This window comes from Akebia trifoliata, chromosome 14 (assembly GCF_017979445.1).
Source record: "Akebia trifoliata isolate Shusen 1 chromosome 14, ASM1797944v1, whole genome shotgun sequence".
Taxonomy (NCBI): Eukaryota; Viridiplantae; Streptophyta; class Magnoliopsida; order Ranunculales; family Lardizabalaceae; genus Akebia; species Akebia trifoliata.
The window spans coordinates 15,083,595-15,155,683 of record NC_141388.1 but is presented as its reverse complement, the minus strand read 5'-3'; the positions used below and the strand labels follow the sequence as shown (position 1 = coordinate 15,155,683).

The 72,089-nt window shown below is 34.0% G+C and overlaps 1 protein-coding gene and 2 long non-coding RNA genes across 12 annotated transcripts; 2 read left to right on the top strand and 1 right to left on the bottom strand.

Moving 5' to 3' along the window:
• The first annotated feature begins 5,073 nt into the window (after positions 1-5,073).
• On the top strand, positions 5,074-11,695 carry LOC147386421 (SNF2 domain-containing protein CLASSY 2-like). Its single transcript, XM_086423260.1, has 6 exons — positions 5,074-5,428; positions 6,104-6,219; positions 6,667-6,876; positions 7,224-8,752; positions 8,845-9,003; positions 9,462-11,695. Exons 2-6 carry the CDS (start codon positions 6,171-6,173, stop codon positions 11,415-11,417), a joined length of 3,903 nt encoding a protein of 1,300 aa, XP_086279386.1. The 5' UTR covers positions 5,074-5,428; positions 6,104-6,170; the 3' UTR covers positions 11,418-11,695.
• An 18,710-nt stretch (positions 11,696-30,405) lies between these two features.
• Positions 30,406-46,961, top strand: LOC147386420 (uncharacterized). 10 transcript variants are annotated; one of them, XR_015171745.1, is made up of 6 exons: positions 37,686-39,487; positions 39,580-39,630; positions 39,917-39,971; positions 40,059-40,560; positions 41,628-42,179; positions 45,482-46,961. It is a non-coding gene; the product is annotated as an uncharacterized LOC147386420 (long non-coding RNA). The 10 variants fall into 10 exon arrangements; XR_015171743.1 differs by lacking the exon at positions 37,686-39,487 and adding an exon at positions 30,406-30,585 and having other exon boundaries at positions 39,917-40,560; XR_015171740.1 differs by having other exon boundaries at positions 37,683-38,413; positions 39,300-39,630; positions 39,917-40,560.
• A 2,988-nt stretch (positions 46,962-49,949) lies between these two features.
• On the bottom strand, positions 49,950-53,943 carry LOC147386419 (uncharacterized). The gene is made up of 4 exons (XR_015171749.1): positions 53,627-53,943; positions 53,220-53,351; positions 51,678-51,790; positions 49,950-51,407 (listed from the first exon to the last, which is right to left on the bottom strand). It is a non-coding gene; the product is annotated as an uncharacterized LOC147386419 (long non-coding RNA).
• Between the last annotated feature and the right edge of the window lie 18,146 nt (positions 53,944-72,089).

The following is a 72,089-nucleotide window of genomic DNA, read 5'->3' as shown; positions in this document are numbered from 1 at the left end:
TAAGAAATAGAAATATGAAATATGCAAACAATGTATAATATGATTGTATGGGTAAAAAAAATAATTTACCAGTTTCAACAATATGTAACAAACATGATTTTACGAATTTAGCGTTTAATTTTAATGAATTCAGTATTATTTTAACATGTAAACAAATAAGTTAACACTTAAAATACATTCAACACTTATTTTTTTCAGTTTAACAAACAATATATATATATATAGGGGACGGTTCAGCAGCCCTAAAGTTTGCCAAGTTTGGTGCCAAACATTTTTCAAAATATGAGTTAGAAGCTTTGGAATGAGCTGATTTTTTGTGAGGATGATCTCTATGATGAGGAGATCATCCTCACCAAAAATCAGCCTATTCCAAAACTTCTAACCCCATCAAAAGTGATTTACAAAAATTGGACGGTCCACAATTCTTCAACTTGTAAACTAGGGTTAGAAGTTTCAAAATGAGCTGATTTTTGTGAGGATGATCTCTTCACCGTAAAAATCATCCTCACAAAAAATCAGCCTATTCCAAAACTTCTAACCCCATCAAAAGTGATTTACAAAAAATGTTTAGCACCAAACTTGGCAAACTTTAGGGCTGCCGAACCGCTCCCATATATATATGTGTGTGTGTGTGTGTGGGTCGGGTTCCGTGTACCCCTATTACGACTCACATTGCGACACACCGTTTTGTCTTATATGGGCAAAAATGTTTGGAATGGGCTGATTTTTTGTGAGGATGATCTCTATGGTGAGGAGATCATCCTTGACAAAAATCAGCTCATTATGAAACTTCTTGCCCCATCTTTACAAGTTGAAAATTTTTAGACCGTCCAATTTTTGTAAATCAATTTTGATGGGGTTAGAAGTTTTGGAATGGGATGATTTTTTGCCAGGATGATCCCCTCATCACATAGATCATCCTCACAAAACATCAGCCTATTCCTAACATTTTTGCCCATACAAGACAAACGGTGTGTCGCAATATGAGTCGTAATAGGAGTCGTAATAACGCCATCCTATATATATATATATATATATATTTGAAATCTAAGATTTTTATGAGATTTTTTAAACTTATTTCAATATACCTCACTTTTTCATTTCACACCACCAACCCCCTTTTCTCTGTATTTTTCCCTCATTTACTGTTTCAAGTTTCTTCTGAGATTTTTCTAAGAAATCAGATGACTTTAGTGTCCCTTTATTTATCTATTTTTAATCAGTAAGTTGGGGTTGATGGGTCCCCTCCCTTTATTTAAATCTTAATCATGGAGGAGAAGCATGTCTCAAATATTTACCAAAATATGGAGGCCCATCTCTAAAATCACCTTAAGTTTAAAATCTATATATTATTATAGTAATTATTTTTTAAATCTATATATCAACTAATCCCTTAGGATCGCCACCACATTACCATTTACATATGATTAGAAGTCTTAAAAAGGGCACCTAACCCAATTCTAGGGAAACCACGATTTGGGTCAAGGTCTGGCAAGGCCAACCTTGGGTTTGGGAAGCCCTTACAAATCTCAATTAGTCAATTTTGTGTCTACTTTTTTCCACCACTCTATCCATTATTTTCCATTAGAGCAAATTATCCACCAAAAATCAATCCCATGGCTGATTTCTCTAATTATGATGAAATTGGATTATTTTTCTTCTTGACTTTCATACCCACTATGCTTATTGTCATCAAAATAATGAAAAAAAAGAAAAAAAAATCCTTGTAAAATGGTCAATGTGGACATGACATAAAAATTTACACTTCTGGGATTGTGAGATCTATGCCTTGTATCAATCACTAAGAAATATTCAAAATATGAATTTTAATGCAAAAGTGTCGGTCCAAACCGTGAAAGGTCAATTCCCAACCTATAGACCTAATTTGGATGTGTGAGGTCAATTTCTACCTTTAGTGACATCTTTTGAATTTTATTTGATAATTGTGGAAGAAATTAGTTTTGAGAGAAAGTAATTTTTAGAAAGTAGAATGTAATTTTCTTTTATTTTTTAAAAAGTTAGGATTTTTTTACATTTTTTGAATTAATCCAACTAATATTTTTTTTTTAATTTTTCAACTTTCAAAAAAAAAAAAAAAAAATTTACATTTTTAAATGTATCCAAATAAATTCTTAGCTTGTGAGGGATATAGTGATGAATTTTGGTGTCCATAAAAGAGCTCCATTGTGATGGATTTCTCAAGATATGGGCTTCCAAGACAAGTGATAGCCTCCAAACTTCAAGGCTGTGTTTGTTTCCGTTGCTATGATGTCTAATTCCTGGTGTAAGATTCTCATATGATAAATATTTAATTAATTTAGTGCATCCCACTCACAAAGAGCATAGGCAAGAAAATCTGGAAAGTGGAATCCCATCAAAAGGTTGGGATTCCTCTGTCCCATGTCTCTCTTTTTCTCGAGAAAACACTTTCCTTACTAACTTAGTAAGATCTGAAATCTTACTAAGGGTCATGTGGTCCACCTTTGCTTATGTCATTGGAAATCCAGCACCATAGCCTAGTAGATTTCATGAAAAAAATTCAGATTCAAAAATAATAATAACAATAAAATCTGCTTTGAGCATCAATGGTGTTGACAAATGGAAGGCTACACAACTCTCAAATTTAAAAACAAAATTCAACTGTGAAAAATATATATATTTTAAATATTTTTTTGTCAAACTTCTTAAAATTTCTCCCTCTACATCCTAGTGGCATCCGATCATGTTTTTGGATGCCACGATATGAGCTCATGATCTTTAGGAAGATTTAAAATCTTACTAGGTAAAAAGATTGTTCTCACCTTACTTCCTCCAAATTTAAAGAATCCAATGTATAAAATTTCTTTAACAACATATTTATTCTACTCAACAAAAATCGAATACAAAGAATTAAGATATAAATCAATTTTTAAGGATAACAATTATTTTTAAAATTATAAAAAATATTTATTATGACAATGTACTATACAATGGAAAAATTATGACAATGAGATATTTATTATTTTTAAGATTTTGTATTATGATTGCATTTTGTAATACATATTGAAAAGAGTCGTGATAAAACGACATGCTAAAAGATACGCGGTCTATACGTGAGTGACGTGGCAAGGACACAAATCCATAGATCTTTTTCTTCGAGATACACAAGGAAAAAGATCTACAACATGTTCTTGCCATGTCAGTCGTGTATAGACTACATATGTTTTAGTGCGTCATTTTACGATTCCAGCTCACTGGTCATTTTAATTCCAAAACATGAACATACAAAATCACAGGTTTTTCAAAAGACGAGATTGCCGGTTGTTGTTCCCCTTGAAAATGCCATGTGAAATCCAATGTAGAGAGTTCCTTCAAAATTTTGAAGCGGGCTGCCCGCTTTTAGTGCGTCATTTTATCATTAGTCTCTTGAAAATGGAGAATTCTACATGTGTATTTTATTCTATTGCAATAGCGTACAAATTCTTGGAATGTTTGAGCTTTGACTTCTAAAATCTGGTTCAAACCGAGATCCGAACCTAACCGATAACTTTGGGATGGTTTGTTTTGATTGGAACAAGTTGCAGTTCGGTTCCAGGTTAAGAAAATGGAGAATCGATCCATAGTGTGGAAATTAATCTCGCTAAGGGTTTCTACCACAGGATCAAGGAAAATTCAATTCAAGATATGTAGAATAATTTTTATTGAGTGTTTCACGAAAGGTTTTCCAATCCTCTTAGAGTCGTGACTCATTTTATAGGTAAAATCAAGAGGTCACTTAAAATGTTGCCATTTCTAGAAAAGGTAATTGGATGAAATCATGACAGCTGAGGGTTCTAATCCCAAATATGTGGTATTACCACTCAAAAACTTTTCCACCTTAATGACCACATGCTAATGTCATCTCACCACTATCATTTTATTTTTTATTTTTATTGTAGGGTTTATATTTGAGCTCATTTTTTATTAGACAAAAAAAAAAAAAAATGGGAGTTCTAAGAGGCTTTTTTTTTTTTTTTTGATCTTCTGCAAGCAAATTTCTTTAAAGTGATTTTGACAGTCCCCTCCACGTTTGGTGAATATTAGAGATACCACCCTTTTGTTTTCAAACTGATGACACGCCCCTTGACCTTGGACTCCTTTAGAATACTTTTGACCAATGACCTAAATGCCCTCATCTTCAACCTCTAGCCAAAACCCGTGATAATTTTATTGCAAATACCAGTCATCTTCAAGTTTTTTAGCTAAAATAAATAAGTTCCTTTTGAACAAGAACTTTGAAAACTTAAGAATCGATTAAATTAAACTTATTTATTTAAGCTCTTTTATTTTAACCTATTCAACTTCATCTTCAATCCATCATCTTGTACTTCATTTTCACTCTATCTTTAATCTTTTATTATTTTTTTATTATTATTATAGAAAATCCTTGATTTTTTAATCCAAAAATCCATCTTCTTTAACTTCCCTAAAACCCTATCTTGCTAGTGAGGCTCGAAGAATGAAGGGATAGAATCTTATGTTGGAAAAAAAAATTATACTCTAGATGCCGAATTTGCGAGGAGAAATATCAAGGGGAATATCCATCATATTTTACTTCTTAAAAAAAAAAAAAAAAAATGCAATCTTGTTCTTTAGTTTTGAAGGTTGAAGGAGATAGAATCTTAAAGTTGAAAATGAAGGTTTAGAAAATTATACCTAGATAATGCGTTGGGCTGGGGCATATCATCAATTTGAAAAGATAGGGTATGTCAAAATATTTACCAAAATGTCTAAATCACCCTTAGAAGTTTAAAAAATTATATATTAACTCAACCCTTAGGATCACCACCACATTACCAACAAATGTTTGATTAGAAGTGTTGAAAGAAAAGGCCCATGGGCTTCAAGCCTTGGCTAATTCAGGGAAAAGCCCAATTTGGCTCTAAGTATTGAGCTTGAGAAGCCCTTAAAATGTCTCCATTAGTCAATTTTCTGTCCACTTTTTTCCGCCACGTCATCTATTTTTTCAGAAGAAGACGAAACCATCCATCACAAATCAATCCCATGCCCGATTGCTCAAATTATGATGAAATTGGATTATTTTTCTTCCTGACTTTCATACCCACTATGGTCATTGTCATCAAAGTAATGATGAAAAAGATCTAAATCAGATGGTTAGCAATCATCAATCAAACTTTGGTAAGATGGGTCAATGTACACGGGGCACACAAAATTTAGATTCCAAATTCGGTATCCAGGACAGAAAAAATTGAGTAAAAATTTACTAACAATTGGAAACGGAATCCGAGAATGGAGTGGGAATCGATATCTCCGCCAACACATCTTCTTTTTCCGCACAAACATTTCTGCTTTGGTCCTTAAACCAAGGACGACAACACAAGCTCGGTTTCCCGGCTTGAAGAAATTGCCAGAATCTGTCGTCCATCTGACCCGCAAAGGCTTCTTTCAGGTACGACTTGTTCACTGTTCATGAACAACTGTCTCGCCTGTATTTTCATGGGGTTGGTTTATCTTTTTTTTTATAACTACTTTTAAGTTCTAATAGCGTTGCTAATGTGCGCCATATACTGATCGACTAGAGGTACACTTCACCTACCTCACAATCTTGTAGTTTTGAACTATAAATGGGTTTCTAGCTTAACATGCAAAGCTTCTTGTCAGTGTTTTTTTTTTTCTCCTGGTTTTTGAGGAATGCATGTGCTGAAATCTGGTGCTAACTTACGCGGATAATGGGTTAGCTTTTCTTAACCTTCACCCATTTATGGAATTTTCATTTTGTTCATCATTTAGTGTTTCTTTTTTTTACCATTAAAGGGGAACGTTTTTGGGGGGACTAAATTTGAAGGAGAAACAGAGGATTTTGAAATGGGTATTAAGGAAAATGTGAGGTAGCTGTCCTAGCTGAAGATTTGGAGAAATTCAATTTCATTTTATTCAGTTTTCTTGGTCCTAAGAAAAATTAAATTAGGTTGCTAAATTACTTATTTATTTATTTATTTTTTTAGCTTAAATAAATAAGTTCCTTTTGATAGATTTTTAAGTTGTCAAAGTTCTTGTATTCCAAATGGGTTGAACTTAATTAAGTTAGTATTTTATTTTAAATCATGCTTTCTAATGTGCTTAGGTGTTAATGTATTGTGGGTACTTATTGTGCCCATTTTTTTTTATTGGAGCTTAGTTATTGAACAACCATGGCGAAAAGACATTTGCATCAACTCAGACATCCAATTGATGCATATCGTAAGTAATAACTCTGTTATCTATTATGAATTGATTCATGGCTTCTCCAATAATCTCAACTTGTTGGCACGATTCAAGTCTTTTTTCAGACTTTCTTTAAGAACACTAAAACTTTAAGGGTCCTATTGAGTAAACATGATGGAAGACTACTTAGAGCTCGAGTTGAATCTCAAGTTTCTAAATTTTGAGAGCTTCTATTGCCACACCAATTTTTACTAATGCCAACCCAAGATGTGTGCTAAATCTTTGATGATGTACATGTGAATTGGGGTAGCGTTAGCAAAATGTGGTGTGATAATATAATCTCTCGATTTTTTTTTTTTAAATTGTGATGAGTGATTACTTTCATGCTTTTAGTAAAAGAAGTTCATCAAGTTACATTTCTAATATTTCTATTATGAAAATTTTATTACCTACCATTGTTATTGATGTAATACCATCCCGCAGCTTTTGAGGCATTTTTTGATGGCTCATGGTGGAATGTAGAGCTCATGAGTATAAAAGATGGGAGCATAACCACGCATTTTGAACATCATGGATACAAAATAGATGAGAAAATCCCTATCAGCAATCTTAGAGTAAGGTCAAGAATAGCGAATTTATCTGATTGCACCTGTTTCTTGAGGCCTGGTGTAGATATATGTGTACTTGCAACCAATCCCAGTGAAGATAGTTCAGACCAAGAAAGTCACGTCTTGTGAGTTACTATTTCTATTTATTTTACATTCACTTCTGTATTTGAGGGTGTTTTTGGTAAAGATTTTTTTTAGGGCATTTTTGGTAGGAAATTAAATTTCCAAGGTGTATTTAATGCAGATTTTGTGCCCTTAGGGCACATGTTTACAAAAACCCCTTAAGGAATTGGGATGCACAAAATTTTTGGTCTGTACTTGATGTAAATTGTTCTTTGAATAGGATCTGATACTAACATTTTGTTTATAAATTATCTGATTTACATGCCCATACTATATGTTTTGTTTTTTTATTTATTTTTGTGTTTAAACTTAGTCAACGAAATTCTATACAGGCATGGATTGATGCTAAAATAAATACAATAGAGAGGAAGCCTCATGAATCTAGATGCAACTGCCGGTTTTATGTAAGCTTTGATGGAGTCATCCACAATCTTGGCATTAGAAAGGACACTATTAACGGTGAGATAAGAGAAGTAACAATTGACAATATTGCCATCTTACAAAAACTTGACAGAACCCCTTGTGAAGATGGATACTTCCGGTGGAGCTCTTCTAAGGATTGCCCTTCCAAAAATGAAGCTAAACTGTTTCGTGGTCAATTTTCTTACGATGTTTCATGGTTGCTCGTCACATCTGCTTTAAAAGGTGTTGAATTTGAAGTAAGATCAATGCAAAACAAGGTGGTGTATCGAGTTTTTGATGGTGATCATGATTTGTGTTCTTTAGGCTCTGATAACATTGTAAAAACAATCAATTTCCATAGAGAAAATGAAGTTTTGAGAGCAGACATTAGAACTTTTGTTCCCGAGGTTCCAATTGATGCAATCAAAGAGGGCCCATTTAGCGATCGGCGGGAAGATGGAGTGTGCAGTTTGTCACTATACGATCTTATGTATTTGCGACGGTCCAAACGTCGGAATGTAAAACCCGATTTTTTTGTAAGCGATTGTGGTTCTTCAAACATAAGATCTTTTGGAGTTCGAACAGAGACACAAAAGACGAAAAGGCGGATAGAAGGGGTAGCATCATCTTCAATCTCATTTCAAGCTGATAATGATTTTCAAATTGGGGGTGAAATGATGGTTTATGATAGTAAGGGTGATTATGAAAGACAGTTCTTAGCGACTCAAAGCAAGATTAAATCAAGGAAAATAAATTCAGGGGTGACTGATACAATACGTATAATGAAAACCGCATTCGAAAGACAGGGAGATGACATGTTATGCAGACAAGTTCAAGATTCCAGTTATTTATCAAAGCAAAACAAGAAAAGGCTTAAATGGTCCATGAGCAAATGTGCCACTTTGACCCCCAATGCTTTAATGGTTATTCCTCTATTGACTACAAATGATCCTGTGACATGTAAACAAAGTCATTTCCGTGGAAGGGTTCTTGCGAAAAGGATAAAAGCTATAGTTAAGACATGCTCGGAGGGTGGTGTCAGAAGTGGTCCAGAAGAAATGCTAGAGATCAATAAGATCGGGAGAGGATATATGGATATAGAAAATGGAGTAAAGGAGAAAGATTCGCATAAAAAACTCAAAAGTGGAGGATCTTTGATTTCTTCAAAAACGAAAATGTCTTATGGTCCAAGAACCTACAAAAGGATGTACTTAAATGCAAGTGAGTATAAGGAAGTGATAGAAAGATGCATAAAGGACATAGAATCAAAGATTGAGAAACATCAACCACCGTTTGTTGGCACTCGGTTGGAAACAATCCGTACATTAGCTCGGACACCACCGATTAATGTTCCAGTAGAAAACCCGGAGCTTGAAGATCTGTGGAAGGAAATGGAAGTTTCAATGAATGCTCTTCATTTTATCGAAGAAAAACAGGTACATGGCTTCCACAGTTCATCAAGTTTTTTTCTTCCATATTTGATACGCATGGCTGCTTTTATGTTTAGTATATAATCTTCCATTTTCAGAGTAATGTTGTGGAGTTCTCGAGTGACGCTGGGGACCAATTGAGTGAAGTAGATGGACAATTATGCCAACATGAATACAAACTGGATGAAGAAATTGGGCTCGTGTGTCAATTATGCAGCTTTGTGAGCACTGAAATAAGATACATATCACCAACCTTTGTAAGTTCAAGATTCAAGAAAACTTGTCTTCCTACAAAATGAAGAGAGCTTCTATTGGCAACCCAAATTTTACTTATTACACCCCAATTATAAAAATAAAGAAAATAAGTGAATGGTTGGAATAAGTAAAAGTTGGGGTACCAATAGAAATTTTCTCATATTTTCTGCTAGATTTCTCTTTTTTGGTTTAGGATTTTACATGAACCTAATCATAATTGTAAATAACTACTGAAATTGTTTGAACGAGTGTTTTAATGTTGAGATTATAATTTGAGCCAAACCTTTGTAATGTTTGAAGAGTGTGTTTTAATCTTTAATTGGGGGCTGATAAATAATTTAAGAAGTTGGTGTACTAAGTAAAAGTTGGGGTGCCAATAGTAGCTCTCAAAATGAAACTTTGATTTCACTGTTTCTTATTACAACTGTTTTTTTTGTTTTGTTTTTTGTTTTTGTTGCAGCTTCAAAGCATGGGTAGGTTCAGAAACCAAGAATTGTGTGATGCAACTAAGTTGGGGAGTCGGCATACCGATGATCCGAACTTCGACATGTTGAGTGATCCTTCCTCTTCGAGCGACATTTCCGTACAAGAAGAAAACAACAATGTTTGGGCCCTGATACCAGAGTTTAGAAGTAAGTTACACATCCACCAAAAGAAAGCTTTTGAGTTTCTTTGGAGAAACATTGCTGGGTCTTTGAAGCCCGCAGAAATGGAAGCCACTTCAGAGAGATCGGGCGGTTGTGTAATCTCTCATTCTCCGGGATCCGGGAAAACTTTGCTTGTGATCTCATTCCTTGTAAGCTACTTGAGATTGTTTCCCGGAAAACGACCATTGATCCTTGCCCCGAAGACCACACTCTACACTTGGTACAAAGAATTCAAGAAATGGGACGTCTCATTTCCCGTTTATCAAATCCATGCACGAAGAACTTACAAGAAGGAATTTTATAGCCAAAGAGTCGAAAAATGTCATTGGGATCATAAACTAAACCAAGATGTGATGCATGCTATAGATTGCTTGGAAAAATTTCAAAAATGGCATGATCATGCAAGTGTTCTTGTGATGGGTTATCCATCTTTTCTATCCCTAATGAGGGAAAACTTGAAATTTGAACATTCAAGATACATGGCAAAGATCTTACGGCAGAGTCCAGGGATTCTAATCCTTGATGAGGGGCACAATCCTAGAAGTACCCGATCAATGTTACGGAAGGTTTTGATGAAAGTAAAAACAGAAATGAGAATTTTGCTCTCTGGAACTCTATTTCAGAATAATTTTGAAGAATATTTTAACACCCTTTACTTGGCAAGACCACGCTTCATCTTTGAGGTGTTACGGGAATTGGCTCCGACCGTGAATAGAAATAGAAATGGGAAAAAGAGCATCACAATTTCTAAAGAAAAGCTCGCAAGAAAATTCTTTGTCGAACAGATTGCAAATAGGATCAATTCGATAGTCGAGCAAGAGAGGAAAAAAGGTCTAAACATGCTAAAGAAGATCACGAGTGGTTTTATAGATGTTTATGAAGGTGGAGCTTCAGATAGTCTTCCGGGATTGCAAAGCTATAAGCTCCTAATAAAACCAACGGTGATGCAACAAGAAATTCTATCAAAGCTACAAAAATATGCTCCCGATAAAAGGTTTCCTCTTGAGTTGGAACTACTCGTCACTATTATATCAATACATCCATGGTTAATCACAACCATTGCATATTCGGGTCAATACTTCACTCTCAATGAACTAGAAGAGCTTGAGAAACATAAGTTTGACGTGAAGAAAGGTTCGAAGGTAAGGTTTGTCGTGAACCTTGTCTATCGCTGCACCATCAAGAGAGAAAAGGTACTCATTTTTTGCCGAAACATTGCACCCATGAAGTTGTTTGTGGAGATATTTGAGAAAATATTTGGGTGGAACATGGGTAACGAGGTGTTAATCCTCAACGGAGAGCTAGAATTATTTGAGCGTGCAACTGTCATAGACAAGTTTGAAGAACCCGGGGGGGTGTCTCAAGTTCTACTAGCCTCAATTGCGGCTTGTAGTGAAGGAATTAGTTTGACGGCGGCTTCTCGTGTGGTTTTGTTGGATTCAGAGTGGAATCCTTCCAAGACAAAGCAAGCCGTAGCCCGAGCCTTTCGGCCTGGTCAAGAAAAGGTGGTTTATGTGTACCAGCTTTTGGCATCAGGGACATTGGAGGTCGCTAAATATGGTAAGAACACATGGAAGGAAAAGGTGTCGAGGATGCTTTTTGTTGGGATGGGTACGGAGGATTTTTCTTGTAAGCAAGCAGAGAAAATTGACGATGATGTGTTGAGAGATATAGTTGAGGAAGATCAGGCTGAGTCATTCCATATGATTATGAAAGATGAGAGACTTTCGAATGGTTCAGTTGGTGGTAAAGAAGTAGCACTATTTTGAGAAAGTAGTATTGAATTGTAATCTCTCTGTTTTGAAGTATGGATCACTCTACTTTTATTGTCTTTTTTTTGTGAAGTAGAGTTAAAGAAATTGTGGGGAAGCAACATTGTAAAGTTACCGCAAGTAGCAAAATTTGCTTTCTCCACTGTAAGTATGCATGGTCTTGTTAGGTTTTTCTGTGTAAAGGAGCAAAGACCCATGTGTTTAAGCAGCAGCTCTGTAATTAAAGTCATTGTAAATATACTTGTATCACATTTTGCTTTTGTGCCTGCATTGTATATATGGTTTCACTAGGTGATCTATGTAGCATAGACAAAGCACAAGGGCTGTCAATGGGCTTGGGCTTGTTTTTGTTCTGGTATGAGGCCCATTAAGTTGGATTAGATTTGGTAGCTAGGCCCATCAGGTGGCCTGACCTGCCTGGTAACTAACAAGTTACTAAGTAGCGTTGGGCACAGGGGCAAGGCATCCTTCCAAAAAGGGAGAAATCTTGGGTTCAAGCTCTCTTGTTGGCCACCCAGAGGGATTTATCCCTACTTACCTAGTACGTGTAGTTTGTGAGGTGTTGCATGTATCTAAGGGATTTGGGGCGAGATGTAGTGCTCTAAGGAACCAGTTGTCTCGCCCCTGCTAGTCGGGCCTACGGGTCTGGAACCCCCGTCATAAAAAAAGAATGTGAGTTTCGATTTCCCGTCAGAAAAGTATAATAAGTAAATTTGGTGGCCAGCCCATAAATAAAGCTTGAATTCTTGCAGCTCAAAACCCACCCGTAATCTTCAACCTCCCATGAGATTCGAATTTTGAAGAAATTTTTTTTTTAGGGTGAAGACTAAAAATGTTATCATTTTTGACAATCTCTATATAATAGAATGCAATGGTCAGTCTCACTTTCTTTATCTTCCATATAAAGAGGGGTTGAGATTTAATCTAATTATGAATCTCAAGGACTAATTTTTTTTTTTCTCCTATCATCCAACTTTTTTGTTTTCCTCTACTACCCTTTTTTAATAGTACCCTTCCAATTTTATTGCTTTTCCTTTCTTACACTTTTCCAATAATACTCTACTAACTTTATTTCATTTTTTCTTCTACCCCAGTAACTCCAAGGAGGACGCCCCGCCCTAGGCACAAGGAAAGGCAAACTCTAGTTGAACGATAAATCACCAATTAACTCATCCAATTTAATCGTCTAGTTGTCAGAGGATTTTGTGACTATGCCTAGAAGAATTAATCATCATATTTTTGCGGCTCTAATTCCAATTCTAAAATAATTGGTGTTTAGAATCGGAACTAACAAGAACCAAATCTTGCTCTCCATGTTCTTATCAGATTAGTCCACACAAAAACTTTTCCTAAGAACATAGGAAACACACAAGTTTAGAGAGATGCTAGTTAGTGCATGTACATCATATTTTTATCTAGCTCTAACTCTATCTAATAATTGATTTCAAATGGTACAAATTGAAGGGTTTAGATCATTGGTATGCCACCGCCATCCACTATATTATCAATATTATAATAAATCAAATGTTTATTTCTATCAATCAAAATAACAATTAGGAAACGTAAGCAAATCCCTTGGATTGCACTAATGTTATGACCGAAAAGAGATATGAGCTTAACATTCCACATCAATAACACGTAAGTATTTTTGGTGTATTGGATGGGTTCATATCATTTGGTAACATGGTTGATACCATTTCTCAGGCTCAAACCTCGGAAGGAAGACTTGGGGAAAGGGCTAGATGGCGACGCATAAGGAGGGTGCTAGAATGCAGGGGCTGAGCTAGTAAGGAGCCAGTGGGGGCAATTACCTCTCCCCCTTGTATTTGTACCTTAATTTGAGATACCCCTATATTTCAACTAATGACATTGCTCCATTTGCCCCCCTTCCCTCATCTCCCTCCAATTTTGCCCCCCTCCCTCAATTTTTTGAAGATTACATTGCCCTTTGAGTTGGCTCATAGACTCATTCGAAATGACTTAAATATCCTTTTCTTTTACCTTTAACCCAAAACCTTTGAATTTTATCTGCAAAACCACTCGACTTCAAACTCTTCAACCCTACCATTGACTATAGTTTGCCCCTACTAAAAGAAAATCCTGGTTTCACCCTTGCTAGAGTGTGATCCACCACAAAGTGGGCACAAGGGGGCACTATTGGAAGGGGTGACCCAATGAAAGAGCTACTTTGTAGCACCATAACTTTTTGTAGCACTAATGCCTATGCCTGTATTGGTTGCGTTTGTATCCATCAAAAGGTTTGAAAAATAAGGAATTTGAAGGAGTAGCATAGCATTCAACCGTACCTTTGCACTTTGTCCACCTTTTGTTAAAAAAGCTTCATAATATCTGAAAAACAAAGCCGCAACTTTGGATAAAAAATATATAGAGATGCCAACCCAAAAACCCTCTGGCCTTCTTCTCTTCCCCTTTTACCAACCTCAAATGCTCTTATTCAAGGGGAAATAATAAGTTGAATCAAATATCCATGCACAAAGCCCAATCAATTTTTTTTTGGAAGGTAAACCAAGTCAATTTGATTTATACCGATCAATACATTTTAGATTTGACTCCAATTTGACATAGAAAAAAAGAGATTTAGAGTCGGGGTTTCGAGTTCTGGTTAAATGGGTTTCCATTAACAACCCTACTAGTAGGTATGTATTTTGATAATTTTCCCATCAATTTCTGAGAAAAAAATTGATGCTTTTGAAATCATGTCCCTATTTATATTTATTAAAAACATGTGATCACCTTCTTTACAAAAAGATAACTATATCAATGTTTAAAACTACCAAATCAATGATTCGCCAAAACTTCATAACATTTGGTCTAATCATGGTTCATTTTGGTTGGACCAATACCAATTATTAAATTTTAATATATTTATTCTAAATTATCTTTATTTATATATATTTTTTAAAGAAATACCACTCATAAAATCAGTAATTTCACTCACCTAACCAAGTTTATTACAAAATCCGATTAGACCGAACCACTGGTTTGTTGTAGGGTTTAAAATAATGTCCTAGATTCACAAGAGCCTGACCCATTGTCACCCTTAATTATTTTTATGATAATTAGGGTTTGGAACACATGATGAGGTGGGGGTCAAAGAAATTAGCCTTTAAATTCTGTAATATCCAAAAAAAATGGGGGAGAATATTGGTTAAATTACTCTTTTTTACTTATTCTGAAAAAATAAATAAAAAATCACTGTTCTTGTGAATGTTTTCTCATTTGCGACAATTGGAATAATGTTGGTGGGGGTACAATGACAGCTAAAAGACAAAATATTTCTAAAAATAGGTAAAAAAGCTTTCTAGAGAGATGCCTGCCTTGTTTTTCTTTTGTCCGGAGGAAATCTCTTCCTTGTTTTACTCATGCCTTCCACGCTTTATTCCCTCTTTTCTGTGATATTTCTTGGGAGTTGGGACGTGAAGATTCTTGACCACGTATTCAAGAGTCATTTACTCAATTTGACCAACCGACAATATTTGATATGCCACCCTTGAATTTTTTAAAAATTTGAGTTGCCTCCTTATTCTTTTTGATGAAAAAAAAGTCATGATCTTGTAGAATAGCAATTTGGAGAGCTACTTTACTCCCTAGGAAAAGGGAACACTCCTTGACAGTCAGAGCACACTGTGAAAAAAGCCAAAATTTGATGACCTTGGGACCGTCAAATTTTATAAAATTCGATGGACTAAGAGGTTCAATTGACGTCAAAATTTTCATTGTCAATTTTTTTTTTCAACGGATCAAAACTGTCAAATTAATAAAGGATGAGGGAAATTGGATAGTTCTAAACCATCAAATCTAGGAACATCAAGAATTTCGACGGTCCCTGATCGTCAAAATTTAGTTTCTAAAATTCATGAGCCTTGGCCCGTCAATTTTTTCTGTGGAATTTTTCAATTTTCACGTAGTGGAGTCCATGGTGCCTAGCTCACCCTTAGTTAAATTTATATAATAATAATAATAATAATAATAATAATAATAATAATAAAATCAGACCTTGGTATGTTTGAAAACCAAATGTTAAATATAAGAATTAGCAAGTCTCACAGATTGCTAATGATTGTGTGTTTGGAAAGCTCATCTTAGAGATTAAACACACTTAGTTTTTGTTTATAACTTTCAGATTGGAGAGTTTATAATCATGGGTTTTGTGATCAGGTTTCTATGTGGATTATAAGCCTATATTATAAAATAAATCAATCTAGCTGTTACAAATCACCAATCATTTTTTTATTTTTTATTTACTTTTGATGTGGAGGCATGGCATATGGAGAGAGAAATAGCTAACCAACTTGGGGTTGTACAGGATCTAGCTAAGATTCTTTCAAATTTTTAGTGGAAGGATAATGGATTCAAGTCAAAATATGGAGGAGGCAACTATAATATAAGTTTCTATCTAGGGAGTAAATCATGGAAATACCCATTTCTCAATGATTTTATTATTTCCTACCTTTTCATGCTGTAAAAAGACAATCATCCTTATAATTGTTTTCAATGATATTCAAAAAGTGGTACAAAATATTTGATTCCAAAACCCTAAAGAGCTTTCTCAGCTTCCCCCATCCCCATTCTCACTTCTATAAATAGAGACAGAGAGAGAGAGAGAGAGAGAGAGAGAGAGAGAGAGAGAGAGAGAAAACATTAAAGTGAATAAAAGTGTAATAGAAAGGGGAAAGCCATGGATCAAGAGAATAGTAATGTATTGAAGAAGGGGTGCATCAAGACATGTAGGAGTCCATGGATGGTGCAAAGAACTAACAGGGATGGTTCCAAAGTTACCTCATTTCGGCATCCTTCGGTGGTTGAACGTGAAAACAACAAGAAACGAGAGCGCAAACGTCGCTCGATAGCTCGAAAGATCTTCAAAAGTGTCCGAACTTATGGGAACTATAAACTTCCTAAACATGCTGATAACAACGATGTGCTCAAAGCACTTTGTAATGAAGCAGGGTGGCATGTTGAAGATGATGGAACTATTTATAAGAAGGTGATTGCTATATTTATATTTCATTATTTTCTTTGGTTTGTTTACTTCTTATTCATCAAGTTATTATCTACCATTTGCTTCAGACAAAAACATAGTTTGTTTCTTTTCTTCCCTTCAAATGCCTATTTTATAATTCCAAGTGTTTTCAACCAGTTTTCAATTTTTTGTTTTAAACTGTAAGTGAAAAAGAAAAAGAAATATTTTCACCTGGTGTAACTTAAATTTATTTGGACTTTGTTTTAGAAGGAAAAGCATAATAGAAGAAGTTTCTCTATGTAGATTGTAATTAATAAAAAAAATATGATTCCTTTAGATGATCCAAATCTTTGGGAAAAGGTTTGTTTGTTGTTGTTTTAATGGGATCTTTATCAGTTTGTCATAATTAATGTTTAGCAGGGAGGGTGCTTCTGTTTTTCTTTTCTTTTTTTTTTTTTGTAAAAGAAGGGTAATTTTGTGGTAGTGGATTTTGGTGAAGATTAAAGATGCAAGATGACTAACAAAAAAAATACCCAAAAGAGAAAACATTCATCTTCAATTTCTTACCAGATCATAAAAGTGTTCTTCATTTACTTTGCTTCACAACTATTATAATGAGAGAGGGTGGCAATTGTTGCAAAAAATTCAGAATAAAAAAAAAAAAAAAAAAAAATTAGAAAAATGGCCTTGCATCTTAGACCCTTTATTCTTTGTCTCCTTTCTCCCACTTTGAATCCATTCAACGTTATCTTAATTTTATTGAATCAAAATATGCCATCAATTTTTAAGCCAAAAAAAAAAAAAAAAAACAGAAAAAATGTCATCAATCAATGGTGTTAGGTATGACAAACAATAAATTTATAGGATTCATCGAAGCTTCTAATGCTCCATCGCATTTTGATATTCTACTGGCCATTTTTCCTTTGGAAAATGATAAATTTGAGGGTCTAACTCAAAACCAATTGACTATGAGTGGAGAGGCCCAGGAGCTTATAAGGAGAGAGACAAGGCAATTTGTGTCTGATGTGAAACTAAACTCAACACGCCCCCACACGTGTGAGACGGACTTGGCTAGAGCATGTGGAGATATGAACTAGATGACATGGAGGAGAAAAAGGCCCGCTTTGATACCATGATAAATTTGGGGGTCTAACTCAAAACCAATTGGCAATGAGTGGAGAGGCCTAGGAACATATAAGGAGAGAGACAAGACAATTTGTGTCTGATGTGGGACTAAACTCAACAGAAAATGAATTATTTGTGGTATTATGATCAATTCCATTTTTCACTTACTTGCATCCTTTGTATTTAATATGAAATGGTACGTCTCTAATCTTACATTCCCCTATTTTAAACAGAAATCAACCAAGGAGATGCCAAGTTACATTAAAACAAGCTCAAATACTGAGTATGGTAGTTACTTTCAACTACCTAAAGATAATTCTGATCAAGTTGAAGATTACTGTGTGTGCCACCAAGAAAGAGATCACTCAGAAGTTGTTCCTTGTTTATCTTCAACTAGTCTCAAATTAGATTTATCACAGTCCAGCATCGAGCAATCCAAGGCATCATACAAAAGAGATGAACTCAATCTCACCCTTTCCCTTCCATTCAGATGTATTTAATGTTAATGAAAAACTTAAAATTTTAAAGAAAAAATGGTACATGAATATATTTGCATTAGTAGATGGTACGGAGTGGTAACAAGAGATAATTAATTCGATCTCTAGATGTTGTTATCTATTCTCCTCTCTTCATATGGTTTTAATTTAGTTCACTTAATCCTGCCTTAATTGGATGTAAGAAATTTTTTTATGCCAATGTCAGTTATTTTTCTTTTTAAAATTTCATCGAAGGCCCCCTGATGGTACAGGTGCAGTATATATATATTGATCAGTAAGTTGGGGTTAGAGGGCCCCTCACTACAAATATTCATTTGCACTTGCAAATGATTCTATGATTCTTGAAGAGCAGAACGTCCTTACAATGTTCATGATCAATCCGATCTTGACATACTAATAGGTACTAGACATGCAAATGTTTTGTGATGAAAAATTTACTATTTCTTGGTAGTCATCGGGAAATCTCTTGAGAAATCATTTTTTGTGTTTGGTTGATTACTTGATATTTGTAATATATTCAAATGATTTATTGTTAAAATAAAAAGTGAAAACTACTTTAACTTACTTGATCTCATGAAAAAAAATATTTAAATTACAAAAATACCCTAAATAATTGGGACATCTACATACAAATGCATTTACAAGCATATTCCTATATCTACATAGAATTACCAAATAGCTATCATCAAAGAAACTGTACAACCTATAAAAATATTTCTAGGACTTGTTACTATGACATGTATATGAATTTACAGTATGACGAGGGATATTTTATGAAAGCATTGATGAGAGGTATTTTGTAATTTTAATAATAAAGTTAATGCATCTTGATGAGATGTATTTTTGTGAATTCATATGCATGTTATTATAGCAAGTGCTAAGGATTTTTTTTGTAATTTAAAAATTTCTTTGATGAGGGGTATTTTTTTAATTTCAATATGTAATTAAATCTAACTTTGATGAGGATTGTTTTTATGTAAATTTATGTGTATGTTACAATAACAAGGATTGAAGACTAATTTTTTAGTTGTGAAATACATAGGTTGGAGTTGAATAATTTTGGAAATGTTCTACAGTGATTTTTATGTTGCAAATCATTTTCTTAAATTTCTTAAGAGTACTTTAGGTGATCCATGAAAAATTTTCGCAATGAAAATCATGTTCATAGTGTAACCAAGCACCCATAAATTTGATTTCAGCATGTTCAAAAAAATAATAATTATTAAATATATCAAAAAATACTTGCAGTTTCTCCCAAATCACAGTCAAGAAGAGAACATACTGATCAATGGCGGAGGTAAGATTTTGTCTATGTGGAGGCAACTTCCTACAAATTTTAAAACTTCTCGTGGGGGCAATAGCTATCACAACATGGAAAAATCCTATATTTCACTATAAGAAAATTGCGAAATAGGATCAAGTATTTAGAACGGATTTACGCCGTTTCATAATCAAAACGGTTTAAGCCGTTTCACATTGTCATAGCCGTTTCAGTTAAAAAAAAATCATTTTCAAATTCAAATAGGTTTTTTCATCAGAGAACAAATTGAGAATAGGTTAAGAGCTCAAATTATTTGATTTCTCGATTTAAGGAACAAAGAAATTGAATGGGAGGAATGAACCCTAAAGCTTGAGTTTTCTTCTTTCTTAACATCTTCGATCTTCTATGAACCCTTCTGCCTTCTTCATCATCTACGATCTTTGACAAACCCTAAAGCTCGAGATTTCTCCTTTCTTCACCATCTTCGGTCTTCTCGATTTAAATCACAAAAAAAGATAGCTAAAACTTCCTTAATCTTTGATTTTGATCCCTAATGCTTAGCTATTTCACCCTTCTTCATATTTGATCTTCACAAAATCCTAAAGCTCGTTTATCTCATCTTCGATCTTTTTGCAAAAATTTTGCTTCTGATCTTCGTTCTTTATCTCAATTTCTCCTTTCTTCATCTCGAGTTCTCTATTCTTCATTGCTATTTTGATTTCAACATCAATGATAAAGTTCTAGCCATTGAAGCCAAAAATAAGATCGAATGAAGGTAAACCTGTAAGACGTATACAAAGCCCCTTCTTTTTCTTCATTTTTTAACTAGAAATTGTTATTTTTTCAACTTTAACACATATTTCTATTTCATTCTTTATTTTTAATGTTCAGATTTGAAGGAAGATTTTTCAGTAGTAGATTTCTATTTCATCAACTATTTTTTGCTCCTTCAGACCCTGTATTGTTAGAATTCAATGGGTTGCAGAAGTCTATGGGTTTATTTGTTTCTTTTGTTGTCTTTGGTACAGAGTTTTCTACCCTCTTCATAGGATGTACTAGGTTTCTTTTGATTCTTTTTTTTTTTTAGTTGGATTTGCTAAGATTCATGGTTCTATCCTACTAAGTTTAGTAGGAATCATATTGAAGTTTACTGAATTTCTGGTGGTTTTGTGTATTGATTTGGTTTTTTAGTGTTGTTTTCAAATTGGTTGAATTACTTAGTTGCATGGTTTTGAACTATACTAGCTTTTATTTTAATTTTTCTTGTGGTTCTGTTGACTAATATGTTTGGTATTGCTCTAATTTAGTTGGAATATTGGGTTTCTTGTGGTTCATTTTATTGTTTTGGTTTACTAAGATTTGGAATTTTGCTCTTAGGTTTTCTATTTTTCAATTATTATGTCCTCCACCAATATGACCACTAATCTTAGATTAATTAGTGATACCTCTTAACTCTGCACTTGTTCCATGTTAAAAATCATATAATTTTAGTTTCATTTTGAAGAGTTCTGTAGCTTGTTAAGTCTTGGCTTTACAAAACCCACGACTACTGCTATTGTTATTGCAGATAAGCAAGGGATGCTTCTGGATTATATTAGTTATTCTTACAAAGGTTCGAAACGATTCATGCCCCTCATATGCATCAAACCCACAACAGAGTATGATTCTTAAACTGCTAATTACTTTGTAGACACGTGGTTTTCGTCGTTAGGACGACCACATATACTACGATTTGGAGTCGCCACCATTCCAATTGTAAATGGGTGTGAATGGTCACCCGGTGTGTACTTTTCGAAAAATTGCCATTTTTTGACGTTAGTGACTCGCAACGGATAGGGAACTAATCCAACCTAAAGGTTCGGGCAAATGGCTCGGTTGGAGAAAAGGGAAGGTGTTAGGCATCCTTTTCTCCCAGCCAAATGGCGGTAACCTCTACATAACTCGGTCATTTTGATTTTGACAAAATATTGAGAAATAAAGTGCCATGTGGAAGTGTTTGTACCCTCGTTAGGGATTCATTTTTGGCTTAATCATATGGTCATTTCATTGATGGAAATGACCCTTATGAGCCTTTAGCCTTGGGGTCCAATCATTAAAAAGATAAAATAAAATAGAAGAGGGGGATATTAGAAAAGGGAAGAGGAGAAGGTTAGAGAGAGAGAGAGGGGAAGGGGGAGTCTAGAGCCCACCTTGAAGCTTCTTTTCTCTTCTGTATTCTTTTTCTAGATCTTCTTAAGTTCTTAGTGAAGTGTGAGAGAGTTATTGTGGGAGTTAAGAGAGTAGTGAAGAAATGAGTAAGGATTAGATTTTTTTTTTCATGAGACTTGGTAACTTGGTAATACTTGGTAACCTTTTTTGGAGGGAGGGGAGGGGTATTTATAGGAGTTGGGAGGAGGTTTGGGGGTATAATAGGGTGAAGAATTGAGAGAATAGAAAATGGCATGGGTATTTGAAGTGAAAGGTGTGAAATTTAAAGTGGAATGGAGGATAAATGTGTAATGAGTAAAAATGGGTGAGGTTTAGATCCAAATGGGTTGGATCCTACCCAAATCCATTTGGGTAGAGTGTTTGGTGGGATGAGATGAGTGATGGTTGATGGGTGTAAGGGGATTGTTTAGAGAAGAAGTGTTAGGTTGGTTGATGAGGTGAGGTGTTGAAAGCGCCCTCGATCCGCGGGGTGCTCGGATCCGCTTTTGACCTTTGAGGTTTGGGAGTCGCCACCTAGTTATTACGGTCTAGAAATCGAATTTTGATTCTAAAAGGCAAATAAACTAATCTACGAAAGAAAAATACAGGTCTGGGGATCACGTTACGGGGTTGGAAGGTGTTAGGCACCAACTCCACCCGGCAAACGCCGGTCTCTACTAATTCCCAAATAAAACTACATTGCTAACAAAACCTAAATAATAATAAATAAATAAATAAATACTCACCTTTTCCGAGCGCAACGATTTTATTCCCTCAAATCTGATAAAACCATTTCTTGTATCGTACTCCTTGCTTCGTTCTGTCTCCGGATCTGATTTCTGATCTCCGAGGCAAGGTATCTCTTTCTTAGATCTATATTCTTTGAACTTTTTTTTATGGATTTTGGGGTATTTTTGAAGGACTTCTAGGTGTTTTTCAGGCTAAAATCGAAGTATAGGTGTTAGGTAAGGAGTTAGGACTTCAAAATTAGGGTTTTGGAAAGGGTATGGAGGCTTCTTGACCTACTTTTTCTAGGATTTTTTCTTTGATACGAAAATAGGGTGTGAGGACCTCTATTTATAATTTTTTTTAGGGGTTGATTTAGATAGAGTTAGTGTTTAATTAGAGTTCTTTTAATTAGAGTTATGTTTTAGTTAGAATTATTTTAGGTAGAGTTGTGTTTTAATTAGAATTGTTTTAGGTAGAGTTGTATTTTAGTTAGAAATCTATGAAATAGAGTTATTATTTAATTAGAACTCTATTAGGGTTTTGACTTTTGGTCTTATTTGATTGACTTTAGGATTTTGACTTTAGTCTTAATTGATTGAATTTAAGATTTTGACTTTAGTGTTACTTGATTGAGTTTAATACCTTGACTTTTTTCTTGTTTGGTTGACTTTAATTTTTTGAAGTACCCCCCTCTATTATATCTTCAATTCTTTGAACCCCCAAATGGAGGGGTCCTTAAAGAAATATCTTGCGAACCCTCAACAATTTTACCTGAGAGCCTGATTGATCGATTTTTTTAGTTCAAAATTTTAAATTAATTTCATTAATGTTTCACTTTAATTATTTAATATTTTATTTATTAATTTCAAAATTTTTAATTATGAAAATTGTGAAATTACCGTTTTACCCTCGAAGAGGACCTTTCGCGTTTTAAGTTGATTTTTTATGTTCCAGGATGTTTTAGAATGATTTTTCGTAAGGAATTCAATGGAAATATTGGTTTGTGTCATTTATGAAATTTTTTGTGTGAAATGATCGTGAACTTTATGAGGGGTATTTTCGTAATTTTGTCAAATTCTGTGAAAATTGGCGAAATGATTTATTTGATTTCGATTTGTTGTTTTATGTGTTTGAGAGAGTTTTCCTAAGCGTAACGTAGGCTCTAGGGTCGTTTTGATGTTAGGGGTATTTTGGTAATTTGATCATTTTTTAGTGATTTTTATCGTAAAGCTTCTTTTTATCTGAAAAATGATGATTTCTAAGCTTTTGGGGTTATATTTTTCTAGCGTAGCGCGGTTTCTACAGTTTTGTCAGTTCAAGATACCTCATCCGGATTTCTGAAATATTTCTAGTAACAAAATAAAGTAATGGAATAAACATCCATCATTGGGAACTGTTATGATCTGGTTGACGAGTTGATTAATCAGACGAGTGCAAAAATGAGGTATCTACAAGTGTGTAGATTTTGGAGAATGGATTGTGTAAGAGGTTGTTAAATTGATTTTTGGGAGGGGAGAGAGGATGATGCCATGTGACATACGTGATGAGAGGATGAGATTGGTTGATTGGTTGATGGTGGTTGTTTGATTAGGGAGAAGGGTGTGGGTTAGTTGGTTGATGATGAGGGAGGTATGGGTTGAGGTGATTTTTGTGGGAGTGTTTTAAGGGAAAGTGATGGGTTGATATGTAAGAGATATGGGTGGTGATGTGGGTGGTTGATGATGTTAGAGAATAGTGATGGGTTAGGGTATAGGTTAAGGTGTGGGTGGTTGATGATGTTAGAGAATGGGGATAGGATAGGTTAGGGTAGGGTATGGGTTGAGGTGAGGTGATGTGGGTTAGATGAGTTGTTTAGAGAATGGTGATGGGGGTGGGTGATTAGATGAGGGAGGTGAAGGGTGGTGATGACTTGTGTCATCTTGTGATGTAGAGAGGGTCATTGGTTGATGTGGGTAAGGGTTGATGGGTTAGGGTTGTGGGTTGAATAATGTTATTGTTTTGTGAATTTTTGGACATGTTGGGCTTGGGCTTTTTAAAGGGTTGTAGGTCATTTTTGCTTGGATAGGGTTTAATTTGAATGGGATTTTGAATATGGGATTGATTTTAGGTTGGGGTTAAGATGGGAAATTGACTTTAAAAGGATTGAGGGTTTGTGGGCTTCGAATGGGCTTAGAGTGTTTGCGGATTTTGGGGCAGAGTGGTGGGTGATAGATGAGGGTAGGTCTCCCAAGTCTCACATTTTTTAATTTTTTTAATTTTTTTGTATTTTCTTTGAAGTTATTGATTTGATAAAAAATGTCACGTGTTTGGCAATTTAGGCCTTTTGGGCCCGTTAGAGAATTTATCGATTTTTGCGGATATAAGTGTGAAACGACGAAGGTTGGGATGACGTGGGATGCGTTCGGTCCTTTTGATGGATCCTTTAGACCATTTGGTGGTTTTAGGGGCATCGATTTAATCGAAATTGCCATTTTTTAATGTTTCGGGCCTTAGAGGCCCGTTGGCCTATTTTGTCGAAAATCGATATTTTGAGTGGAACGGGTAGAAGGGCGCATGTCGAATCCTTTTAGGGGACCTACTAAACCATTTAGAGGTGTTAGAGGCTTCGATTTAACAAAAATGTTAGATTTTTAATGCTTCGGGCTTTCGAGGCCCGTTGGCCAATTTTATTGGGAAATTACTGTTTGTGGGTCCTTTTGAGTGAGGGCTCGTTCAAATTGGGGTGTCTACATACTTCTATGCAAATCATTTGGAATGTTCATATGAGAGTTAAAATTATTTCCATTTTGATCTGACTCTACAGTTTACACTTATATCATGCCATTATATTGTTTTACACTTATTTCAAGGTCAGTGTCTTAAAATGTTATTTTGTAAAAAGTGGGATGTTTGTTCATTCTAACCTTTCGAAATTTTCTTTGTTGCAAATTGTTGCAAATTTAACAACATATATATATATAGATTATATTCTGTTGATAAGATACATATCATTAGATATTTCATTGCATAACAAATATCAAGCATTTTCACGTGGTGGATACAATACCTTCCCCAAGGATAAAAACATAACCCGATGTTGATTTTCTTTCGTCCAGGTCACCATCCAAATCAGCATCTGCAAGTCCTTGTAACTCAAGGTCATTACCTTGATAGCACAGGGAAAAATGCTTTGTTCCCTTAATATAACACATAATCCTCTTCACCGCTTGTCAATGAGGCAATCTAGGGTTACTTTGGAATCTACTTACAAGACCTACAGCGTAAGCTAAATCTGGTATTCCTTATATTGTGGCTTTCTTGCTATTATCAATTCCCTAGCCATGGTAGCCATTTTGGAGATGTGATCATCAATGGACGATCCTTCTGCCATTTTATAGTTAGTGTATTTCTCAAATAACTGCATGGTTTGAGTTCTATGGGGTTGTCATACATTTCCACTAATTTTTCATAGAGTTTCTTTGTAGTTATACAAACCTCAAATCTCATCATGAGGTCCTCAGTCATTAATCCGAGCATCAGACTCCTAGTGGATTCATTCTAACCATTATTCATATTAATCCTTATCCTCTATAGTAGCAGCATTGTTTGGTTTTTTAGTCATTTCAGTCGTGAATACGTATTTTAGCCTATGAGCTTGAAGTAGAGAATTAATTATCCTCTTCCATAAATTAAAGTCATTTCTGTTTAGAAGGTCATTCTTAGCAAGATTGAATAGAACATGTCTCAAATTCATACTTTCTTATGCTAAAGATGATTAATCTATGGAAAACTAATGATATCATGTACCATCATTAACTACATGTGTGTCTAGAAAACTTACTGTCAAAATATTTCATGTTTGTTATGTTTTCAACTCTTTAGAAGCTTTACGAGAACGATAAGGAGAGTCCCTACACAAGGCATGGGTAATTTTGGTCAGAAGATAAGCCAAAATATGATATTAGATTAGAATAAACATGATTAGGCGATAGGTGAGAATGTTGTCCATTTTTAACAGTTATTGGTAGGAATTCTGGTAATACTTCTTTGGCAATCTAAGAAATGGGTTGACATTCTAAAGCATGTGAAGGATTCAATGTAGCAAGAGATCAAGGTAAATACATATTAATATGTTTTTCATTTTATAATAATATCACTTTTTACATGTTTCTTAAAGTCAAAACTAATGATTCGAATAAGAAGTGGGAGTTGCAGCGTATGTCATTGAATTAAAAAGATTGGAAGAATGATCTAAAGTAGATTAACCTACACTATGAGATACATGAGGAGAGATTGCTACATATTACTAGTGGCAACTCAAAAGCTGATTGGACTTGATTTGTCCATTATTGGAGTTTTCCCGAGACTCAGGTATAAATTATTAAAAACTTCTTAATTAATTGTTTTTTCAAGAATGATATGTTTGTAATGTTATTAAATTTGTGTAGGCTATCTCAAGCCATTTACCTCTCTGGATTGAAATCTTTAAGAAAACCCATACTAAAAAAAAATGGATCTTACACTGATCTTAAATCAATTGAGTTTATATATGTAAAAATTGAATTGTAGGGTAAATTTTATTATATTGCAAATTATTCATTGGAAGATAATACTAATTCATTTCTTTTTTATGCAGAATAAAATGAGAAAGCAACATAAAAATAGTGGTGGATCTCATTCTACACCCATGAGGGAGAAGATATTTACTGATGTGATGGGGTCAAAACGGCATGGTAGAGTACATACCCATGACCTTGGTGTTCTCCCTCAATTGGATCCATTGTTAAGATTTCGCCAGAGGTGTGGGGCATTATTTTCTTTCTTTTCAAAACTATCTAGGCAAAAAATCGAGGGACATTTGAGAGAGAGATAGTGGTTAAGTTCTTTACCCTAATTCCTACTACAAGGATAGTGGATCAAGGACCAATCTCACAAGAGATGAGGTAGTTCTTGAGTTCACTTGTAGAATTTCAAATAAGGACTCTCTTTTGGAGTTCCAATAGATATAACTGCATTAACTTGCTAGTAATGAAACAAATAAAAACTTACCAAAAGGTAGAAGGATTAGTAAAAGAAAAAGAAATTCCAATAAATTTCTTTAGCTTGAGATAAAATTTGACAAAGTTTCTCCTTGCAAAAATGTTTTCTCATTCTTTTTTTTGGTGCTTCCCTATTTAAAAGCTCATAGGAGGGATCTAAACACAGGAAATTACAAAAAAACCTAAAAAAATATTCGATTGCTCACTCTAATCAGAGCATTCACTTTATCCTTAAAGCGATCAAACTATTGTTTCTACTCTAAACTTCCACCAACTACTTCGGTTCTATCTGCTACTTGCGTGGGCATCCATTGGTGGCCAAAAATATTTTATTTTAGACACAATCAAGAGTAGACGAAATGTATTGTACAACACTAGGTCCGACATTGAGTTCAATCCTTACATTTGCTTCCAACTCATTTCCTTGAATGAGATGCGAAACACAATAGTGGAACATGGTCGACAACGTGAGGAGATGATTGCTGAGTTGCAATACATGCAAGTGGAACGTGATTGACAACATGAGAAGAGGATGGTTGAGCCATAGTTGAACTTGCAGAACCAGTGCAAAGAGAGATCCAGAGCCAAGTCTAGGAGCAAATAGTCTTCTACTTCCGCACCATGTTTAGTTTGAAAAACATCTAGATACATTTAATTTATTACATTAGAACTTTTTTACTTACTTATGTTTTATGATTTCATATACTGTTTACTTTTCTTACGACAAAGTACTTTTACTTTTTTCCTTATATTGTTTAACTAATAACTATTTTTTTATTATTATTAATTAAACTCTTTTTTACTTCGTCAATGTAAAATTATATATTTTACATTTTGGTCCCAAGCTCGGATAAAGGAGAAGGGAAAATCTAAGGTATTATTTTTTCTAAATAAGGTAATTTTCTTGTAACATGACTTGGTACTATTTTATCATTCTCAATGATATTAGTCAATCTCAAATCTTTTGGATAAGACTTTGATTTTTTTTCATATTTTGTCTAACCCATAATTTTTGCACAACCTTGAGGTGTATGAGGTTTTGGGTAAAACACCGTTGTAATATTCCAATATTAAATAATTATTTTAAATGGCATATTGGTAATTAAAAATTAATTCAATGATTTTAAATAATTAAATCTAGTGGGATTTATTAAACAAAGACCGATAAGGGTAGTTTTGTCAATTATGTTCAATTAAATGCAAACATGGTATTAGGTTGTAATTAAATAGAATTGTAGGATATTAGTTGTGGGGATTGAAAATTCTATTTTAGTAATTACAAAAGGTGAAGGTTGTTATCCCATGTAGCAGTGGTTTTACTATTTCAAAACCCCTTTTTTCTTGGGAGAGAGACATGTCATCATGAAAATTCTCATGTAAAATACTTATTAAAAATCCTAATCCCATTCTATTTCTCTACTTTCTTAAGTTTTTTTTTATCACTAGTCGTCATTTAGTTTCATCATCGCAACCTTACTTTGTACAAAGGTTTTTGGCAAGATCTAAGATATAAAAAGAGAATCGATTTGGACTTGATAGAAAACGAATCAAACAATGTAGGAAACAAAGAGGTGGACCCAAATATCTTATCCTAAAAAAAATTCATTTTGAGGAGTATTGCCATTTTGACAATAGGATTTTTATTGAATCTTTTACAATTCATATAAAAAAAATTAGCTAAATACCTTATTGCAATTTTTTCACTTTCAGTTGAAATTGAATTTTAGATTTACGACAAATATGATTATAAGACCAATATAATTTTTTTTATAATCTATAGATGAATTATATCAAATACATTTACATAAATAATTATGCTTGTGAATGTTGATATAGATTTGTAATTTAATTCTTGAATGATCATACATGTGCATAATGTGTGATGAATTGTATTATAATCATGCATTGCATATAATGATGAGACCGAGTTGTAGTTGGAAAAAATAAAAGTGAAATCTGATACAGAAGATCTTGTGTATAGAGATAACCTAAAGGTTGACTAATTCGGGTAATTGATCGGGCCATACTTACCGGTTGATTGATCTTGATAATAGTTAGTTTAGGTGTATAGACTTCATGTATTCACATTTTTGGCATAATTGATTATTTTCTAAATAAAGATACTTAGATTAATTTATTTTGTGTTAAGCATATTAGAAATAAATATACTTAGATTAATTAAATTTGTGTAAAATGTATTAGATTTATTAAACTCAACATGATTGACAGCATGAGGAAAGGATTATTGAGGTATAGTTGAACATGCAAATGTAGAGGTAGAGAGAGATCCAGAGCCAAGTCTAGGAGAAAATAGCCCTATACTTTCGTACAATGTTTCTTAATAGTCATCCACCCAATCAAGGAGTTTGAAATACATCTAAATACATTTAGTTTACTACCTTAGGACTTTTTTACCTACTTATGATTTATGATTTTATATACTGTTTACTTTTCTTACTTATAAAGTACCATAACTTTTTTTTTTCTCATATTATTTAACTAATAACTACTTTTTTGTTAATTAAATTCTTTTTAACTCCGTCAATGAAAAATTAAATATTTTACATTGTGGTCCCAAGCTCGGATAAAGGAGGAGGGGAAAGATTAGGCATTTTTTTTTCTAAATAAGATAATTTTCTTTGAACATGACTTTATTTTATTTTATCTTTCTCAATGACAATATCCAACACCAAATCATTGGGATGAGACTTTGATTTTTTTCATATTTTGTCTGATCCAGAATTTTCACACAACCTTGAGGTGCATGAGGTTTTGGGTAAAACGATAGTGTAATATCCCAATATTAAGTAATTATTTTAAAGGGTTGATTGATAATTAAAAATTAATTCAATAGTTTTAGATAATTAAATGTAGTGGGATTTATTAAATAAAGACCGATAAGGGTAGTTTTGTCCATTATGTTCAATTAAATGTGAACATGGCATTAGGTTATAATTAAATAGAATTGTAGGGTATTTGTTGTAGGAATTGAGAATCCTATTTTAGTAATTACAAAAGATGGGGGTTGTTATCCCATGTAGCAGGGGTTTTATTATTTCAAAACCTCTTTTCTTAAGAGAGAGACACGTGGTCATGAAAATCTCATATAAAATACTTATTAAAAACCCTAATCCTGTTGTAGTTCTCTATTTTCTTAAGTTTCTTTATCACTAGCCGTCATTTAGTTTCATCTTCGAAACCCTATTTTTTACAAAGATTTTATCAAGATCTAAGAGATGAAACCAAAAATTGTTGATTTGGACTTCATAGAAGGCGAATCGGACAATGCATGAAACAAAGAAGAGGTGGATCTAAGTTTCTGACTGTAAAAAAACTATCTATTTTGAGGAGTATTGCGATTTGGGTAAGAAGAGTTTTGTTAGATCTTTTACAATTCATATAAAAAAAATTAGCTAAATACTTTATTGCAATTTCTTTCTCTTTTAGTAGAAATTGAATTTTAGATCTACGACCAATATGATTATAAGATCAATATAATTTTTTTTTTAAAAATATTCTATAGATGAATTATATCAAATATATTTACATAAATAGTTATGCTTGTGAATGTTAATATAGATTTGTGATTTAATTCTTGAATGATTATACCTGTGCATAAGGTGTGATGAATTGTATTATAATCATGTATTGTTTATAATGATGAGATTGAGTTGTATTTGGAAAAAATAAAAGTGCTAAATTTTGTACAGAAGATCTCTTGTATAGAGATAACATAACGGTTGGCCAAGCCAAGTAATTGATCCGACCATACTAACTGGTTGACTGACCTAGGTAATAGTCAATTTGGGTGTGTAGACTTCATGTATTCACATTTTTGGTATCATTGATTATTTTATAAATAAAGATACTTAGATTAATTGATTATGTGTTAAACATATTAGAAATAAATATACTTTGAATAATTAATTTTGTATAAAATGTATTAGATTTATCAAACTCACTGTTGTGAAATATTTACCCTGGATATTAACATAATCGGGGTGAAGAATAAATTTTAAGAATTTATTATTTTTTAATTATTTTTATTTATTTATTTTAAGATGTTATTTCTTTTTCTAAATTACATTGATGCTATTTTCAAAAAAATTTGATTTGATGAATAAATAATATTTTAGTGAAATCATTTGACTCTTATGAATTTCTATAATTTTTATGATCTTCATAGATAAGATTTTTACTTGAAATTTTTATTATAGATTTATAATATGCCTAAAAATATGTAAGAATTTGTTTTAAGTATTATCTCGACAATTTTGGATTTTAAACATATTTATCATTGATGAAAATTTATGGTTTGTTTTCTGTACTAAAAAACTTTATTGTTAATTTCCAATCAAAATCACACATATTTTTATTCATATTTTGGAAAAGTGTAAAATATATATAAACACCTAGATTTGGATAGGCCCTCCATGCAAAATGCTCAAAAAGGTCACAAAAATTGAAATGGGCCCCTAAGCCCCAAACTCTTAAAAAAATCGTCTACTTTTCAAATAAATGGCCTTACGATCCTTTTCTACAGGGCCTATGGGCCAAAGACCTACCTTACCCCTTTTTTACACCATCATCACTTCTCAACCCAACCCAATCCTTGTCCAATTCAACTCAATCTAACACCATGCCTACTCAACCCACCACCTAAGCTCATTAGACTTAAAATCCAACATTAAACTTATTTAACCCACTATCCAACTATTATCCCAAGTCTACCAGTCAACCCAAGTCCAAAGATCACAACTAATCACCCAAGATCATCAAAGTGGGACACATGTCACCACTTCAACCCACCTCCCTCATTCAAATACCTACCACCATTTCCTTCTTTAAAAAAATTACTTACCCACATCTCAACCTACACTTTTCTCTAACCTATCCTCATCATTCTCTTCAAGTTCATCCTTATAAGCCATCCTCATACCTCTTCAATTCATCTAACACACCATTTTAATACTTTTGAACATAAGTCACCACATCCTCTACCTTCTCAAAAAAATCAACAGTCACTCTCTTACACACTCTATTCTTCTAATTAAAATCCACTTCATTCAACTCACCTAACAACCAATCAACAAATCATTCTCTTACACTTCTATTCTTCTAATAAAAAATCACTTATTTCACTCAACCCAAATGGGTTATAAGAACCAACTCATTTGGATCACAAACAACCCATTTACATCTCCTATCACAAATACGTCTCCGTCATTCTCAATTTACATACATCCTTCTCACAAACCTCACATCATTCTACTTATTTTCATCATTTCACCCCATTCTACCCCTAAAAGTCATTTTCAAAATCTTATAAACCCCCATTCACAACACAACCTCCCCCATGCTTGGACCTTCAAGACTTGATTAAAAAAGAAAATCACTCTTTCAACTAACTCTCAAGTCAAGCATCATCTTCTTTCAATTCTCTATCAAATCTTACATATTGAAGATTGAGGCAAAGAAACTCAACACTTAAAGGTCCAAAAAAAGTCAAATAGAAATTTCCTCTATTCTATTTCTCTAATTTTCCCCATACTTATGCACACACCGCAAAAGGTTTGAGCCTAAGGACTTGGGCCCTTTCCCTATGGAAATGGGCCCTTGACTAAAAAGTCTATACTTTTAAAATTTTTCAAAGATTGGAGCCATAGAAGGCCCCTTTCTCAATAAAGAGGCCCTCAACTGTTTAAACCAAAATCAAAGTCCCTCGTACTCGAGGACACAAATCAGATTTTTTTGACTTTTTATTTTTATTTTTAAATCAACCGAATTCGAGGTTACCACCAAGGTAGAGGGAGTAGGATGCCTAAGACCTCTCCTACTCCCTAATATGGACTCCATTACTTAGGTATAAGGAGGACCAATGGACTTTATCTGTATGAGAGTTACTAAATGAAAAAATGACACTCTTTAAAAAAATGCATTTCAAGTAACCATTTACACCTTTTTACAAAAAGAATGGTGGCGACTCCATATCCAAGTAGGAGAGATATTTGAAAACGAAAATTTTATGTCTACAACTTGGTGAATCCACTGGTGAAGTAGGAAAGATATTCGGAAACGAAAATCTCATCTCAACAATATGAAAGTTGTGAAGTTTCATATATATATTTTACAACGTTTGATTTCATTAAAAAATTTGACAAAATAAAATTTATATGATTTTTATAATGAATATATATAAGGAATCACAGTACGTAGGAATTTTTAATCGAAACTTATATTTTGATACATTCTCGTTGAAGATACTATGTATTAAATTATTTATTTATTATTTTCAAAATTCTTAACTTTTACTCTTAAATATAGACTCTAAGATTACTTGATATGGAACTATAATGAAATCTTTAAAAATCGTACAAATTAGGGTTTTTTTTATTTATTTATTTTTATTTTTATTTCATTGAATATCAGCAGGTTAGAAAAAAAATAGGTTTTATCATTTTTGGAGGTGTTTAATATTTTTATGAGTCGTGAATATTTTAAAAATATTAATACATTCTTTAAAGTTTCTGAATTGGTATTATGGATATCAATATGAATTTTCTACACCGATTTATAATTTTTCGAAGTTGTAGGTATCTCCAAACTAGTTAGCTGTTAGTAATTAATATGTTTTATTTATTTATTTATATATTAATTTGAATTTAATCTAGTTAATATTTTTAAACTAAATTAAAGGTCATGTCAGTCACACTTGATTTTTGATATTTGAATTGGATCGAAAAATTGAGTCGGGTCCTTGGATTCAAAATTCGAGGTGTGACTGGCGTGGTACATATGATTACACAGGATTATGTTGTACATCTCCATGTATAATCCCTCGTTTACTATTTCTATTCACTTGTAACTCTTTTTTGCAATTTCATTAGTCCAAGTTAACAATAGTTTTATTGTTTGCTATATTATTCAGTTTATCTGAAGTTGCTATGACAGATTTTTTAGAGAAAAATCAAAGTTTTACTTTTTCGTGCACGTCTATTAAGTTGATGTCATGAAATTTCAGGATTGATTGTTGGAAATGTCATTTGCAAATGGGTCCGACAATTTATTCTTAATTTTTTTGATGATGATTCTGTAATTGGTAATGAGTCTATGCAGAGTGTGTGCCTGTGAACCCAAAACCCTTTTTTTAAATAAGTAGACTAACAAGCCTATCACGACCAAGTTGATCTAGGTAATGCAGTACACAAAGGTAGTTTCTTCAATGACTAACTTTGAATCTCTTAATCGATGTTATTCATGCTTTAATGAAAATATTAGTTAACGCTAATGTTTTTTGGACACCTATTTCAGGTTATCTAGTTTTAGTAGATTCATACACGAACTTACAAATAGTTGTGTACAACCCACTTCCATTAGTTAGTTGATAAATTAAGATAACCTTTTTGCTTATATTTTTTTTTTCAAAATAGTTGTTCGGTATTTTGTATATTGTACTCTTCATTTCAACCTGCCAACACTGAAGAATACATTGATGGGTAATTCACTAGAAAGCTGGAAGAGATCCTAAAGCTGTAATCTGGGTGTGACAATAAAATCTCTCTTTCGATATGTGGAAATTGGTGCAACTCCAATCTATTTTGTGTAGCTTGTTGGTTCTAAGACTTTAATCTAGGTTCTTGAGACATATTGATTTGCAAGAAATGAGTAATACTACCATAAAAGGAAATTTGGAACGTCTACGTTCACTTGCAATTGGTGATTTTTGTTTGGATTTCGCAACATTGGATGTGCCTGGAAATCGAATGGTGGGGAATATATTATTTGAAGTAGAATTAATAAATCTGTTTATCATTGATGGTGGGGATGTTTGTAGCATATGTTTGGAAGAAATGAAAGAAGGAGACGAATGCAGTGCCACTGGGTGTCCCCACACATTTCATACCTATTGTCTCTCAAGGTGGATAAGAGAAAAGCCTACATGTCGAACCTGCATAAAGGTCAAGGGTAAACCCAATGGTACTGCATTCATCTCCTTTTTTCATTTCTTCCAAACAGATGCAACAAACATCCCCACCATCAATGATAAACACCTTTGTTAATTCTACTTCAAACAATATATCCCTCACCATTCAAATTACGGGCATATCCATTATTGTGAAATCAGAAGGAAAATCACCGACTGCAAGTGATCGTATACGTTTCAAAATTTCTTCTATGGTAGTATTACTTATTTCTTGCAAATCAATATGTCTCAATTCTTCCAAGTCTACTTGTTTTAATAAGGAATTGGAGTACCTATTGTTACTCATCTCCAGGCTTGTTTTTAACTTATATCCACCAGCTTATCAAGTAGATCCTGAATTTCATAGGAAAATGACTTCGTCATTAATGAGTTCAATCTATTTTTCTCAATTGAGTTAATGTGAATTAATTATGTTTTTAAAACGTGGGCCATTGCCAGATCACTTTCAAATTACCTGATCAATGGATGTGGAGTGCTATCGTTTCATTATATTTTGCTCAATTGAATTATCATCCTCTTTTACTATGTGCTAGTTTGATAAGCCATTGCTTTGTTTAGATTTTTATTTTTTATGTTATTGGACAAATATCTTTATGTGTCTCGTTCTATGTATAGGTGGTGAAAGGACTAGGAGAAACTCTAGTTGGAGCTTATCATCCTATTCACAATGTGAAAAAAACCCAAATTTGACGGACCAAGAGGTCGAATTGGCGTCGAATTTTTCTTTGTCAAAATTTTTTTTGACATGCCGAAACTGTCAAATTAATGAAGGATGAGAGCAATTTGATAGCTTTAAGCCATAAAATCTAGGAACATCAAGAATTTAGATGGTCCTAGACTGTCAAAATTCAGTTTCTAAATTTGTGGGTCTTGGCCCATCTATTTTTTTTGTCAAATTTTCCAGTTTTCACGTAGTGATTATAGTCACAAGCATAGTGGTTGAAGAGTTGCATAGCTAATATTATTTTGCTTGATTTGGTTATGTATAAAATATTACCATTAATTCATCAAGAAAAGGGATGTTAACTTTCAATCAAGGGTAAATCTAATCTTGACACTTGAATGTCTAATATTCTCAAGTGGAAAACTATTCCTAGTATGCCAAATTTCTCACAACAATAATAAAAGAAGTAATTGAGTTTAGAAATTTTCTTTACACCTTGGATTATGTACACACCAACTAATAATCATCCTGATTAAATAAGATTTTTATTGATTGAACTCAATGATGTAAACATATGAAGACTCTTGTTTCCTTTCCTGAATGTACATATAGGATAAGGTGCTTTCCTACTTCACTTTCTTGATTGTATTTGGATCTGCTATACTAGATTCTCCATATGAAAAGAACATGGATTTTATTCCCCCAGAATAGTAAAGTAGTTGTATTTTTCTCATATGCTAGAAGTATAGGATTATAATTAGAGTTACCTATCATCCACATCTGCGTAGAATCAGGCATTATATTTTTTTCTTTTTAATGTCGGACCCATATTAGCAAAAGGTCTCACTACAAGAAGACAGTGAATCAGGAACCACATTATAAAACGGATTTTATCCGTTTCTAATTAAAAACAGGTTTAAACCGTTTTACCAAATAAAGTCATTTCAATCGTGCTTTAAACGTCCCATTTGTAGAAATACTGAATTTTATTGATAATTCTTGGATGAATATTACAAAAGTCCCAATAGGGTATTTATAGGTATTACATCAACCAAGATATATGAAAAATACCTAATAAATATTCTAGAATATCCTAATTGATATATTCTAAATATCAATATATATTCTAGAATATCCTTCATCACAACCTTTCATTTGTGTAAAATACACTAACAATGATACAATGTATCTCATGCATTTTAATACAGTGCATCTTATTCTCTAATATCCTCCCGTAATTGCATGGTCCTTTGAAAAAAGGAATATGCAATTGATTTTGTTGAATAATTGCTTGATCTCAATAATGGATATGTTTATTGATCGTCGAAGTGCCAATCGTGCTTGCTGGAGGTCACCCGTCTGTCTATGAAGTCCATCACTGTCGCATCCCGCTCTTTTTGAGTCCGTCGGAGTCGGTGGCTTATTAGACCAAATCTGTCATGATCTCTCCCAAAAGCATAAAATGTAGGATTGTGCCATTTAAATGAAAAAACTCTTATTGGAGAGATTTTATATAGGAAAAAAAAAAGAGATCATGTAACATGAATGTGTGAAATTGGGAGATTTGTAGATATATAGAAGGAGTTGTGATTTTTATTGGAAAAACAAAAAACCTAGAATAATAGAAAAGAAGAGAATAAAAGATATCTAGATCCGAAATAAAGAGAAAGACGGTATTTTTATTGAAAAAAAATACTAATAACATAACAAAATGATTAAGGTTCGGGGATGGCGGTGACGCCATCGCCATCGCCGAAGAACGGCGCACCAAGATCGATGTGCTCAGTGGAGCTTGAGCTCTGATACCATGTAGAAATACTGAATTTTATTGATAATTCTTGGATGAATATTACAAAAGTCCTAATAGGGTATTTATAGGCATTACATCAACCAAGATATATGAAAACTACCTAATATAAATATTCTAGAATATCCTAATTGATATATTCTAAATATCAATATATATTCTAGAATATCCTTCATCACAACCTTTCATTTGTGTAAAATACACTAACAATGATACAATGTATCTCATGCATTTTAATATAGTGCATCTTATTCTCTAATACCATTTCCCGTCTCATTATATGGGAACGAACCTCTCTCAACCGCTCCCTCGATTGAACTCTCTCTCGATCTCATCTCTCTCTCTCTAAGTCAATCTCTCAGTTGCTCCCTTGATCGAACTCCCTCTCTCAGTTGCTCTCTTGATCGACCTTTCAGTCTCTTCCCTCTTTAATTCATTGTCTTCATATCTCTCTCTCTCATGGTCGGAGAACTCGAAAACCCCCAATATCTGAAACTTCTCTCTCTCTATCAGTTGGAGAAGAACTCCCCCAAAATCTGAAACAACATCTTTTTCGATCTTTCTTTGACAACATTTGGGACTAAGGAGATGGAAGATATAAGAAGAAACCCTAGAAAAATTGCGAAACTGAGGTTGAGATAGGAGGAAACTAAGAGAGATTGATAGTTTTCATAAATTGCCATTTGAATTTACTTCTCGAGACTAAAGAGTGATTATCAGATTATTCAAATTGAAAGGTATGTAATTTTATTATTTGATCTGAATTTTAATTTAATTTTTAAAGCCAGTATATTTATTTTAATTTAGATTCTTCTTTTCTTGATTTATTTCAGAGCTTTTCAAAATTAGTAAAAATTTTCATATTGATTCAATTTCTCCAAAACAATCATCTCTATTCCATCACTAGCTCTAGGTAGATGTAGCTTTCTCATCTTTATAGTTCCTTTTAATCTTTGTCAATTTCTGCTCATCTTGTTCCTCTGTATTGTTTTCATTTGTAATGTTTAATTATGTTTTTTCGGTTGTTTTCTTTGGTAAATCGATTGGAATCTGTATGTTTTGTGGAGTTTGATAGAAATAATTACAAATCTGAGTATTCATGCTAGTTTTGTTATCTAATTTGTGATTCTGAGTTGATTTTTAATCCAAAAAATTTTATTTTGAAAATATTTATTAAAGGCTCATATTGTTCTTTTTTGTCTATTCTTTTGGTATTTTGAATTTTTATCAACCTTTTATTGTAGAGAATAGAATATAACTTTTATCCTGAAAAGTAGCAAACTTTCGAAGCCTTTAATCCTAAGTAGCAATATGGGGATGAGGATTGTTATAGTTATCCTTGTCTTTTTCAATGATGATAATTTCTCACTAGTATTTGAATATTAGCTTCAATTTATATTAAAATCCGTTATGCTTGATCTAAGTATGTGACTTATATTACTACAGAAGATGGAGCATCCCAATTAAGGTTTTATGTGGATGAGCTTACTTTTACATATTTACATTGAGTGGGTAACTTCTAGTCCTAGTCTTACGATTATGGGAGTAGCTAGCTCCTAGTCCTAGTCTTAGTGTTGTGGGAGTAGTTCTTAAGAGTTTTCCCTCTTTTCTTTTATTTGGTAGGCCTAACATAAGTAATTTGTGAGTAAGTGGGTTTTTTCAAACTGGTGTCAATGAACACCAACTTTAATACTTATCAACTAAACCTCTTTTTAACTCCGCCATTGTAAAATTAATGTTTTACACTACCGGTCCTAAGCCCGGATAAAGGAGGGAAAAGGGTGATCCAAGGAGTATTAAAATGTTAACAGGTATTGCTTTTCTTCCTTTTTTTTCTCAAAACTTGTAGGTAATGTGGGACTAAATCTTCAACATACTAACTCTTTTTCTTGATGTATAACAGTCTGTTATTGACAAAGAGAGATGAGGGGAATATTTGGGAAAAACTGTACAGGTGTGTTTCAATTGTTACTACCAAACCTCAATAACTTTTATATGATCCTGAATTTTATATGTGGTTTTTCGTCTCTTAGGTTGTTCCTCACATTACATATGCCATTCAAGAGTGGATTAATTGTATAGATATATTTTATTTTCCACCTTGTAGGTGAATGCGTGTTTTGAACTCAAGTTGTGGAATCAAAACTCACAAGCCTTACCAACTCAACGGTGTCCTATATATGCAAATATTGATTTTTCTTGTGAGTGTCTTATGCAAATATGGTGTTGTGTCTCTACAGGATGAAAAATAACATTGTGGGTATGGAGGCAAATATGGAGCAGCTCCCTGAGAAGGTGTTTGGAGAATTGTTAACTCCCTGATTGATTGGTGTCCATTATTGATCACATAGAAATCATTCACCTTGTCTTTTACCATTGCAGATTATGTTTGTGCATTCACAAAGTTAACCCATTGCTTTTTGAGAAGAGAGAACATATAGACACTACGTGAAAACTTCAAATTTGACATAAAAAATTGTTGGGCCTGGCCCGACGTATTTTAGAGTCCAAATTTGACGGTTAGTAGACTACGGATTTCATGTTTTTTCCCCATAAACAGCGATTGGGACTCTCCGATCTCTCTCTCTCGATCTCATCTTTCTCTGTCTCTGATATCTTTCTCTCTCTCTCTCTCTCTCTCTCTCCTTCGATCTTATCTCACCCTTTGATCACACGATCTCATCTTTCTCTGTTTCTGATTTCTCTCTCTCCCTCCCTCGATCTCATCTCACCCTCTGATCTTTCTCTCTCTCTCTCTCTTTGCTTTGTCGAAGTGATCTCTCTGTTTTTGATCTGTCGAAGTGATCTCTTGATCTCTCAACATTGGAAGGATGGAGAGAAGAAAAAGCCATTAAAAATTTGAAATTTCTCTATTGATTTTAAGGTGAGTCTATCTCTTTTCTCTCTCTGGTTGGTAGATCCATAACATTATACTGACTATTGAAGTTGAGATCTAGGGTTTTTGATTCCACAAAATATATTAATTTTGGTTTTTTATTTTCCAAATGTGTTAATTTTGCATGAGGAAACAAAATCTAAGAACAAATAAAAATTTGATAATATATCCCAATGATTTTATAAATCTGAATATTATTCTGGTTTATTTCCTAAATATTGTCCCAATTTGAACACATTTGACACAAAAGAAAACTTGATGCAAGTCCTTGTTATAATTATTTAGGTGCTGCTCTAATGTCCTTCAAGAATCTTCGTTATATTTTCTTCTCTATCACTATGTTGGTTCTTCAATCTTTTCATTTTGGAATCCTTGAAGTACTTATCCAACTGATTCCTATATTTTGAAGCATGTAATTTGATGCTTTTAGATAATGTCTGAATGTGGAGAATTTATTGAGACTAATTATGAAAAGGCTTCTAGATAATGTCTGAATGTGTAGAAGAGTAAATTTTTTTTGCTTTTAGATAAATAACTTATGCAATTGTAAAGGAAATCACAATGTCATTGTCTTCTGTATTTATTGTCAGTTTCCAAGAGAGTTTCAAACCAATGGGTACCTTGAACAGCTCTTTGTATGAGCAATCAGTTACTTTTTTGTTGATGGATGACTGTATAACATTTGATGAGCCTTTGTTAGAGCTTCTTTATCTTTTGACAACTCTGGTTGGTATTTTGAGCATCTCTGTTAGTACTTTTGGCTCTTTATATATGTGTATATCTAGCCGTGTTACCATTGATTGTCGTTGTAATGAGTTTATGTTTATTTAATTGAGTGTTTCTTACTTTTCTTGATACTAAGATACAAATGTAACACTAGGTATTGTTATATAGAGGAAAAATGACTTATAAGAAGGAGTTGGCAAAATTGTTTTTAATTCATCTATTTCTCTGTTCCTTTTTATATCTGGCCATGTTATAATTCTGTGCTATAATCTTATCTATCTTGTTAAAATATTATTTTTGATGTGCTTACTTTTTGTGTTGATTCACAGACTATGGAGTGGATAACTATGACATCGGAACAGGCTTCGAACATTTTGCAACCGCTACTCAAGATGTTTTTGTTGTTCTATGATTTAAGTTTTGGAAACATGATCATGGTTGTCTATTGTAGAACTTAAGACTCTTTAACTCATGGCTGTACAGATCAATAAAATGGTTGAAGACATTCGTGCTAAGGGGGGAAATATCACTCGTGAACCTGGTCCAGTTAAAGGTGGGTTATTAGTCATTGCTTTTGTGAAGGATCATGATGGCTACATTTTTGAGCTTAGTCAAAGGGGCCCAACTCCCGAACCACTTTGTCAAGTTATGCTTCGTGTGGGTGAACTAGATCGTGCTATTAAGTTCTATGAAAAGGCTTTGGGAATGAAGCTGTTGAGGAAGTTTGACAACCCTATATAGAAGGTTGAGCACAGCTTGGTTCCAGTGGTTCTGGTTGAGCACAGCTGCACAATTAAAGTATTCCAAAACATATTCAAATATAAAATAATACCACCTACAGAGTAGAGTTTGCTGGTTACTGTGAAGGTGAGCTAATAAAGGTATGGCTTTGCTCCTTATGTTTGGATCATGATCTGGCTGTGTAATTTAGTTCACTTCCTGCTCTAGATCATGTGAATTGCAACAACATAGCAAACTTGGTCTTTCAAGAACACAGTCCTTGTCTATTTTTGAAAATAAAATGTTCATATTAAAAGCATCATCGACAGTCTTATTCAAACTGTATGGGGTCAGAAGCATAAAACTTATTCCTCTATTTAATCCTATCCAAAGAAAAAAATGTCATTATCACGTGTCTTCAAATATGCTTTCTATACTTCAATCTACATCCTTTTTTCAATGGCGCCAATAACCCTTGAAAAGTATTCGTCTGCTTTCTATTTGCTCTATTCATTATTCCTTACAGGATGTGTAGTTGGCGTGGAGCTATTTTATTACTGTATGGATATTTTCTTTTGCTTGACTCTACCTGGATGATTAAAAACTTAGACAATACTTGCTTTTAAATATGACAGAATTCTACTTAGAAGAAATTTGCAACTTTGATGCACAACGATAGTTGATTACAATTCCACTTAGAAGAAATTTGCAACTTTGATGTTCCAAACGAGCAAGAGGAAGACCCAAAAGAATATGGATTAAGGTAGTACGAGCAGATATGAATGCAGTTAGAATAATGGAAGATATGGCCTTAGACATAATTGAATGTAGGAACATAATGTTCCACCAACCCCAACATTTGTTTAAGGCCTCAGATGACAGCGATGGCACACTTTTCTATCATAATGCACCACCATTTTGTAGGGCTTCGCATATAGAAAATCATCGACCCAGATTATAGGATCATATGACCTTGTGATTATCCTAAAAATGCATAAAATAAAATATGGTGAATACAAACAAGATATATTACCAGAACCATGTTTGAGGAATATAATGCATTATTTAACTATGTCATTGGTAAACGAGATAAGAGTTGGTCAAATAGCTCAAGGAGGAACTTGGAAAAAAAGGCCTCGAGGTGTACATCTTGTGAAGTGCTGGCTCAAATAGAGTAGTGTATTGAAGAGTAGTGCACAATGCAAGCAATTCCTCCATGAGGGAGCCAAATATTCTTGAATCTTCTAGAGAGCTCCAGAGGCAAACCAAGTCTATAAGGTCTTGTGTCTTGAATTTTCATGTATTTGTAACTATGTACATGGAATGTACTAGAAATATCCAAGAGAAATATCTAAGACTTTTGAGTTGTTTAGAGTTTTCTAGAGGGTTCTAACATCGATGCATCGTTGCAATTTGGAATGATCCCAACTGTTCATTTTTTTCCTCCCAAACTATAAATAGGGAAGCCTTGTACATATGCTGACATCCAAGACTTTTGAGCAATACAAATTCTATTATCAAAATTCTCTAGTGTTTTTTTCTTGTTTGTGTCAGTGCCTTAGTGATTGTGTCTTCCAATTTACCTTGGGGAAGGCTTACTCAAGCATTCAAAAGGTTACTGTGCAAGCATTGCATGGGCATTAAGCTAAGTCTGTGACATTATGCTTCCTATTTGGGGGCGCGCTTCAACTCTTGTTCTGCTATTTATTTATTTATTTTGATAGGCTTAAGTGTGCTTCGTCTCCCAATTTACCTTATATTCTATTACATTATCCTATTTTATACGCCTAAACCTAAGTACAACACTCTATTGCAAAATATCGTAATTGTAAAACATAGTAATTAAATCCCACAACCAAATTCTCATTGCGTGAAAATCTAAAATTTGACAAAAAAATTTGTTAGGCATGGTTCGACGATTTTTAGAACCCAAATTCTACGGCCACTGGACCATGAATTTCATCTTTTTTCCCCCATTAAACCCATCCTGTGCTACAATTGCGAGTTTCCGACTCTCTCTCTCTCTCTCTCTCGATCGAGTTTAAAGGGATCCATACAAGTTTTGGCAATGTAAACATTAGGCATGGCACTACAACTAAGCATTGAATTGGGCGTCTTGTGAGAAGAGTGAATTGGGTATTTAGTGAGAAGAGTGAGAGATGGTATAACTTCCTCAGTAGGTCCATCTCTGATCTTGCTAGTGCTGGAATTACACATGTTTGGCTCCCTCCACCTTCCCAGTTTGGCACTGCTGGACCCGAAGGTACTACTCCTATAATGTGATCCAATCATAAATCATTTCTCTTCCAAGATGGATAGACATTATGTATGTATCAGATGAGTTTAACTTTCATGCAATTGAGGAATTATGGTTGCTTAATTGTTACATCAAATTACATTCATTTGTAATTAGTACATTTTGTCATAAAATTGTTTTAATATATAATAGTTTAATATATGATAAAGAGATGGTCTGTTTTGTTTGTTTTTGAAATCTTAAGTTTCTTATAAGATTTGCCCAATTGAATCATAGGTTTAACCACGCTACAAAGTCTATAATTCAAACTGTCTGAAATGTGCCCAACTGAAATTTGGAGATTTTTGGCAGCTTTGCAAAAAATTCTATTTGGACATAGTGGTAGTCTTGTCACTTGTGATACTTGAAATTTGAGCTCTTATTACCAATGTTGTTTATATATTTTTTCTTTTCTTGCCAACGTTTAAGCATGAGAAGTATCCACTTTAGTGTTTTTTGGATTATTTTTCTTCAATCTAAATTCGTAGTACCTTGGAGTATGTTAGTTAGTGAAATTATGAAGGAAGTAAGCACAAAATTAGAATTATGACGATGTGTGAGTTTTAGAATAAGTAGAACCAAGATTGATTACGTGGATTGTAACTTTAGTACCAGCACCCGTGAGGAGGTATGTATGCCTAGTAAAAAATTGATGATCTGAAAATAGTCCTAAGTGATCATTTTTTTCCATCTCTAGTCTTTTATGCACAACAAGGATGGTGAGTTTGGTGAAGTTGTGGCCCATAAAATCAGAGTTAGGTGGTTAAAGTAGAGGTGTGGGTCTTGAGTGCATTGTGATTGACACATATGAATCACAACTTAAAAGAAAAGTTTTATAAGATGACAATTTGACTAGCTTTGCTTTATGAAGCTTGATGTCGGGCGGTTGAGTGAGCATGATAGAGATGAGAATGCTAGGATATACATCTCTTTCTTTTTTCTGCTGATGAGCACAGATATCTGGTTCTTGCCTACTTGACTGTTAGGTAGTTCATTTATGTTGTCTAGAAGAGGATAAAACTTAATGCTGAGAAGGCCATTTTCATCTTTGTCAAGAACATTTTTCCACTATGTTGATTTTTTTCTAATTAACAGTTGACATATAAATTTTAAGTCTCTCCACTGATTTAAATGTTAAATCCTATATCTTTTCAACAATGAATACAGGTACAAATGCTATCCATTTGCTTTGGAAATGGCAGCGAAACAATCGTACTTCAAGGATTGGAGTTATAAACACAGCGCACCATGGTGAGGCTACATAGAGTCACCACAGTTACTAACAGACCACAATAAAAAATTGTGTTAGAAAGCTAGAGAGACTAGACTCTAGAGTCAGAGAAAATAAAAATGGAGTCTAATCCAAAAGATTAGGAAGAACCCATCACTCCACAGCCTGTATGACTTCAACCTAAAGTTATTATGCAAATTATGTTCATATGATATAGATCGATATTACTTAACAAAAAAAAAAAAAAGAATGATATAGATTGATATACTTGAAGTCCACTTTCTCCATTTCTAGATAAGAGTGTCAAAATCACTTGTGTATATAGGACATGATTTCAAGTATATATATATTTATGAGATATGATTTTGAGCATGAGACTTCCTCAATACCTAGTATTTTGCATGTTTAATTTCTTAGGATTCTTTCTTTCCTATTATTTTGTGTGTATATATATATATATATATATATATATATATATATATAAATTATTGTTTCATTGGAGACTTTACTTTATTACGATATTAGGGCCATAACTTAAAGAAATGAGAGTAGTTTTAATTGACAAATTATCGTGTTAGATATGTTGATATTGGAATAGAAAGTGGTCCATTGACATTCTTAATCTTTCCAATTGTATACTCCCATCAATCCAAAATTTATTCCTTTTTATGTGGTTTATTTTGATTAATTGAGTGGTTTATAAGTTATGAAAAAAGTAGTTATTATTGACCAGACAGAACAGTGTGATCATGCATACCAAAGACGCACAAGGGACCCAATTGCATGTTGTGGGTGATGGTGCATTCCACCTCTCTCGATCTCTCTCTATTTTCTCTCTCTCAACACACTCACATATAGGATACTTATTAGAGATTTGACTCACGGTAAGTAATTACATAACTAATCATTGGAAATCTTTGAGCACTAATTATCCCTTTTTTTTCCTTCTTAGTAGCTAAGATGATGTGTTGGATGTTAATATGGTTGTTCGCGCTAATGGCTGTAAGCTCGTATGCTTCAGTAGAAAGACAGACATACGTTGTTCACATGGACAACGCCAAGGTCATGGCCTTGGATCAATCCCTCACTAATACTAAGAGATGGTACGAAGCAGTGATGGACTCCATTGTCGAATGCTCGTTGGAAGGGAACTTGTGAGCAAGGCACGAAGTTCTCATCTTCGAATTGTAATAAGAAGCTTATTGGTGCAAGAGCTATCTTCAAAGGGTACGAGGCAGCTGCGGGACGATTAAATGATATAGTCGATTATCGATCGGCCAGGGACAATGAAGGGCATGGGACCCACATTGTTTCGAATTGTAATAAGAAGCTTATTGGTGCCCAATTGCTTCTATTAGAGCTTGTTTAATAATGAAATATCAATATATAATATGAATTTTGAGTTGTTTAGCTTAATTTGGAACTTGTTTTATGATTTTTTTTTATTTTTCTGATTTTTTATTATTATTTCGTTTATTGTGATTAGTGAATTAGAAGACCGTGCTATTGTTTGTTAAATCTCCAAATTCGACGGTCATACTCTATAGAATTTTTTTTGTTTTTTTTGAAACTCATTCTCCAATAATTTGATAGTCCAGGGCCGTCAAAAAAAAAAAATCTACAAGAAAATATTTGACGGGCATATTTGATGGGAGGGTCCGTCAAATTTTCAGAAATTTGACGGGCTAAGACCGTCAAATATGGGGTTTTTTCACATAGTGAGAGAAATGGCATCCAACCCGGAACCTTCTGTGTAAAGTTCAGGTATCGAATTGAATTTAAAATTTCTCAAGTCTCGACCTATGTTTTCTGAATTCTACAATAAATTCTTATAACAAAGTTGAAATGTTAACTAATATTTAATTATCAAAGCTTGGAAACAACCCAAAAGATGCGTGTGGATTTGATTGAATTGGTTCTTGATGAAGTCCTAGTGGGCCATACTTAATGCTATAAGCAAATAAAGAAAAAAAGAGTGTGAATTGATAGTTTATTTAGTGAATTCCTGCAATGAAGGTTCAAAGACCAAATATTTGGTGGAAGGGGTTCACAATGAATTTGATTGAACAACTATGAAACTATGTATCACAAACCTATAATATTATGGCGGTCCAGTTTCTATTTTACATGTCTCTTTACACAACCATTTACATTTGAGTTGATACTTCTGCTACTACTCCTTATCCAACCAACATTTTCATATTATTTACATTGCTCCCTGAACTGCTTTCTTGTTGTTGGCACCTATCTTCATTCCTCTTAGAAGATTACATATGAGACATTGAGCATAAGTAGTATATTTTTTGCTAACTTAGTTTTATTAAGGTTATTTAAATCATGCTACTTTCTATCAGCACCTGCTCTAAAGATCTTCACTATTTTAAATATGCTTTGTATTCTGTTTTGATGTTCATCGATGCACATGAGAAACAATTTCTTTTAGCTTTTAATTGCCTTGTTTGCTAATTTAGGGATCTAGAATTGAAGTCTATTGTCTACTTTTAGTATGTGGAAAAACTTTTTGTGTGCAGATCAAATGAGGATCAACATCTTCTTTTTGTAGTTCATCAGATGTGGGATGGTGTCCGTGCCAATGAGGATCCTTTCATTATAAAAACAGGTTGTTTCAGTTGGAGTGTGATTGAACTATCGCTCCCTAACATTAAAACAACATCTGACATGCTCGGTCTGTCATATATGGTATGAATTGCATGGACATATTAATGTGTAGTCTTTGTTGTGGTTGTGTTTTAATGATCTAACTTACCTAATAACGTATGGGCTTTTTATCACTTGTCATTTGATATTGTAGGAAGACATGGAACCTTTTGAAGACGATGTGAAATCATCTCTCCCAAGATGATGGGGATGGACAGGACATTTTTAGTCCATCAAAAATGAGTCCTACCCAGCATAATATAGAATCCTCCAAGGGTATTATATGTTCTTTTGTTCTTTCTCTAACAGTAACTTTTCAACAAATTGTATCCCCTTTAATCACATTTACCATTTCAGGTTTTACATTCGCCGAAGTTGGTTGTATTCGTCTGAGAAATAGCGAAGTTGTATGTTGTCATTTCTCATCAGAAGGAAAGTTGTTGGTTAGTGCTGGGCATGAGAAGAAGGTAATGCATGGTTGCATGTGATTGAGTAACCATCTTTGAAGCACATGGCTATTTGCTATGAGTTGATAATAGAGTTCAACTAGCCTAAGTTAGTAGGGATTTCACCCTTACTAAGGGTCCTTGGGCTCACTTTGTGGCATCCAAAAACATGATCCAATGCTTCAGGGTTGTAGAGGACAAAATTCTACAAACATTGAAAAAACAAATTCCAATTTCTTTTTTTCACGTTGAATTTTACTTTTAAATTTGGGAGTTAGGTGGAAGTTCTGTAGCTGTAGTGAGGCTTAAAATCTCACTATGTTAGTAAGGAAATTGTTTTTCTTAATAATATATGCATTTGTATGTTTCAGAATTAGTATCCATTTATAATAAGCCTATTGAGCTCCTTAATGTCCATGTGTAACTGTAACCATGTCAGTTTCTCAGTAGCATGTAGATCTATGAAATTAATTCAAGTTTAAATGATATGGTTACTATTACATATCAGTGGGTTGTTTTATGGAATATGGACACACTGCAAACAGAGAGCACCACAGAGGAACATGGCCTCATAATTACTGATCTTCATTTTAGATCGAATTCAACTCAACTAGCAACATCTTCATTTGATAGAACCATCCGACTATGGAATGCAGCAGAAGTAATACTTTCTATCTCCATTTCTCTCCTTATATGATGTTTGTTCATGCCTAAGATGTTCATAATTTTGATCCTTTTGTTGGACGTTTATAGTCCACTTGTGGTAGTGGTTTGTATTCTCCTATGGAGATGCTATGCTAATTTGAGCTATAGTTCACCAAACCTTACATAGTGTCTCTATCGTAGCCGAGTTATAGTTTACATACATATATTGGACATGGTTCACATGGTTTGTCACTAGATTTCCACCCTAAGAAGGCTGACCTTTTCTGCTCTTATGATGGTAATGGTGAAATTCGTTACTGAACCATCTTGTTTTAATAACTTTCTACTTCATTTCATAAATTACCTTTGTTTTCTAAGTTTCCATCATTTGGTGGAGGTAGGGTGCATATTGACCATAAAACGACTGCCCCCACAGTCGTCCGAGGCGTCGTTTAAAAAGGAGTCGCGTTTAAAACGCGAGTGCTTGTAAAAGTCGGAAACAAACGACGGTTTTAGACCGTCGCAAAAAACGGGGGCGTCAGACCGTCGTAAAAAATGACTGTAGACAGTTGTAAACCCCGACTGTTTTAGAAAGTCGTAAAAAACGACAGTCTTGGACAGTTGTTGTTCTGGATTTATTGTAAAAAAAATATTTACTCAACAAAGAAATCAACCCAGCATCTGTAACACCCAAGAAGAAGATTGAAGTATTTTAAATCACATCCTATCTAAACCTGAAATTATACAAGACCCCCATTTCCCTACAAATAAATTATTTTAAACCATCTCTCAAAAATAAATAAAGCAAGAAAAAAAAAAAAAAAAACTCACAAATCTCAATGATCCACCACATCTACACTGGCAGAGCAGGATAACAATCTAGTGAAAGATTGCATACAAAGCAGAGCAAGAAATCTCCTTAGCCTTTCTCATCGTCACACACTTCTTCCACGCCCACCACTAATTTTTCTCTTATTCCTTCTGTAAACAACTCTCTTTAACTCTCCCAAACACTTCTTTGTCTTCTCTGGCACTGTTTCCTTCTTTGAAAACGTATAGCTTCGTAGGTACATCTGCCTGCACGAAATACTATCCACAACTCTGGGGCTGTGATTGTTTCCTCTCTGCCCATTACTATTGGCACTAACTGATCTGACGAACTCTGTGTCAGATTCAGGCCACTTGTATAGGTTCACATAAGTTGCTCTTACAGGGACACGGGTGTCTTTGACACAATTGGATATGCAAACGGATGTCCTTTTTCTGGTGATTTGTGTCAGATCTCTGAAGTGGATTTTTGGCTTTAAATCAGACCCAAAGCTCCAAGGAAAGACTCTCTCTGAGAGAGAGAGAGAGAGAGAGAGAGTTGTTTTAAAGTTGATTAAGCCAACTCCTTTTAATTTTCCATTGTTTTTGTATGGGAACATCACCATCCCATGTGGAGGCAGCAAACACTATCACACAAGGCCAAAAACTGAGGAAGTTTGCTACCTTAGTTTCTCCAGACTCATTCTTCACATTAGGCTTCTTTAACTTGAAATCTACCACTTCGACTTACTTGGAATCTACCACTCCGACTTACTTGGGGATATGGTACAAAGGTGAATCATCATATCAATGGACATACGAGTCAAGCTGTGATTTCTTCGAGTCAAACGTGTGGGTCAAGGGTCAAGAGCAATCAACCCAGCATTTGTAACACCCGCAACAAAGAAATATGAATTGACATAACTTGATTAAGCTTAATCAGAAAAAATATATCACCAGATAAAACAAAAGGTAAGACAATACTCAACAAATTGAAATTTTTGATAAAGTTCTCCAAATCCTTACAAGTAGCCAGGACTAGAGAACACATAACTTGATTAAGTTCTCTGCAGACAGACTTGAGAACTCCAAAAAACATACAGAAACAGATTCATGTTTCACCCAATGAACGCTAAGTACCAATTTGGGAAATGGGATTAAAAAACTCAGAATATTCTGCACATATTCTAGAAAACAGACTCTTTAACATAATAAACATGATCCAATGAATGTAAACAGATAATAAAAATAAATACACACACTTGCCATCCACCAAGGTTGAGTTCCATCATTTGTTGGGCTGAACCTGGAGACAACGAATTAAGTAACTATCAACCTTCTTATTAAGAGATTAGAGTATAAATAAAAGGGAAAAAACAAAACAATCAATCATTTTTAGATTATGTTGTTTTATGATAATTTGTTCATGTTTACTCAAGAAATTATAGTGGAAACAAGAGAAAAATTATTACAATTTGAAAGAACAACCAAGTGTGGTTAAAGTGGTATTACAGTTACAAAAGAAAATAAACATTTTAACCTCATTTCCTATACATGCAAAGGCATATATGTGTACCTCGTCATCATCGAAAATTAGATGAGGTGGTTCTTGTAGATGAACATCAGCTGTTTTTGCCATTTGAGCGGCACAAATAAAGTCCATCAGCTCCATAATAGAGGTATCTGGATCTGCAAACATTTTAAAATTGATAATCTAAGAATAAGCGATGAAACGGTAATAAAAATGCACCGATTTCTATGCTGAACTTGAATTAACACTGCAATTAATGTCACTGTTTCACATGGAAAAACCAATGTGGGTTATCTTAAGAAGATGTCATGCAGTTCAACAGCGAGAAGCTTTAACAGAGAGAACAAGAGATGGGCTTCACTAGGGTGTCTTAGATGTTCAACAGTTTTAAGTAGCTGATTTCAATTTATTATTATTATTTTTTTAGGGAAAGGGGGGAGGGGGGGCAAGTTGGTTTTGAGCATTCCTGCGCTAGATATAAGCATAAACAACAGCCATGTATAGCATCTGATGCACGGAAATTGTGAAGATATTTACAATCTTCAACTTCCAATGCAGGATACACACCACAAGCATCAATGGCTGACGAAGCCTTATCTACGAGGAAGCCCATATCCACTAAGTGCAACAATTTCTTCTCCTTGGCAGATAGATGTTCATCTTCCTGGCACCAAGAATCAGGAAATTTGAACCAGAGCACATGCTGTTAGCCAGAACGAATATCTTTTAAACTGCACAATATTTCCCTTATTCAATAGAGTTCGGAATGTGAAAATTTAACTGAAAGTATAATCAAAGAAAGAATGAACCAAAAAATCATTTTCTATTGCATGGAACATCTCAAATCATATGAAGAGAAGCTCTGCATGAACGAAGTACAGAATTCTTCTCATAGCGCTCATGGGCTTCCATTGTTATCATACCATCCACAATCATTAAATCATATTGGCATTGGAACTACCCGTCAAGGTCCAGGTTTAGAAAATTCAAGAGGAAGCAACAAGGATCTGTGAGTTTTCTTTTTTTTTTTTTTTTTTTCTTTTCGTAGTATTTTTCTTCTTTCCTTTTTTCGAAAAGGAATGGAACAATTGAACGCATTGTCAAATAGTTAAAGAATTATAGGTAATGTCAATTGTTATATAAGCAATGAATAATAGTTAAAGAATTATAGGTAATGTCAATTGTTATAGAAGCAATGAATATGGATAATCCTACTATGCAACAATACTAGTTATCTATTAATTTTATGGTGACAAACAGCCAATGCATCATCATAACCACTACGCTTCGTAACATCACTTTGTAATGCAATTTAAATCATGAAATTAATCTAGATAGGCAAGTAAGATCTAATATTCCCCACTTATGCATTCTATATGCACAATAGAGAAGGTTTCAACCTATTGCAAGATCCCAAGTCTTTAAACAGCATCAGCACACATGTATGCCAGTTCTGCATATCTGTATAGACTAGAGTTTACCCATGCTGTAGGCACGGGCATCCACTTTGGGGTTAAGTAAAACCACACAAAACAAATAGAAAACCCCAACTCGAGATTGTACAGGAGCTTGAGAAATAATTTTCACCTCCCCATGATTTTCATGAGCATCTTGACCATAAATTGTTAGAGCTGAACAGGTAGAGAGTGGCAAATTTTGAGTTTCAAATTCATCTCCATTGTTCCAGTTGTCACTCGGGTAACTATCAGTAGTTCCATCCTACATAAGTGAAATAGGTTATGAAGAAGTAGAGTCGGGTGACAAATGAAAACATGACTCATGGAAAAACACATGATCCCAACTGTTAAAATACGAAATCCAATGGTAGGGTTTTATCATAGGGATATGTATAATTGGCATAAGTATAAACCCCGACCATTGGATTTTGTGTTTCAACGGTCAGGATTATGTGTTTTTCACACATGCATGCGCACCCACATATACACACACAAGTTTTATTAATTAACAATTTTGAAAAAAACTAAAGAACTCACCATTTCTCAAACCCAAAATTTTATCCACCTAGATTCATAGCCTGTTTAAGAAAGACAGGCCTCAATAAGTACTCATCAAGGCATCCCTTCCAAACTGGGGGAAAATCTAGACTTTAAAAAAGATATATTGTAGTTGAAAACAAGAAAATCAGTGCTGATATATTACTACAAGATTATTACTGAATACCCCTCAATGAACCACAATTTCAGAGAAATCTCTTCAAATCACATGCTACTAAATCATTACACTATGCCATACATTTGACATAATGTGGACAATGGGCCTTTCCACATGGTCAATACAGCTGGTTATCTATCAGATGGGGGAGTCTACATTAATCATGTCAGTCCTTCACATAGAAAGAAAAGTCCACCACCCCTCTACTGTGGTATGGATTGCCACTCCATAAACCTTTTCCCTTTTTTGAATCAACAATTTGCTAAATTATATATCTCGATAAAACTTAGAAGTTGCTGAATATTAGGCTAAGGATTAGTGACTTTACTATTACCCATGGGGTAACCACCAGCACCAAAGACCAAAATTGAATTCATTTAACAAAATTTAAGATTGCGAAGCTGTAACTAAATATTAAGCCTAAAATAATAATTATTATTTTTGGTATTTTTTCTCTTATTATTAATGGTTTGAGACCATTGATCCATTGTTATTGGATCGGTTCCTTCTTGGATCCTGATATAGACCTAAGGAAATGAATATTTTCAAACTTTTGAATTTTAAAATGATTCTTGAAGACAATTGTCTAAATTTGTAGGGATTAAAAAAATGTAGAAAGCAAATGTTTTGAACATGCAACAATTGGTTAAATCTACAATCACAAAAATATAGAAGGTGAGTATAGTCCATGAGAAAAATACCAGGTCATTTATGGGAAGGAAAGGTCATGCCCAACCATGATATTCTGCTTAAAGTTGAAAATAACATTGATGAAAGAGAATACCTGATTGAACATTGAGTGTGCAGCTGCAATTCCAAACACATGCACCCATTGCAAAGTGAAAATTAGTAGAAACAAAAATAATGAAGCATGGGATAATGATTTATGTTGATGAATCTTTAAATTTGGGTGTATGAAAAACAGTTACATAACAGAAAAAACATAAAATAATGAAGCCTCCATAAACTTGGCATTTGAAAATAGCTCAGACTCCCAGTAATTAAAATTCCTATTAATGGAAGATACCAACCTGGCCTTGACGGAACAGGGCTTTCACATTAGCCTCTCCATCCCGCATAGCGAAGTCCGCATCCAACAGTGCCCCTTTCAAATCTCCTAATTTCAGCTTGCCAGCCTAAAGTGTACACATCATACATCATTAGTTAATTGAAAATACAACTAAGAGAGTGATATCAGAATCCAATGCTCAAGTAGTAGATAAGCTAAGAGAGGAAAAGCTACACAACTCAAAACGTGACCATGTCTTCTAAAGTTGGTATTACTTGGAAACTTCAAATGGGAGCCATATCTATGTCCAGCATTTTTAACTTAATCCTACTTTACTTAAAGGCATGTTTGATTGCATGGCCAACTCTAAAGAAAATAGTACACCATGGAAAGCTCAAATTTAACGCTGTTTGAGTGCAAAAGGTTATAAAACAATTAGGTTTGATTTCACATTACTGATGAAGAATGGCAAAATAAACATTTTAGTGCAGATATTTTGCTAAAGAAAATAAGAAATGTGCAAGAAAAATAATCATAAATTGGCTATTTACCACACAAATGCTTGTTGTATGCCCGAATGTGCAATAAGAGGGATTATTAACAGCATTCGTTTGTCGAACAAAAGAGAAATAACCAACTCCAAAAGTGATACCGCAGAAGAATAGAAACTGGCAGAAGGTTTAGGAGGTCCCTCCTCTCCTTTACCATCCCTTCTATTTAAAAAAAACACATTAGAATAGTCCCCAAGGACATGCTAACAAGGAAGACCACAAATAATAAGGTTGTGCCACTCGTACTCCCTCCCTACAGTGATGTCCAAGTATGTCAAATCATCAGCAGGAATTAGGTCATTAAGGCAATAGAAAGTGGACAATTTCATGTAGTAAAAGCTTGTAGTCATCCTGTACCTAGTAATTATTCTATGCTATGTACTTATCCAAGCATGCACGCGCGCGCACACACACACACACATATTCTATGTCATGTAGAAATTATATGTTAACTCTGCCTTCTTAATGACCCAACCACAATACCAGGGGCAGATTTACAGTGGGGCCAATGGGGGCACTTGACCCCACAATAATAAGCTATCGCAGCAGATAACAACAGTAGATATAGAAATCTGTTACTATTGCCCCCAACATCAGTGTTCTTGGGATGGCAAAGAATAACATGGACATTTTAGCTTTCATTACACAGATATATATTAAAAAATGAAAATAATCTCTTTATATGTAACATATTTCTGTGTACTATTACACTTATTCTAGTTTAAAAAAAATATAGTACTTCTAACTATAGGATGACATTGAAATAAAGGAATGAAACTTCAATAGAATTTTTGAAGAAAAAGATTTGAATTTTTTACTAAAAGAACAACATATGGATTATCAGTAAACAGTCCCTACGTGGATTTGATTCAAAGAATGAAAAACTTACCCTTGACCGAGTTTGAATCACAACTTTGGAGACTTGTTGGGCAGAAATGTATTGAGGAAATAGATAGAAACAAGGTAAAATATTCTGTCTTTTCATACTTATTTTTTTCTTTTGAAGCTCACATGTCTTTGGCATATCGCCCACATATACTATCCATATTCAATTATTTTGTGTCTAACTTTTGTAACCTTCAGATTACTAGGTACCACCATATGATATACATTGTGAAATTTCAATGGAGCGACTTGCAAAGTAAAGAATGAATTTAAAGAGGTTCTAGAAAGCCCAATCATATATTACATTGTGAATTCTTTCAAGAATGAGGATACTTGACTTAACTTGCTCTCATGTATAATTAAGGTGGATTCTAGAACGTATACTTATTACAACAGCATGTAATTACTTTTTGTAGTTAATATCTTTTAGAGGTTCAGCCAAAATTAGGCAAATAGAAATGAAATTGTAACGGCATTGACCATGTGGTGTGTCACAAGTAAGATTTCAGCCAAGAATTGGACATTTACTGGCAGCGGCATCTAAGAATATTGTGTCCATCTTTGATGTTGAGACGGATAGGCAAACACTCGCATTACAGGATATCTTTATCTATTGTTGCTAATATTTTGATTGAGACTACTAGTGATGAAGAACTGTGCTGCATTGATCTATTACTTTAAAATATCTAATCAAATCTCAATTGTATGGTATTATTATTAATCATTAACACTGGATTATACTCAGGGGCATACCAAAGAGGTACACTTTGTTTATTGGGTTGTAAATGGAGACCTTTTGGCATCTGTGAGTCAAGATTCTGTGAGGGTATGGCCATTAGCCTCCGAAGAATGCATTCACGAGCTCAGCTGTAGTGGGAATAAGTTCCATTCTTGTGTTTTTCATCCAAGTTATTCTACTCTCTTGGTGATTGGAGGATATCGGGTAACCCTTCAATTGGCCCTAATTGCACGTAACCAACCATCTCAACTTGCTAATTATTACATCGCTAAAGATGAAAGAGGAACACTGTGTATAACCATAGAAGCAACAACGTAAAAAGAGTAATTTTTGTGTAAGATCTCCTTGTAATTTTGGATTTGTAAATTATGACTCATTTTAACTCTTTTTGTGTATAAATTAATGTGATATAGAACCTCGATGTTTTTTATTTGGATTTATCTTGACCGTGGGTAATAGGTGTGTAGAAAAAAAAAATTAAAAATTAATTTTTTTTTTTTAAGTTTAGATATCGGTTTATGACCACTTTAGATATCAGTTCGTAACTGATGCCTAAAGTCTCATACTTAGGACATCAGTCTTATAGATATCTGATTTTAAATCTATGTTTAAGATATATTTTTTTTGTTATATAAATACAGATTTGGAATAATTTTAAGCCATTCTAAAATCTGAGTTTTGGAATAGTTTTTAGCAGTTCCAAATCCTGAGATCTAGAACGGCTTCCAATCATTTACATTCAATAATGACGCATCGATTAGAGACGGTCTATCAATTGTTTCATACTGGCTTAGGAACGGTTATAAACCGTTCCTAATTGCCATATTTGTTGTAGTGTCTTATAACACACAAATTGTCAAAGTGTACATAGGTACACACCTAAACAAGAATAGCCAAAAGTTTGTCGTCAAAGTGTCATAAGTAACTTGCTCAACAATATGAATCCCAAAGTCAACTAGGTTAGGGCTAACTTTTAGAGTCATTCTCTATGTAGCAATCCTTATGATAAAACGATCATAAGACGGATATATGAATCCATAAGTTAACTAGGATAGGGCTTACTTTGAGTGATTAGAATTTTAGTTTTTTAGGATGCTCATTAGTGTTGTTAACAGTTATGTAGGTTTGATCGGTGGTTTGTCCTAGGAGAAGGGAAGAGGTAGATTGGTGGTGGTGTTCTTTAGTATTGCATGTAAGTTCTTTGAACTGTATGTACATGAACTACTACAGAAAAAAACACTTTTAAATGCCCTTATTTTTAAATAAACATTGCTGTCTATAACAAGTGACATCTAAAGTCAAGGTGTCAATGGTTACCATTTAACCAAAATTGAAAATTTCAATTTTGGTTGCCTTTTTATTGGAACCGATTAGAGTCGGGTCTAGAATGGAACCGAACTGATAGGAACCATTTCTAAGGAATTTTTTTATTATAGTGATTTGAAATACTTTTTTCTCATTTGATTCTTGAGAATCAGAACCGATGGGTGCCTATGATTTTTGGTGGTTTCGGTTCTAGTTACATTTATTTTGGAATTAAATCCAGAACTGACAAGAACCAGAACCAAGATAAATGAAATGGTTATGGTTTTAAGTTCCTTAGGAACCAAAGCAGAACTAACTTATTGACACTCTTAATCTAAAGTCTATTTTTTGCCCAAGTAGGGTTGGGCAAAATTTTTGCGAGACTTTAGACAATAGGTTTTACTAAAGTAGTGGTGTAATACTTAAAAGTTGGGTGCCAATAGTAGTTATATAAATAATAATAAAAACCTAAATCTCTCATTCCTCTCTTCGTCTCTTCGACTTATTTAACCCTAACTCACCTATCTTCTTTCTAACTTTGAACCCTTTCTGCGCTCAAACCCTAAAATGTCTCTCCTCTCCTTTCGATCCAACCACATATTTGTGCTTAAACCTAAAGTCCCTCTCTCTCATCTTCTCTCTTCTCCTTTTGATTGAACCATCTCTTTTTGCACTCCATGCTAAAACCCTAAAATCTCTCTCGTATTTCCTCACTCTTCGATCAAACCATCTCCCTGTGCTTGATCAAACTACCAAATCTCTTCTCCATTTTTGATCGCCATCTTCTTACTCAATAAGGGATTTCTCAAATCTATTTTTCGTTCATGAAACCAAGAATACGAAAAAAAATTAGAGCTTGGTCAATAGTAAACCTTGAGAGTTGGATTTGACTTCTATAACTTTGTTTGGTTCTGATGTGAAGAAGAAAAGTGTGTTACCTTTTAAGGAGCTTGGATTTGACTTGGTTTGGATAGCCTTTATTGAAGATATTTTCGGATTTTTCAATTGAAAATGAGGTTAAAGCTCTCCTCTCCCTTTTTCTTTCATTTTCTTTATCTTATTTTTCAATGGCCTGTGATATAACATGAATCCAAATATATTCTTATCTTTTTGTGATGGATTAGGCTTGTGTGACTTTGTTTTCTTTGATCTTGACGTGCTTCATTATTTTTTCGGGAAATTCATGTTGGATCTTAAACTATGTTTCATGATTTGAAGGTTTCAAATATCTTTTTATGTATCTTAGATTAATTTTTCTTTTCTTGGAGAAAATTGAGAAGAGATGATAAACTAAGGTTTTAAAGAAGCTTATTAATTTGAGAAAAAATAGGTTTCGATATGTTTGACTTTGGGGTAGCTTTATTTGTAGAATACTAAAGTTGTGTGCACGTTACACCCGTGCTGTCCCTTGGTACTTCTTCAAAGAGTCCCAAAGCCCGGTTGGTAGCAAAGGGTTACACTCAAGAACATGGGGTGGATTATATTGAGGTTTTTGTACTTGTAACTTGGTTAGATACAATTTTTGTGGTGATTTCTCTTGCAGCTCTAAAGAAGTGGACGATTTACCAGTTAGACACAAAGTCAGCCTTCTTAGATGGTGAACTAAGTGAAGAAGTCTTTGTTGAACAGCCTCCTGGAGTGTTTTAACCAAATGGCCTTTTGAGCAACATTGAAGCAAGCTATATACTTTACGTCCATGGTAGGTGTTGATATAGAGGTCGTTTTCTTGCTACTCCATGATACATCACCTTTCCCAAGGTAAACAAGTCACCGGATGTTGATTTTCTTTCGTCCAGGTCACCACCCAAATCAGCATCTACAAATCCTTGTAACTCAAGGTCATTACCTTGTAGGCATAGGGAAAAATGCTTTGTTCCCTTAATATAATGCAAAATCTACTTACAAGACCTACAACGTAAGCTAAATCTAATAATCCTCATCAATTGGCTTTACAACTATTATCAATTCCCTGGCCTTGGCAACCAATTTGGAGACGTGATCATTAATGGATGATCATTTTACCATTTTATAGTTAGTGTATTTCTCAAGTAACTACATGGTTTGAGTTCTAATGGGGTTGTCATAAATTTCCACTAATTTTATCATAGAGTTTCTTTGCAGTTACACAAACCTCAAATCTCATCATGAGGTCCTCAGTAATCAATCTGAGCATCGGATTCCTAGTAGATTCATTATCTTCTAATCATTTTTTATATTGATCCCTATCTTATTTAGTAGCATATCATTGCTTGGTTTTTCAGTCATTTCAGTCGTGAGTAAGTATTTTAGTTTATCAGCATGAAATAGAGAATTAATTCTCCTATTCCATAAACTAAAGTTTTTTCCATTTAGAAAGTCATTCTTAACAATATCAGGTAGAACATATCTTGAATTCATTCTTGCATATGCTAAAGATGATTAATCTATAGAAAAATAACGGAATTGAGGGATAGATACCACTGACCATTATGAGTAAAATTACCGATATGATGCTTAGTTTTAGATCTAAAGATGAGATCAGTTATTTCATCAAATGAATAGCGTTGAAGTGTCTCCCTTGTTTTCAGAAATCTGTAAGCATAGACAGATCAAAAATCGGAGTTGAATCTATAAAGAAATTGTTAAAACACTCAATTATTGAGGAAAATTTAGAGTCCTCAACTCTAAATGCTCAAATATTGAATATAAACAAGTAAACAAATTACTTTTACTATACCCTTAATAAAAAATATCACTCACAATTTAAAGAAGAAAATAATACTCTTTTAAAAAAAATATAATTTTTACAAACACTCACACTTTTTACAACCTCTCAAAACCTCTTACTTATTATTTTGCAGACAATTTGATTTTTCTCACAACTTGAAGCAAAATGAGAGAACTCACCCCTATTTAGACTAGAGGCACCTCATTAACCAATGACTAGGATTGTGCCAACACACTTTTAATCTAATGTTTATAATTTTTCATCTAGAACTTTTTACAGAAATATCTAGTACTTGAAAGTTTTCTACTTTTTTCTCATACAAAAATATCTAGAGTTTTCTCTAGAAATATTCTAGAAATTGGGCTTTAAGTTATCATTGGGCTTGGGCAATAATTTTGTACTTTCCCAATTGAGCTAGTATTGAATTTTAACATTCCCCTCAACACCAGCTTTCACTCTTTACATCATGTCGAGCTGACGATGAAAGTTTTCGAACTTTCCAATACTCAATCCTTTTGTGAGCAAGTCCGCAACTTGATCATCTGTTATGATTTTCCTCATTTCAATTTCTTCTTGAATAACCTTCTCTCTAACGAAGTGATAATATACTTCCACATATTTAGTTATCGCATGAAAAACTGGATTCTCTGCTAAACGAATTGTTGATTGATTATCATAATATAATGAAACTGCATAATTTACTAGTTGATGTAGATCATTCATTAGTTGTATCAATCACATACTCTCTTAAGTTGTTATTATTGTTGTTCGATACTCTGCTTCTGTCGTTGACAAGGACATAGTCGGTTGTCTCTTGCTACACCAAGAAATCACTCCAAATCCAAAAGTAAACATATACCCAATAGTTGATCGGTGAGTGTCGTGATCTCCCGCATAGTCAGCATCACAGTAGCCAACTAGCTTGCAATCTTTACCTTTTTTGTACAAAAAACCATTGTCAATTGTACCCTTCACATATCTCAATATTCGTCGGACTACTTCCAAATGTGGCTTCTTCGGATTTTACATGTACCGACTCATCACACCAACTGCATAAGAAATGTCGAGTCAAGTCAAGTCTTTTCTTTCATATGCACACATCTTAGCATTTGGTTCAATCGATGTTGAGATCAGTTTGCATTTGAGCATCTCGAATTTCTTCAATAAATCTCTAGAATATTTTCATTGATAGAAAAATATTCCTTCTTGTGTACAATCAACTTCTAGACCAAAAAAGTGCTTGAGTTGTCCAAGTTTCTTCATCTGGAAATGAATAGATAAATTCTCCTTTGTTCGAAGAATTTTTGCCTCATCATCTCCAGTTACTGAATATCTAACTTTCCTTTATTATCTTTAACAAACAAGTTGGAATCTGCAGATGTTACTGAATAGCCACTTTGGGTAAGAAATTCAGCAATCTTACCATACCACGCCCTTGGTGCTTATTTTAATCTTTAGAGTGCCTTTCGTAGCTTACACACATGCTTAGGATGATCTTGGTTTTGAAAACCTATTGGCTGAATCATATAAATCTCTCGATCTAACTCCCCATGTAGAAAAGCATTTTTCACATCCATCTACCACAAGTTCCAGTCTTTGTTGGCTGCAAAAGCTAGTAGGACTCGTACAGTTGTAAGTTTCACCACCTGACTAAATATTTCATCATAGTCTAGCCTATATTGTTGAGAAAACCCTCGAGCCACCAGTCTAGCCTTGTACCTCTTGATCGATCCATCTGGACGAAACTTTATCTTGTAAACCCATTTGCAAGATATGGGTTTCACATCTTTTGTTTTTGGCACCAGATCCCAGGTTTGATTTTGCTTTAGCATTGTGACTTCTTCTTTCATAGCTTTGATCCACTCAGAGCTTTATGATGCTTCTTCAAATGTCTCAGGTTCTCTAGCATTTGCTTATTCAGTTATGGTTGCATTGGCATATTTGGAATTTGGTTTGCGAATTCTGGTTGACCTTCTCAGTTGTGATTGTGGAGTGATACTTCTTCTTCATTATGATGATCTGATTGTTGATAGACACCATTTTTCCAAGAATTCTGAGCTAATTCTTGATCACCATCACTATCATACGAATCTCCGACTTTATTTGAATTTGGTTGAATTTCGACAGTATGTTCTTCCATCTTTTGTTGCAGCTTGTCTTCGAATTCTCTTGAGTCTGACAACACCTTTTTTCCTAAGGACTACCAAGAAGATGCTTCGTCGAATACCACATCTTGTGATGTATAACATCTTCCAGTTGTAAGATTAAAACATCTCCACCCCTTTCTCTGACTGACATATCCCACAAAGATATATTTAATTGCTTTCTTATTAAACTTGCTATGTAAATGATCAGAAACAAATACATAGTATACACATTCGAATATCAAAAGTAGCTAACTGTAGGTTTTATGTCCCACAGTTTCTCAAAGGGTGAAACAAACTCTAACCTTGGTGGAAGAAGTTTGTTGATCACATGGACTGTTGTTCTCATAGCTAGGCCCAAAACCTTCCATGTACATTCTTCGCATGTAACATGCTCCGACAATTTTTTGCAAAATGCCGATTCTTTCTCTCTGCTACACCATTCTACTGTGGTGTAACAGAACATGTATATTGATGACGTGTTTTGCATTTTTGTAGGTATAGAGAGAACTCACATGAGTTATATTCTACCCTGTTGTCTGTGCGCAAGCAACAAATCTTATTTCCTACTTCTCCTTCAACTATCTCTTTGAACTCTTTAATCTTTGAGAATATTTCAGATTTTTCTTTCATAAAGAAAACCCACACATACCTAGAGAAGTCATCAAATGACAATTACCATATACCGCATTCTGCCACTTGATGGTTGCTTAATTGGCCAGAACACATTAGAGTGAATTAACTCTAATGGTTCCTTTGCTTTAAACTTTGATTTCTCGTATGGCAATTGATGTGAATTATCATACTGGCATTTTGCATTGACCATGTCTATTCACACGTCAAGCTGAGGAAGTCCCTTAAGCATCGACTTCTTTACCATCATACTTAGCTTGAAATAACTAATATTACTCAACCACATTTGCCCCAAATCTACTATTTTGTTTCTTCTTGTCTTATCTACATATGCAGACTCTATTGACATTATGTAAACTGACTCCAATCGTTGTTCCTCTATTGTTGGTTTTTCTGAGATTTTGAGGTCACTATACACCTGCACATCTTGGGGACTGAACAAGGCATAGTAGCCTGATGATGTTAGTTGAGCTACTAATAACAAAATTTTCTTTATTCTTGGAACATGGTAAACATCTTCATGTGGCACATGTTAGAATTATTATGAGGTGTGACTATCGTCTTACCGATGTGAGCTATCAGTAACCTTGAGTTGTTGGTTGTCACCACCACACGACTTCCCTTGTACTCAGATAAGTTTTGCATTATGTTTATCACCTGTCATATGATTTGAGTACCCCGAGTCTACGATCCAGTCATTCTCATAGTCAATTCGTTTAGATGTAGCTGTAAAGGTTACCTCTTCTTCTTTTACAGACGATGCTTCAATATCCCAGTTATCTTCAATTTTCTCCTTAGAACTGGAAGTAGCAACATTATTCTCAATTTGCTTTTTCTTGGACCAGTAGTCTTTTGCCATGTGACCGTTCTTCCTGCAATTGTAGCAATCGCCATCAAACCTTCTATTATTACTGTAATTCTTTGAAGCTCCCTTTGGATAAGAGTCTTCCTCTCTTTGATGACTTTTTGCCTTGTCACCATTCATTTTAGATGCACATCTGATTTGTTGTTTGAAGTTGCATTTGCTTTTGTTTATGTAAAATATTTCTTTTTTACCCTTCAACGAGACTCCTACCATTTGCTTGGCCAAAGCTTCTTGACTGATAAACAAATTTTCGAACTCAGCAAGTGATGGTTGTGTCGACCATCCTTATACTGCAGCAACAAACCTCAATATTTGGGTCGCAAACCATGGATAATTATTCTTTTTATCCTGGTTTCCCCAATAGTAGCCTTCAGATCTAACTTTAAAATTTCACGACATATCGACTTCACTTTGTGAAAGTATTGGGCAATCGTCAAGTCGCGTTACGCCATTAATAGTAGTTCGTTTTCGAGAAGTTGCAGTTTTATATCATTTTTCTTTGAAAAGATTGTAGCGAAAGTATCTTATACTTCTTTCGATATTTTGGCATCCCAAATGTGCTCCAACATTTCTTCTTCAATTGTAATATTTAAAGCAAACATCGCCTTGTCTATTTTAATCTTCTACTTTTACAAGATGCCATTAGCATCTTCTTCTGCCGGTTGTGTAACTTCACTACCACTGACAATCTCCCAAAGTTCTTGACCTTGTAGGTCGGGACTCCATGCATGTTTCCCACCTGTTGTAGTTTTGCTTGTTGAGCTTCTTGATTCCTCCAACTACTTGAAGGTCACTCATCGTGCCGACAAAACTTTAACTATACCGAACAAGCTTGACTAACGATCTTGTAGAGTAGTAAACTCCTCACGACTCAAGATAGTTCCACCAAAATAAATACTTGACCGTCTAGCTCTAGTACCAATTGTTGAAGAAAATTTAGAGTACTCAACTCTAAATGCTCAAATATTGGATATAAACAAGTAAACAAATTACTTGTACTATACCTTTAATAAAAAATATCACTCACAGTTTGAAGAAGAAAATAACATTCTTTTAAGAAAATATAACTTTTACAAACACTCACACTTTCTACAACCTCTCAAGATTTCTTACTTATTATTTAGCTTAAAACTTGATTTTTCTCAAAACTTGATGCAAAATGAGATAACTCACCCCTATTTATACTAGAGGTACCTCCTTAACCAATGGCTAGAATTGTGCCTGCACACTTTTAATCTAATAGTTACAATTTGTTATGTAGAACTTTCCACCAAAATATCTACTACTTTAGAGTTTTTTACTTTTCTCTCTGTAGACACCCCATTTTTACACTCGCCTGATTAATCAACTCGTTAACTCGATTGCAACGGTTCCCAATGATGGATGTTTATTCCAATGCTTTATTTTGTTACCAGATATGTTTCAAAAATCCGGATGAGGTATCTCGAACAGACAAAACTGTAAAAACCGCGCTACGATAGGAAAATATAACCCCAAAAGCTTAGAAATCATCATTTTTCAGACAAAATGAAGCTTCACGATAAAAAACACTAAAAAATTACCAAATTACTAAAATACTCTTAATCTTAAAATATCCCTAGAGCCTACGTTACGCTTAGGAAAACCCATTCAAACACATAAAACAACAAATCGAAATCAAATAAATCATTTAGCCAATTTTCATAGGATTTGACAAAATTACGAAAATACCCCTCATAAAGTTCACGACCATTCCACACAAAATTTTTTATAAATGACACAAACCAATATTTTCATTGAATTCCTTATGAAAAATCGATTCTAAAACATCTTAGAACATCAAAAGCCGACTTGAAACACAAAAAATCCTCTTCGAGGGCAAAATGGTAATTTTATAATTTTTATAATTAAAATTTTCGAAATTAATAAATAAAATATTAAATAATTAAAGTGAAACATTAATAAAATTAATTAAAAATTTTGAATAAAAAAAATAGATCAATCAGGCTCTTAGACAAAAAATTTTGATAGTTGCCAAGATATTTATTCAAGGACCCCTTCATTTGGGTATTCAAAGAATTAAAGATATAATAGAGAAGGGTTCTCCAAAAAATTAAAGTCAATCAAGTAAGACTAAAGTCAAGATATTAAAGTCAATCAAGTAAGACTAAAGTCAAAATCTTAAAGTCAATCAAATAAGACCAAAAGTCAAAATCCTAATAGAGTTCTAATTAAATAATAATTCTATTTAACAATCCTAATTAAATAATAACTCTATTTAATAGAATTCTAACTAAAATATAACTCTACCTAAAACAATTCTTATTAAAATATAACTCTAATTAAAAGAATTATAATTAAACACTAATTCTATCTAAACAAACACTTAAAAAAATCTATAAATAGGGGTCCCTACACCCTATTTTCGTATCCAAGAATAAACCCTAAGAGAAGTAGGTCAAAAAACTTCCCTAGCCTCCCATAAACCCTAATTTTGAAATCCCAACCCCTTACCTAACACCTATACTTCGATTTTAGCTCAAAAAACACCCAGAAGTCTTTTCAAAAATACCTAGAAATCTATAAATAAATCCGAAGAATCCAGATCTAAGAAAGAGATACCTCACCTCGGAGATCAGAAATCAGATTCGAAGACAGAACGAAGCGAGGAGTACTGTACAATGAGTTAGTCTATCAGATCTGAGGGAATGAGAACTTTGTCTTCAGAAATGTATTTATTTCTTATTATTTTTTTTATTACTTAGGTATTTTAGCAATGTAGTTTATTTGGAAATTAGTAGAGACCGACGTTTGCCAGGCGGGGTTGGTGCCTAATACTTTCCAACCCCGTAACGTGATCCTCTGACATGTTTTTTTTTTCTTTTGCATATTAGTAATATTTGCCTTTTTAGAGTCAATTCGGTTTTTAGACCGTAATAATTAGGTGGCGACTCCCAAACCTCAAAGGTCAAAAGTGGATCCGCGTACCCCGTGGATAAAGGGCGCTTTCAGTAGCGACTCCACTGGGGATTCCACAACAAAAGGTCTAAGGTTTGTTAAATTCCTTCTCAATCGCCACTGTCGTTCTTCTGACTTAGCTTTTGAATCATCTTCCTCGATCGGAGTTCTCTCTATTATAGTAGGAATTTCTCTTGTAAACCCCATTGCACCACCGATCATTCGACCGAACTTGTTCAGATTTTTTCCTTGTAGTCTGCCTTGAAACATGAGGCATACAAGTAAGAGATCTTTAGTTGGAAATTCCTATAATGGAGAAGAAGAGGGTTTCTTCGGTAACAAAGATCACATAGAGAGAAGCAATGGGGGCTGACGATGGTTGGGAGCAGATTTTTCGAATTGACTTTTCAGTCGGAAATAGAGTAGTGACCACGTAAGATTAGCTGTCATGTAGAGAAGAATAAATGTGAGAAAAGGAAATGGGCGATGTTGTGCTAAGAGTAAGGGGAGAGATTAAGTGGTGTGTGGATGTGTGATTTTGTGTATGATGGCAGCAACACAAAAATGATTGTGAGTGTTGTGTACTGAAAATAATTTTTTTTTCATAAAGTTTTTTTTAATAAATCATGGACCACAATGGTATAACGTAACTCACTTAGTAAGATTTTATTTTTACTATGGGTCATTAAACTCGCACGTAGCATGAACCAATTTCACCAATGTAATGAATTTTGAAAGAAAATTTTTCAATATATATATATATATATATATATATATATATATATATATATATATATATATATATATTCTCTCTTTCAATGTAGAATATTAGGATTCTCTATATTTGGATCTAAGACTATTATGTTTTGATATTATTTTTTGGATCTAAATATTTTTCTTGAAATTTAGAAAGTTGTGGCATTGGATTATCAATCATGTGGGCCCCATGACTCCTTGTAAAATTTGAAATCTTAATGTAGTAGTCAAAGTAACCTGCGTTCTCATTGAGAAGTTTGTTGAGTAACAATATATTTTTTTTTATAAAAAAAAAAAAAAAAAAAAGTTCATAGCTCCTTATCTCCACACTTACCATTTTATCTTCAATATTCATTGAAATCTCAACTTATTTAAGGTCACCTAAAGTGATCTTTGATTGGATTATGAAAAAATTGTTTCGGTTCATATAAATTTTTTTTTTGGTGCCTTTCAATATTGGATTTGATTGATTATCTTTTGTGACATGTTCATTGATTGCCCTCTATTATGCCATGATCTCAACAGATATATTTCCGATATGGTTGCTTTGATTGTAACATGTTGGATTATGCATTCTGTGAATAATTTGATATTTTGTATTGTGATTATATGATCATGCCCATGGGTCCATTTGTTTGAAAAAGGCTCCGGGCGCACCCCACCCTGTTTTGCACATGCCACTAGTACGTTTACTGTTTTGCACGCTTGCACATCCCATATAGTCAACGTGGCACTAGTAAATGGCCCAGTCTCTTCGGAGATGCGACGTCATTCATGAAACCACAACTCCAATCACGTACCTTAGGGTATATCAAACTGGGGCATTAGTATCGTCTTATCAAGTGACTCTGAAAGGTATATCGATGCACCCAGGCTTGAGCGACCTGAGCCTTTGACTTATTGTGAGCCACACAGTCACATGTCCCGATTGCCAACGTAGTACTAATACGTGGTCGGTTCTCTCGTGGGATTCCAAACCATTTATGAAAGCTACAACTCTTGACTCGTACCTGTAGGTATATAAAGGATAATCCAAGTACATCAATTGCACTTCTTGATCAAAACCAGTGCCTAAGCGAGATCCTGTCCCGCTATACCCTACTGTACGAGGGGGATAGATTATGTCTATTCTAGATGAGAGGTACTTAAGTGGGCCCTTGCTCAGTATCGTGCGCTACCTCTCAACTGCAGATCAAACTGGCTATTTTTTACTTCAGAGAAGTGAGTTGAAGTTTTAGATTATCACCTTTATGGTATATCAAACTAAGTCACCACGTATCGTCTGACTGAGTACGCTCGAGAGGTATATAGATGTACTTGGGCAAGGGTGGCCAGATAAAAATGCATTGCACGTAGTAAACCTAGAGTTTAGAAGCCTTTCTATAGGTCACAACTTGAACTGACTATGGGTGTTCCCGGGTTACTTTACTCAATCCAACCAACAGGTAAGTGGGCGGACCGATCCAGAACAACTAAACAAAATCCGCAATATCGGTCCGACCCAATCGGTGAAATGTACCTATTAATTTTAACCAATTAAACGAATTAGCCCAATCGACAAATGGATCAAACTGATCAATACCAAACCAGTTGGATCAATTGGTTTTACTTTCAAAGATTCAGACCATTTTATACCAAATAGATTCGATCCTAAGATCAAATTAATTTGTCTGATCAAAGGTTTAATCCCAATCAGATGTAGACCCGCATCTAACCTTTCTCACTTTCTTGGTCACTATAGACTTATAGTGCATTTGGATTCGATATTTTTCACCAGACTTGAGACTATTCTATATCGAAACTTTAATCATGTGGTTAAGAGTCAAACCTTTAAAGTCAATAGTTAACCTTGGTTTACTTCCAATCAGGTGATAATTAGTCCCAAACGTTCTAAAACTCCATCTGTACCACTTTGGGTTCGTGAAAAAAGTCACTTTTCTAGAATAACATTGCCAAGTAGCCAGTCTTTGCCACAAAAAGAAACTAGTACCATGGATGAAGCCGCGTTCCGTCAAATTTTAGAATCTTTTCAAGCACAGATTATTACTTCAGTCCAAATACAAATTGAATCCCTGAAAATTGAAAAGGAAAAAGATAAAGCTATAGATCCTCAGGATGTGTTTAACCTTGTCAAAAACCAAGAAGATGATCAATTACCTGTTGACCCTATCTTAGCTCATCGAATAACTCAGGTTGAAATTGCTTTGAAGAATATTAAAGATCCCGACGATCTTATTTTTAGATTAGGGACAATGACCTTGTTTCCTACGGTCCGTCTGCCAGAGAAGTTCACAATGTCAGATATGGAGAAGTTTGACGGTATTAGATGCCCTAGGACTCACTTAAAAGTATATGTCAGCATAATGTAATCTTAGGGTTTGAGTGAAGAACAGATGACTCAACTTTTTCAAAGAACCCTTACAGGTCCTACCCTACGCTGGTTAATGTCATTGGACTCATCTCGGATAAGAACATGGCATCAATTGATGAAAGGATTTATTGGTCGGTATTCATTCAACACGGATATTAAACTCACGAGTTCATTGTTCGATGGAGAGCTAAAGTCGCTCAATTGTGGGACCAACCTCAAGAGAAGGAATAAGTCAAGATAATCCTCAGGAATCTCACTCTAAATTATGCCAATTACTTGATGCCTCAGTACCTTCCCACTTTTCAATCCCTCCTTGAAGCTGGTAGTCAAGTTGATGATGCCTACTCTTCGAGACTTTTTGGTAACCCATTTGAGTCAAAACCCAAACATTTCAAACCTAATGTCAATTCCTTACAAGTGGCCAACACATCCTTCGCACTATCTTTTCAAGCTACTCAGTCTTCACAAGCAAAGCTTAGGAGACAATTTGTCAATCTTGGAATGTCCCTTAGTGCTGCTTATAAAAATTGATGAAAAGGGGATTACTGACACCTTTACAACCTAAGCCTTTGCCTAATCCTCTTCCTCCAAACATGGATAATGAACAATTCTGTGAATTATATTAGATGTCTAGTCATGTTTTTGACAGGTGTATTACTCTTCGTTATGCTATCCAAGACTTGATTGAACAAGGAAAGATTACCATACCCATTCTTACCACACCCAATGTTAAGACTAACCCTTTGCCTACCTTTCAAAATCAACCCCTTCTTACTCTAAACCTAATATCCTATCCAAATCCGAATCAGTTGATCCAGTTTCATTCATTCACCCAATTGGTTTTAACAATATACCCCCACCATGCCGAGATGAGCATATTTAACCTAAGACAGTAGCAAAACTAAAGAACATAAAGATTATTAAAGCAACGGGTTGTCTAGCATATGACAGACTTGAATCAGAATATGAAAAGATAGTAAAAGTAGACAAGTTCGAGTCATCCATCGAAGATAATCGAAGTGCCATAGACCCTAGAATTGTGTCCCTCAATTCAGAATGATGTCGTCTTTTTTTTAAGTCTTCTTAATTTTTTTTTTAGCTTCAGTTGCGTCAGTCTTTGAGTTCAGTTAGTCATTGTTAATTTTAGGCTTCAGTCAGGTATATCAGTCTATGTTCTTTTTTATTCTAATAAATAAAAAAGCTTTGATTATCTTGTGTGCAATAAAATGACTTAAAGCTTACTAATCAAATTTGATAAATATTGGAATTAAAAAGTACACTCAAGAAGTTTAAATTGGTGATACGTTATCCTCAGGAGAACATGATAATAATAAACTTACTTGAGAAATTCCACAATGTTCCTTCATGGTCTCATGAGGATAT

Bases quoted from the DNA above. Each gene is read 5' to 3' on its own strand.
- LOC147386421 (XM_086423260.1), top strand. From the start codon at position 6,171: ATGGCGAAAAGACATTTGCATCAACTCAGACATCCAATTGATGCATAT. The intron at 6,220-6,666 runs GTAAGTAATAAC...ACCATCCCGCAG, and splicing joins ACATCCAATTGATGCATATC to CTTTTGAGGCATTTTTTGAT. The intron at 8,753-8,844 runs GTACATGGCTTC...TTCCATTTTCAG, and splicing joins ATTTTATCGAAGAAAAACAG to AGTAATGTTGTGGAGTTCTC.